The sequence below is a fragment of the Triticum aestivum genome, chromosome 2D (assembly GCF_018294505.1).
Source record: "Triticum aestivum cultivar Chinese Spring chromosome 2D, IWGSC CS RefSeq v2.1, whole genome shotgun sequence".
Lineage (NCBI taxonomy): Eukaryota > Viridiplantae > Streptophyta > Magnoliopsida > Poales > Poaceae > Triticum > Triticum aestivum.
The window spans coordinates 225,540,812-225,612,900 of NC_057799.1; positions in this window are offsets into that span (position 1 = coordinate 225,540,812).

Genomic DNA, 72,089 nt, shown 5'->3' on the forward strand with positions numbered 1-72,089 from the left:
AGACCATCTTTCTTGACAAGAAGCCTATTGTTTGTGATAAGAAGTGGGCTGATTGGGAGTACATTGATGAGAATGAAGATCATTTTCTAGGTGTGCATGAAAGCTTCAGATCATGTGGAGTGCACAAGTTTGTGGGCCCGAATCTTACCAAGTGGAATGATGAGCTCATTATGCAGTTCTATTCTACGTCTCATTTCTATCCTGATGGTAGAATTGTTTGGATGTCCGAGGGTACAAGGTACCAATCAACTGTTGATGAATGGGCCAAATTAATCAATGCCCCTGAAGAGCATGAAGATAACTTGGATGTCTATGCCAAGAAGAAGAAAGACTACAACTCAATGGCCAACATGTACAAGGAGATTCCAGACAAAGACTTGGAAACTCATAAGCTTGGGTCTGTTCATTATTAGTTGTCTGGTTTGGCCACAATCAATACTATTCTGAGGCATACCTTGTTCCCAAAATCTGGAGATCACAAGATGATCAGAGGCCATTCAATCAACTTGCTGCAATTATTTGATGTGCCCCAAAAGTTCAAAGTCATGAGCCTGATTGTGGAAACAATCAAAAGGACAGGTCCATATCAAAAGATATCATGTGGGTATGCTCCACATATTCAGGTGCTCATCAACTCCAAGATGGGCACATGCACCTATTTGTTAGATAAGGAGCATCTACCCTTGAGACCATACTTGGAGGACAACACTGTTGTCATGAATGAAGATGATGCCACATCTGTGTAGGCACAAGAGAAGAGAGAGAAAGCAAAGGTTGAAAAAGCTGCAAAGATGCCAAGTGTTGAAGAGGCATCTGAAGTGTTTCTGAAGACCAAACAAGATCAATTTGCTTATCTGATTCAAGCAACCTTGAGGATTGAGAAGGGCTTGGCCACCCTGACTCAGAACCAAGAGAGCCTGGAGAGGATCATTGAGACAAAGTTCTATGATCTTGATCTTAAAGTGATAGAGATGCAGACAGCAGTTGAGCAGCTCCAGGAAGAAGCTTAGGAGAGGAAAGGGCAGGCTACCACAGATGCCTTTCAAAGAGTGCCAAGAGGTCAGAGATCTGCTGTAGGGCCCATGCCTGACACTAGAGCTACTACATCAGCACCTGCAACCACAGCATCAGTGCCACCACTAGTTGCAACTCCACCAGCTCCAACAACTTCAACCGATGCATTCGTCCTTGGGGTCCTCTCAACACCACCTCCTGAAGATCAAACCTAGAGAGATGCATAGCACTATGCATTTTCAAACTTTTTGGTAACTTGTTGCCAAAGGGGGAGAAATGTATAGATCATAGGCTTCGAGAGAGAGTGTTTTTGCCTCTTTTGTCTCTCTTCCTATTTGGTTGATACTTATTTGTGTGCTTGCTTAATACTCTATGTCTTTGTGTGTGAGATACTTGTATAATCATGTGTTTGGTCATATCATACTTTAATGCTTGCTTGAATGATGTTATCTTTTAATTCTTATATGATCATTCACTTTGCCTTGGTGATGAGTGCACGTGTCGGATCTCGGGTTCTGGCAAAACCCTTAAGGTTCGAACTCTGGGTGCGCGCGAAGATCTCTCCCTCACAAGTTACGCCCTCACACGCTTCACGATCTCTAGGCTAGCTCGGCGAACTTGCAACACAAGGGACACAAGATTTATACTGGTTCGGGCCACCATTCTGGTGTAATACCCTACTCCAGTGTGGTGGTGGTGGATTGCCCCTTGGGCTGAGGATGAACAGTACAATGGGAAGAACAGCCTCCTGAGGACAGGTGCTCTTGTGCTTGGTGAACTTGAGGGTATGTGGGGATTGCTCTCTTCCGTCCCCTCCTACTGTGGTGGCTAGTCCTATTTATAGAGGCCCTGGTCCTCTTCCCAAATATTGAGCGGGAGGGGATCCCACAACGGCCAATTTGAAAGGGGACAGCTAGTACAACTTATCCTAACAAAAGTAGTCTTCGCCTGCCAAAGGCTCTGGTGGTGACGCCGCCTTGGGTTCCACGGTGACCTCCGTCCTGCCGTCCTACTGGTCTTGGTCTCGTTGCACCGATAGGGAAACCTTTGCTTGATGCCTTGGTACTCCTCACCTGCGCTTGGCCCTTAGCACCAAAGACGAAACAAGGACACTGCACATGCTGGCGCCCACCTAGTCTTGATCGTCATGGCTCACGTCATGAGAACCTCGCGAGGTTTGCCTTGCCTAGATCTCTCCGCCCCTCGCGAGCCAGCCTGGTGAGGCCGCTCCCGAGGAGGTCTTGTGTCGTCCGCCTCTCGAGCCTTGGCCCCTCGCGAGGGTCTTGAAAGCTTGTTGGTGAAGATGGGTCGTACGGGCCCGCTCGCAGAGCCACACCGTGGGCCGCAGGCAGGCAAGTCTGGGGACCCCCGTTCCCAGAATGCCGACAACATGTTTTTAGTTTTTATCATTTTGAGCGCTCCACCAAGATGTGTGTGACATGGAAGAGTAACCCATGACCCTAATCGATTGTGCATTTGCATTCAAAAGCAAATTTTAAATAATGCACAAATTTAGGGGGAGCTCTTACTTATCACATACTTCTCAAAGCGACGATGTATTTCAATCTTATTATCATTTGTCAAAGCTTTGATCTATATGTTTTCATCAATTACCAAAAAGGGGGAGATTGAAAGTACAACTATCCCTGGGTGGTTTTGGTAATTCCTAACAACATATAGCTCATTGAACTAATGCTATTTCAAGACGATCATTTCAGAAAGTTCAATGATTGGCATGGCATGGCATGGACTAGGAATGTGGACCCCTCAAAATGCTAAGGACACATATTGGCTCAAGCTCAAGACTCTACATTTTCATTTTAGTGATCCAAGATCACATTTAGTCCATAGGAAAAGCCAATACAATTAAAAGGGGATGAGGTGTTGCTTAATGGCTTGCTTGCTCAATGTGCTTAGTGATATGCTCCAAAAACCCTCAACCACTTTCTCATTTCCACATATGTCCCAAACCAAAAGTCAAACTCGGCCCCACCGATTTGATCTATCTAGCACCACCGTGTTCATTTGACATAGCCACAGCCAGAAACCCTAATAACTCCGGTCTCACCGATAGGGATCTCGGTCTCACCAAGATGGGATTGCAAACTCTCTGTTCCCTCCGTAATATTTCGGTCTAACCAAGATGAGCGATCGGTCCCACCGAGTTTGCAATACAAACTCGATGTTTCCCTTTCGTAACATTTTGGTCTCACCGAAATGAGCGAATCGGTCCCACCGAGTTTGCCTGACCAACTCTCTGTTTGCCTATTACAGAAATCGGTCCTACCGAGTTATGTGATCGGTCTCACCGAGATTACGTTATGCCCTAACCCTAATGAAATCGGTCCCGCCGAGTTGACATGTCGGTCCCACCGAAAATCCTAACGTTCACATTTTGAACTAAATCAGTCTGACCGAGTTTCTCGATTCGGTCTCACCGGGTTTGGTAAATTGTGTATAACGGTTAGATTTTGTGTGTAGACTATATATACCCCTCCACCCACTCTTCATTCGTGCAGAGAGCCATCAGAACGTGCCTACACTTCCAGCATACATTTTCTGAGAGAGAACCACCTACTCATGTGTTGAGACCAAGATATTCCATTCCAACTGTCGGTGTCAAAACCGGCGGATCTCGGGTAGGGGCCCAGAACTGTGCGTCTAAGGTCGATGGTAACAGGAGACGGGGAACACAATGTTTACCCAGGTTTAGGCCCTCTCTATGGAGGTAATACCCTACTTCCTACTTAAATTGATCTTGATGAATATGAGTAATACAAGAGTTGATCTACCACGAGATCGTAATGGCTAAAACCCTAGAAGTCTAGCCTGTATGACTATATCTGTTTCCGGACTAAACCCTCCGGTTTATATAGACACCGGAGGGGACTAGGGTTGTACAAAGTCGGTTACAGGGAAAGGAATCTTCATATCTGGATGCCAAGCTTGCCTTCCACGCCAAGGAGAGTCCCATCCGGACACGGGAGAGAGTCTTCGGTCTTGTATCTTCACAGCCCATTAGTCTGGCCCATGTCCAACAGGGGGCGGACGCCCGAGGACCCCTTAGTCTAGGACTCCCTCAGTAGCCCCTGAACCAGGCTTCAATGACGAGGTGTCCGGCGCGCAGATTGTCTTCTGCATTGCAAGGAGGGTTCCCCTTCCTGAATACTCCAAGATAGTCTTCGGACACAACGAATGTGTCCGGATCTGCAACACAAGTACCACACACTCAAGCGCAGAGAGTATAATATTTCCTGAGTCCAATCCGCTGACAACTTTTTGTAATGTGACATCACATCTGCCCGGTCATTATTTCGAACCGTTTTCGTCTGTCGTTCCACGTTTCGAGACGCGATTTTCATTGGCACGTCTTGTCGAAGCAGAGATCGTGTCCTCTTATTGCGGGATTCTCATCATTACGGGCATGGGTAATCCAACCGTGCCGTTTGCACAGCCCTTGGGAATAGGTGAGTTTTAAGGCGAGTGGGAGGCGTTTGATATTCACTGCCTTTATAAGGAGATAAGGATTCCCCTTCTTCACCCACGCCTTCTCTTTCTCTGCCCTTCCATTCTCGAGCTCCAGCGCCCAAGTCTTCATCCTTTTCGCTTCCAGAAAGCACTCAACCATGTCCGGATCTGGAGGGCAAAGCAAGTGGATGGCCTCCTCCATCAAGGAGAAGGACATCACCGAGCTTCGGGAGGCTGGGTATCTGGCGAAGGAAATCGCTCACCGGCTTCCGGCCAAGGGGCAAGTCGTCCCCACCCCGAAGCCCAACGAGAGGGTGGTGTTCATCCTCCATTTCGTCCGCGGGTTAGGGTTTCCTCTCCACCCTTTCGTCCGCGGACTCATGTTCTATTACGGGCCAGATTTCCATGATCTAGCGCCAAACTCCTTCCTCACCATCTCGGCATTCATTGTCATGTGCGAGGCCTTCCTCCGCATTCCTCCCCACTTCGGACTATGGCTCAAGATCTTCAACGTGAAGCCGAAGGTGGTGGATGGCCAACATGCGGACTGTGGAGGAGCTATGGTGAGCAAGATGCCCAATGTCAAATGGCCCAAAGGCACGTTTGTGGAGACGGTCAAGAAGTGGCGGAAGCTGTGGTTCTATATCACAGAGCCTCGTGACGCCACCTGGGCCGCAGCTCCTGAGTTCAAATCCGGAGCTCCAATGCGGCTCACCTCCTGGATAGAGAAGGACCCAAATTGGTCTTCGTCGGATGAGCTGATAGCGCTGCAAACACGCATCCAAAGCATGGTGGACAAAACATCAAGATCGTCCACGTGATCCAGGTGATGCTAGTTCACCGGATCCTACCATGCCAGAGCCGAACATGCCCTTTATGGGAATTTGATCCGGAGAAACACCCGACCTTGGAAAGGCTCTTCAGAACCACCCACGAAGATGCCTGGAAGTTGCTCTTTAAGGGCAACGAGACGCCGGCGGCCATAGACTCAGACTGCGGGCACGATCTTGCCCATCCTGCCAGTACGGTAATACTTTCTTGTCTCACGGTGCATCCTCTACTTGCTTGTTCAAGGAAGATATTTAAAACTTCACTATTTACTTTTTCAGGTATGGACAGAGAAAGCGGAGCGGATCCGGTGTCCGACTCCACTGCCCGAGGAACCAGTCATCCCTCTCCTGGCGAAGATGCTGGTTCCGGCACCCTACAAGGCACCAGAGAAGAAGGCCAAGAAGAAGGCCAAGGGGGCCAAAGGTGGCCCTCGCCGCAAAGGAGCTTCGGACGTGTCGTCCGAAGACAAGACTCACTCCTCCGCCGCCGAAGACAACGACGGGGGGGAGGAAGAAAGCAACTCTCCCCTGGTGGGGGAAGGAAAAAGAGGGCGGCCTCCACGAATCTGGAGGCGGAGGCGCCCAAAAGGAGGAAGGGCCCCCTTCGCGGATAACTCCACGTGGGACGTCGACAGCAGCCCCGAGCGACGCCCCCGAAGCAAGCCCCTGGCCGCATCGTAAGTACTAAAACCCATATATGTCCATGTATCCGGCCTCTCCTCTTCATTGTATTAATCATGCTGAATTATGCCATTGTAGTTCGGCCCACGACAGCTCCCCGCGATCGTCATCAGGAGGTTCGCTGGATTCAAAGGCGATGGCCAGTGAGTCACCGCCGGCCCCTGACTCTCCCAAGGCCATGGGCGACGATGAGGTGCTGTCCCAAAGGACCTTCCCAGGCCAGGGAGAGGTTCGGGAGGCCATCAAGGTGGCGCCGGAGGGCGAAACCTCGGTCGTCGAACACCTGGGGGAGCAGGTCCCCATGGAGACTGGCAACGGGGGCCGTGTTCAGTTCGGCCCCCAGCCGAACACGGTTCCGGAGACCCATATGGTTCAGGAATCTGACGAGCAGCCTCCTTCGAAAGAAGGAGGTGTGCCTGTCCCGCCGGTGACCTCTGTCCAGCAAGAGGTACGGGTTAATCTGCTGGAAGCGCTACGAGGCGCTTTAATTGTGGAGGAGCGTCGTATCCTTATGGGTACGTTGATTGAGAGGGTTCAGTCTGTCAAGAGTGGACTAACCGAAGCCTGCAGCAGCCTGCTGACCGGCTTTGAGGTAAGCGACGCAAAAGAAAGAGTCCTAGTATAGAGAGTAACCCCTGAGACATTGTCTGGTGTTCGTAAAGAAAAGCCGGACAGAGGATCAATTAATTTTCGCAGGAAACTAACTAAATATGTCTTATGTGAATAAGCAGGCGTCGTTGCTGGCGCAACCTCTCAAGCAGCGGAGGCCTCCGGATTAAAGCTGAGTCTGGAGCGGGCCGTAGAAGAGCTCGGCGTAAGCAAGGTATGTTGTGGCTAGTTGTTTACTCAGAAAGGATGAATGGTGTGTGATGACCGTAACGTCATGGTATTTGTAGGAGCGGCGACCGAGGTCGAGGTCCTTAAAAAGGCTCTGGCCGAAGCCGAGGAAAAAGCTGCCAAGGAACAAGCCGCCCGTAAGAAGCTCAAGGCCAGGCTTAATGAGGTCCAGCAAGAGCTCCAGGATGCTGTGAAAAAATGCGAGACCTCGGAGTGCGATGTTTCGGCTCGAGAGACCGAACTCGCCAAGGCTCGCCAAAGTGCGGAAGAGGCCCGGGTTGAAGCCGAGGGCGCCCTCCAGGAGATCCAGGAAGCCAAGAAAATCGCGGTGGGTAAGGGGTTTAGTATGCAAAGCAAGTATGTGAAAAAGAAGTATTTCTTACTAACCCAGATTCAGAGTTCTCCAGGGGCGTTTGCGGATCTGCAGCGCAGTGTGTCAGACGCTGCGGAGTTCTTCCGAGCCGAAGAAGGGAGCTCAATGGAGAAGCTGTTCTGGTCGCAATATCTTGCGCCAGAACATCCAATGCCCTTTAGCGATCAGCTAAAACAGCTGGTCGAGCTGCATATGATGGCCGAGCTAGCCATGAAGGATTTGATAATCCAGCTATGGCCTGCCAAAGCTATACCCAGCAGCTACTTTGGTCTCATGAAGCGGCTGGTAGATGCTTTCCTTCGGCTGGATGTCATCAAGCGGTCGGCCTGCATCGAGGGAGCACGCATGGCCTTCGCCCGCATCAAGGTGTGGTGGGCGAAGATGGATGCCGTCAAGCTTGTGACCGAGGGGCTGCCCGAAGGCAAGGAGCACCACACGCCCGAGCGGTATTTTGAAGACGTCCTGGAGGGGTCTCGCATTGTGGCGACGCAATGTGTGCAAGACATTATCTTTGAATGAATATACTCATGTTGTCTCTGCCTTGTATGATGAAACATAGTTGTTATGTAATATAATGTTTGTTTTTTTAGAAAAAATTACCTCCTGTGCGGCCGTGTTGTATGAAATCTGAGAGTTGGCCAGTCGTCGGCTTCTGCCCCCACGTAGGTAGTCCAGGGGTGTTCGGGATGGAATCTGAACACTCTTGATCCAATTGTTTGGTCCTTGAAGGAGGTGTTTAGCACAACGAACCAGGCAATCAGACTATGCGGCTTGAACACCCTCACTTAGCCATAGGAGTTTGACAATAAAAAATTTAGGCGTAGCCCCTAGTATCCGAACTAGGATGCTATAAACACCTGATCGGGCAAGTACCAATCCTTCGTGTAATGCGGAAAAAATCCTTAAAGATTTGAGACCTCCGAAGAGCTGACCGGCTCTCGCCGCATCATGACAGTCAGTTTTCGGCTTTCTCTACTGGGGTGCTCATCCGGGTAAACCAGGGCACAATCGCAGTAGTTCTCCCTTTACTACCTTAGCCGATATAGCGGAACGTAAGGTAGCAAGCACAGGAGCCGGGCAACCCAACTATTGACCAAAGACATGATTCAGAGCCAATGCATACAGTGCTAAATTCGGGGTGCCGAACTATACTGTGAAAAGTGTTCAGACTTTGCTGCCGTAGTGCGAGGCACTATGAAGCCCCTAGCAAATGTGAAACGTACCAAAGTGTATGGGTGCTATTTGATAAGGTTATCAATAGAAAAAGGAAAACAGAAAAGGAGCAAGGGTCATGAGCCAGGGCCGCAGAATTTGGCTGCAAACTATTTCCATTAAAATTTGATTAATACGTCAAAGCGCATTGATACAAATAGTGCAATAAGCAACGGGCTAAGCTACAACCAAGGGAGAGCTGCTTGTGGATCCTGAAAACAGGTAAAGTGATCGTTGAAGAAACCACCTAGAAACTCCCCTATACGTCAGTGCTTCTTGCCATCTTGGTGTATTTATCCTTCGAAAGGACCGGTGATCAGGCCATCAGGGAAGGTCTGTGGGAAACGAACCTGAAAAGGAGAAAAACGAAACAGTGAAATTATATGTGTCCGGGGGCGGTTTAGCCGTATTGTGGATCACAAGCTAGTTATGCATCCGTCTATGCCCATGGTATTTTGAGTGCGTAGTTATGTACGCGCGGTGCGAATGCCGCCACTTGTTTGGGACTGGGACGGAGGACAAATTGCTAGTTGAGCTCTTGACGAGCCGAGCTGTCCTGCGGCAGAATAGTTCGGACCCTCTTGATAGTGTCCGGGAGCTCGGCTGCCGAATTAAGGTTCTACTTGAAAAGGCCGCTCTGTACTTCTGTTGCTAAGGAAGCGGTGTGCTCCTCGGTGCGGAGCGTTCCGTGTTTCCGTTAACTGTTATGACGCCGCGTGGTCCGGGCATCTTGAGCTTGAGATAAGCATAGTGAGGCACCGCATTGAATCGAGCAAATGCGGTCGTCCGAGCAGTGCGTGATAGCCGCTGCGAAAAGGGACGATATCGAAAATTAGCTCTTCGCTTCTGAAGTTGTCCGGAGATCCGAAGACGACCTCTAGTGTGATTGAACCCATATAGCGGGCCTCTACACATGGTATGAGTCCTTTAAAGTTAGTCCTTGTGGGCTTGATTCGTGATGGATTGATGCCCATTTTGAGTAATGTATCTTGATAGAGCAGGTTCAGGCTGCTGCTGCCGTCCATGTGGACTCGCGTCAGGTGGAATCCATCAATTATAGGGTCAAGGACCAATGCGGCTGAGCCGCCATGACGGATACTGGTCGGATGATCCCGGCGATCGAAGGTGATCGGTCATGACGACCATGGATTGAATTTTGGGGCGACTGGCTCTATCGCATAGACGTCCCTGAGTGCGCGCTTGCGCTCCCTCTTGGGGATGTGGGTAGCGTATATCATGTTCACCGTTTTGACCTGAGGGGGAAACTTCTACTGCCCCCCTGCATTCGATGGCGGGGCTCCTCGTCATCGTCCCCGCTTTGCGATCCCTTCTCCTTGTTTTCGGCATTTAATTTGCTGGCCTGTTTAAAAACCCAACAATCTCTGTTGGTATGATTGGCTGGTTTGTCTGGGGTGCCATGGATCTGGCACGGACGGTCGAGTATGCGGTCCAAACTGGATGGTCCCGAATTGTTTATTTTATATGGCTTCTTCCGTTGACCGGACTTGGGGCCGCTGAATCCAGCGTTGACTGTAGTGTCATCGGTGTTATCACCATTGCTTCAACATTTGAACTTATTGCGTCGGAGATTGCCGTTGCTGTTTTTGACCTCGGAGGTGCCCGCTTCGCTTGCCGTGTTTTTGCTACGGTCCAGCCAACTATCCTCACCCGCACAAAAGCGGGTCATGAGTGACGTGAGGGCCGCCATGGACTTCGGCTTTTCTTGGCCGAGGTGGTGGGCGAGCCATTCATCGCGGATGCTGTGTTTAAAGGCCGCTAGGGCTTCGGCATCGGGGCAGTCGACGATTTGGTTCTTTTTAGTTAGGAACCTAGTCCAGAATTTCCTGGCTGATTCTCCGGGCTATTGAAGTATGTGAATTAGGTCATCGGCATCTGGTGGCCGGACATATGTACCTTGAAAGTTGTCGCAGAAGGCGTCATCCAAATCCTTCCAGCTGCCAATAGAGTTTTCAGGAACAATTTTTAACCAGTGTCGAGCTAGCCCTTTGAGTTTTAACGGGAGGTATTTGATGGCGTGGAGATCATCTCCATGGGCCATATGGATATGGAGAAGGAAATTCTCGATCCACACCGCGGGATCAGTTGTTCCATCGTATGATTCGATATTCACGGGTTTAAACCCTTCTGGTAATTCATGCTCCATTACTTCGTCAATGAAGCAAAGGGGGTGTGTGGCGCCCCTATATCGGGCCACATCGCGACGTAGCTCCGATGGAGTCTGTCTGCGGTTTTTGTCCTGGGCGTGACTAGGCTTGTCACGTCCGAATAGATAGCCATCGCCATGTGTCGGGGCACGTCCTCGCGATCCGTAGATCGATCTGGTATGTCCTGCTCTACTGTCCAGGTCCTGCAAAAGGTCATATGTATAACCCCGAGCTGTTTTATCTCTGCCTTTACCATGAGGTGGGGCGGCCTGATGTTCGTCTTGAGTTGCCGCTTTGTCCCGACCAGGTGGTGGTCGGTCAGCCGCATTGCGCGATGATGGTATGGGCTCCGGTGCCTCATCATCGAACTGAGGTAGCAATTTGCGCTTCGGGTAACTTTTGGCTGGGCGCTTAAGCCTGTATTCTTCGGCTGCCAGGACATTGGTCCATCTATCATTTAGCAGATCTTGATCAGCTTGAAGCTGCTGCTGCTTTTTTTCAGGCTCCTTGTAGTGGCTATTAGCTGACGCTTAAAGCGCTCCTACTCGAGGGGTTCCTCAGGCATGATAAAATCCTCGTTGCCGAGGCTCGCCTCCTCCTCGGAGAGCGGAAGATAATTACTGTCCTCCGAGACTTCGTTTATGGCCTGTTCGTCACGGCTAACTTGCCCATCTTCCCGTTATTCTTGTTCGGAAGTTGCTTCAACGGTGTCTTCATTATCTTCTGCACCGTCCAGAGTATTATCTTCTCCTGTGCCAGTGTTACTATCTTTGATGTGGCGTGATTTTGAGCGGCACCGTTGACGCCGGCGCTTTGGTGGTATCTCGGGAGGTTTATCCTCGACTGGATCCTTCTTGTTATCACCCTTGTTCTCTTCAGGTGTGTCCACCATGTATACATCATACGAGGAGGTGGCCGTCCAACGTCCGGTAAACGGCGGGGTTTTGCGCCTCCTCTTCTCCGATATCGTCGTCCATGCCGTCGATGTCTTCGGAGCTGTAATCGAGCATGTCAGTTAGGTCCTCGACAATGGCTATGAAGTGGGCGGTGGGTGGGAAGCAAAATTCCCCGTCATCAGCCTCCAGTTCGAAACGGATAGTGTTTGGCTGCGAGCCCCACGCTAAGGATAGTGCTCTTAACGAGTTTAAAACGTCGCCCAAAGGCGAGTGTCGGAAAATGTCAGCGGAGCTGAATTCAACGATCGATGACTGATCGAGCTCGACGCTTGTGGACGCACATGGTTCGGAGCCTGTAGCCGGAAACGTGTCCGAGGCTCCGGTAACACAGATTCCACTCGAGGTTGGGTCTGTGTGCGGCTCTGACGCCGCTGGGACTGCGACATCCGTGGCGGGGTTGAGCTTCCCGTCTTCAGATGGCGAGATTTGCTCCGGATCTAAGGCCAGAGGAGTCACAGGTGCTATCTCCTGGGTGTGATCCGATGACAGATTTAAGTCATGTTCATCGTGGTGATGGGAAGCGGCTGCCGAGGTCTCGAATCCGTCGAAGATCAAGTCTCTGCGGATCTCAGTGACGTAGTTCAAGCTCCCGAATCTGACTTGACGGCCAGGGGCGTAGCTGTCGATCTGCTCCAGATGGCCAAGCGAGTTGGCCCGCAGTGTGAAGCCGCCGAACACAAAGACCTGTTCGGGAAGGAAGACTTCCCCTTGGACAACATTGTTGTGGATGATTGAAGGGGCCATCGAACCTTTTGAGGACGGCACAGTGAAATTCTCAATGAAAGCACCAATGTCGGTGTCAAAACCGGCGGATCTCGGGTAGGAGGTCCCGAACTGTGCGTCTAAGGTCGATGGTAACAGGAGACGGGGGACACAATGTTTACCCAAGTTTGGGCCCTCTCTATGGAGGTAATACTCTACTTCCTGCTTGATTGATCTTGATGAATATGAGTATTACAAGAGTTGATCTACCATGAGATCGTAATGGCTAAAACCCTAGAAGTCTAGCGTGTATGACTATGTCTATTTCCAGACTAAACCCTCCGGTTTATATAGACACCGAAGGGGACTAGGGTTGTACAAAGTCGGTTAAAGGGAAAGGAATCTTCATATCCGGACGCCACGCTTGCCTTCCATGCCAAGGAGTCCTATCCGGACACGGGAGAGAGTCTTCGGTCTTGTATCTTCACAACCCATTAGTCTGGCCCATGTCCAACAGGCCGGATGCCCGAGGACCCCTTAGTCTAGGACTCCCTCGCCAACCACAATAATCTTGATCTCTAGCCTTCCCCAAGTTGCTTTCCACTCAAATCATCTTTCCACCCAATCCAAATCCGTGAGAGAGAGTTGAGTGTTGGGGAGACTATCATTTGAAGCACAAGAGCAAGGAGTTCATCATCAACACACCATCTATTACCTATTGGAGAGTGGTGTCTCCTAGATTGGTTAGGTGTCACCTGGGAGCCTTCGTCAAGATTGTGGAGTTGAACCAAGGAGTTTGTACGGGCAAGGAGGTCGCCTACTTCGTGAAGATCTACCCTAGTGAGGCAAGTCCTTCATGGGAGATGGCCAATTTGGGATAGACAAGGTTGCTTCTTCGTGGAACCTTCATGGGTGGTGTCCTCTGTGGACTCGTGCAACCGTTACCCTTCGTGGGTTAAAGTCTGCATCAACGTGGATGTATGATAGCACCACCTATCAGAACCACGGAAAAAATCTCCGCGTCTACATTGTGTTTGCTCCCTCCAAACTCCTCCCTTTACCTTCATATGCAAATGTTTTACATTCCGCTTCTATACTCTTAGACTCGCATGTGTAGCTTGATTGCTTGACTTGTGCTAAGTTGCTAAAATCTGCCAAGACTTAAAATTGGGAAAAGGCTAGATTTTTATTTGGTCAAGTAGTCTAATGACCCCCCCTCTAGACATACATTATATCCTATATGGGGGTCCCCTTTGGCGCGCAAGCGGCTCCTGAAGGACTGAAAGGGAAACATCCTTGCCCAAGCAAGATCGCTAGAGACAAAGCACTTACCAAAAGGTTCATGCCCGCGCGTGTAAGGTGACGTATCTCGGCGAGCCTACGGTGATTCTTTCGCTACGAGGGCAGCTTCTAGTGCGACGACATGCTATGTCCTTCTCCTAGTGGCGCCCCTAGGCAGAACTCGTGCCGACCCCATCTTTCCCGCTCGTCTGGATGCTCTACGCCCTTGGGTCCCGGCCCTCGAGCGAGGCTCAACCGCCGCTGGTATGCCAGGTTGCGATGACGTGGTCAAGGCTAGGGGGTGAGGGCTTGAGAGCCAGCAGGTGCCCCTGAGGCGCGGTGCTCAGGGCCCCCCTTTAACGTGCAAGCAATTTGCGCAAAAAAAGAGTGGTTCGCTTCGAGAGGGTGCCTAGGAGGGGTTGCGCCTCGAGGTGCTGGCGGGGCCGCTCGTGGTCCCAGCTCCGGAGGTTCCTGCGAGTTAGCCAAAGAAAGAAAACATAGCACACAACCATGCTTGTTATCCTGCCGGTGATCTTTCCGCAAGAAAATGAAGGCACTAAGGACCCAGTGAGGTGACGTGCGTAGGGCCAGCTGCATGCCAGAGCTCGATCTCTTAGGTTTATCAGCGCTGCAGGGATGGACCCAAGCACAGGCGCCGTGCCAGCAGCCCCCGTTGTGGGATGAGTAGGAGGCGAGTCAGCAACGCGCAGAGGGCGCGAGGGGTGAATCCATAAATAACGAGACAACAGGGGAAACATCAACAACCATGATAACACAAGCATGCATGCTGGTCCGGAGTACATGAATGAAAATGGTGCGGCTGCGGGGCTGGCCCTAACAGCTTGAGGATGATGCAGCCCGAGGGGCGCCCTCAACTGAACAAACCAAAAAGTCACCTGGTACCGTCATTGTTGAAATGTTGGAGTAGTTGAAGATGCGCGCTGAAGAGGTCGTTCCTCACGCGTTGTCCAGCTTCTGAGTCTCAGGGGGCTCCAGAGGTCCAAGAGGCTCGCGAGGATCCAGCACCTCCTCCATCAAGATTGCCTAGCGCCTGGCCTCATGAGCCGCCAGGACACCCTGCATGTAGCGCTGGTGCGTGGCAGCCATGTTCAGCAGGCCGAACAGCATGCGGACATAGCTGTGGGGGCAGCCCCCACACCGGCCGACGCGGGATGGCCAGAAGATCTCCTGAGAAGTGGCCCTATTGAGGCCTGGGATGTTCACGCAGACGTACAGCTCGCCACGCATGTCAGGGGTGGCAGCTGCACTGGGTGGTGCGGGGCGGCGCTCGCCATGCATGGCTCGCGCCTCCTGAAGCTCTTTGATTGCCTTGGTAATGAACTCCTGAGCAACTGGCGCCTCGCGCCCTGCTCACGAAAGCGCGCGTTGAAGCACACCTCCACAAGGTGCCCGAACGCCTCCCTCATGATCCTAGTCAGGTTAGAGGCCCTCTAGACAAGAGCTCTCGAGCCCGTCCTAAGAGGGGTGCCGGGTGCGCCTTCCTATGCGAGAGGGAAAGGCGCCCCAGGAGTGGGCCCGGGTCCTGAGGCACGATCGTCGGACGCCCTAGCCTCCTGAGGGCCCCTGAGGAGGAGTTGCTTCTTCTTCTTGGGGAGGGCCTCGGGAGGACGGGCGGCACTCTCGTCATTTGAGTTTTTGACCACTGCGGCCTTGTAGGCATGCTCGAGGGAGCACACTGCATCCTTCTCGTCACAGGCGACCGTGATGATGCCGCCACTTCCTGGCATCTTGAGAACATTGTAGCCATGGTGAGTCATCGCCATGAACTTGGCGGGGGCTGGATACCTGAGTATGGTGTTGTACGGGAGGCGAATGAGGGCGACGTCGAAGTCAATAAGCTCGGTGCGGTAGTTGTTTTGCTTGCCGAAGGTGAGAGGGAGAGGAATCTGTCCCAGGGGAACGGTGGAGCCATCGGTCACCCCTGAGAAGGGCTTGGTGGGAAGGAGCTGGTCGTAGGGCACCTAAGGTGTCTCGAACGTCTTGATGGAGAGGACATTGAGCCCCGCGCCATCATCGATGAGTGTCTTGGTGACGAGGACATTGCTGATGGTCGACGAGTAGAGCATCGGGAGTGTGCCAGCGGCAGTTGAGCACTTGAGCTGGTCTGTAGAGTCGAAGGTGACGGCATACTTGGACCACCTGAGGGGACGCGACGCCCCGATCTTGGGGAGGGCTGCTTTCACCTCACGAGCGAACTGCTTGAAGATGCGATGAGAGGCGGGGGCCTGAGGGCCACCCAAGATGCAGGCAATGGCGCGTGGCTCTTGGAAGCCCGCAACCCCATCGTCTTGGTGGTGGTCGTCGTTCCTCCTTGGTGGCAGCGGGAGCGGAGGGAGGCCGGCGTTGCCTTGAGGACGGTCCTCACGAGGCTGATCCCTCCATGGGCCATCGCGAGGCTGGCCCTGCCAGCGGTCCTCACAAGGTTGGTCACGCCAGTCCTGGCGAGGGTCGCGATTGTCCCAGCGGCCTCTACCACGGCCTCCTCGTTCGTAGACACGGTCGTTGCGCTCGGGACGGCGGCCAAGGCACCCGTCGCGGATGGCCCTGAGCTCCTGGCAATCGTTGGTGTTGTGGCTGTGGACGTTGAGGAAGACGCAGAACAGGCGGCTGCCCTTGGAGGATTCAGCGTGGTCGCAGCCGCGCTTCATCTCAGGTTCTGCCACCACCACAACTGGCCCCTTGCGCTTCACGTCCTTAGCCTTGGCTTTCTTGTCTTCAGGGTCGGCCTGCAGGACCTCCACGAGGGAGAGGCGACCTTCCTGTGCCCTCGCGCATCTGGTTGCCATGTTGAACATCTCCGGAGCCGAGCATAGGTTGTTGGATTCAGGGCTTCGCAGACCTAAGAAAGGTTCGAACTCGGGGGCGCGTGCAAAGAACTCAACCTCCCCAACCTACCAACAAGCCGCTCTCACAGCCTAGCTCAATGAACGGGAAAGGAGAGAGACACAACAGTTTACCTAGGTTCAGGCCACCTTGAGGTGTAAGACCCTACTCCTGCTTTGGTGTGGACTAGCCTCGCGAGGGGCTGAGGATGAACTGGTACGTATGAGGAACAAGCTCCTGAGGCTTGGGTACGTGGTGGCGAGGCCCTGGATTGGATCGCCCTTTCTATGGTGGTGGCTAACCTATATATATATAGAGGCCTCGGTCCTGTTCCCCCAAAATGTAGGTGGCAAGGGATTCCATAATGACCGGTTTGAAAGGAGACAAGAAGTACATCCTACCCTGATGTAAGTTGGTCTTCGCCTGAAAGCTTCTCCTCGTGACGCCACGGTGGGCTCGATGATGACATCCGTCCTGCCGCCCTGGCAGTATTGGTCATGTAGCAAGGAAATGGAAACCTTTGGTTGATTACTCAGAACTCTACGCCTGTGCTTGCTTCCTTAGCACCAAAGAGGAAACCTGCTCTGCGCCCGCTGGTGCCCGCCTGGCCTTGGTCATCACGGCTTGCGTCATCCGAACCTCATGAGATGGGCGCTTGCATAGGAATCTCCGCTCCTCAGGAGCCAACCTGACGAGGCCACTCTCTCTAGAGGTCTTGGCGTCATCCTCCTTGCGAGGCTTGGCCCCTCGCGAGGGTCTTGTCTTGTTGATGCCGAAGATGGGCCGTACCAGGCCATCGAAGGAGCCACGCCGTGGGCCGCAGGCAGGCTGGTCTGGGTACCTTGGTTCCTAGAATGCCGACAGTAGCCCTTGGGCCCAAGGCGTGCTTGGACTTGGCTTTGGAGCGAAGCCAAAGGGCAAGGACAAAGCGTTGCGGCCCCCAATCACCTGTCGGCAGCGCCGACGCGTGGCGCTTGACAGGACGTGGGCATCTCCACTTCCCAACACAGCCTCGACAACCGTTCGACTTGACAATAGCATGCTGCATGCAAAAATCATCATTACTAGGGATCGTGGGAGGCCGGCGGTTGGCCTCCCTCTAGCTATAAATGGGAGGGGGCGGAGCCCCCTACTCATCTCCGTCTTCTCGCTGCTTGCTCCTCCTTCTTCCTTCTTGTACTTCCGTCTTGTGAAAACACCCATGATGCCGGTGAGGAGGTTTCTGCGGAAGAAAAGGGGAAGGCCCCCAAGGAGGGGCCAGGCTCGCCGCCGCCCAAGAGAGGATGTGGGCGGCCCCGAAAACACGAGGCGACTCCGACGGCGGCCCCTCGTGGCGCGGGAGCGCCGCTTTAATGGCCGGTGTTGCCTCCGGCAGCCACAGTGGTGCTTCTTCCCGTGGTAGGAGCTGCCACGGTTGGGGCGACCTCGGCGATGGGGGGAGGCGCGCGGCGATCGCCCGGCCGCCACAGCCATGCTCCCACTCAGCTGACGCATCTCCGGAATTATCATGTGGTCGGGGAGGCCAGTGGGCATCTGGTTCCAGCTTCTGCGTTTCTTCACGAGCGCACTGCCGGCTGGAGGGCCTGGTGGCCTTCGGCTGCAGGCAGACGGCTACTGCAGCAAGGCCCATGGGTGGATGTTGAAGTCTCCGCTGCTGGCAACGTGTTCCTGAACCGCGAGTGGCAGTCGTTTGCCCACGCACGGGGCTTGCTCGAGATATGCACCCTCCACTTCAGGTACGACGGTGTCGCGACCCTCTACGTCAGGGTGTTCGGGGAAGGCGGCCAGTGCTCGGGGTGCTGCCCGGAAAGCGACAACGACGGTGATAATCGTGAGCTTGCGCTTGACGATGGTCACATCGCCTCCAGCGATGACGGCTCCTCTCCAGGAAGAGCACCAGCGACGGTGACTACGATGGGCCTCCACGTCACCGGGCTCAAACTAAGGAGGGTGACGAGCCGCGCCGCCATTGCGCTCCGGTGCAGCTTGAGGAGGACTCCGACTGAGCTCGAGTGTTGCTGGAGCCGGGTCTTACGAGCCGCTATGGTCGCGTAGACATTTCCATTTTCTTTTTCTGTATCACGAAAGGAGTAGAAGGCCCCGTCGGGGCATGTAATGAACCATGGCGCTTGCGCCATTATGTATGCTCGTTATTTTTATATTATGTCGTGACATCCGTGCTGCTACTGGGTGTGGTTAGGATGACTTAGCTCGATGTGCTCGCGGTAGACTCCCATGCTGCGAGGGCGTGCCCTTTCAGGGTTTGGATTTCCTGCGTGACCTTTGTTTCAGGGGCGTCTTCCAAGGGCTTCCTTCCTGAAATCTTGAGAATCGTTGAGCCTTAGGAGGTGTCGTGTGGCTGCAGGGTTAGAAGACCTCATGAGGCGTTATACCTCGCGCAAGCCCCCTGGCGTGGGTTGGTCACGGCTAGTACACTATGTCGTGATGCCCGGAGGCACGGACTCGAGAGGACACACATGGATGTGAGCTCAAGACCTGGGAGGCCGCGCTCGCCGACCGCGACACCGAGTTGGAGCAGGCAGCCCAGGAACAGGCCGCAGCGCGGAATCGCCTGGGCACACTGAAGGAGGAGGTGGACAGGGCCCAGGTGTCCCATGCCAAGCATGTTGGATGCCAGGGAGAGGGCCCTCGCCGCGGCTGAGAAGGCGGCCGCCACGGGGCGCGATGTCTTCGCCTCCCTCAAGCTGAAGTCCCGCACGGCACTGCAGTCCCTTTATGGGGAAGGGTACGAGGAACTGCTGGCGACTCCGAAGGAGGGCCTCGCCGGGCTGCTCCCCAAGCTCACCGCGTCGCTCGAGGGCATCGTCGCCGGAGTGGGTGCCATGGTGGAGGGAGAGAGTCACGCGCTTTTCACCGTGGCCGCGACGCGCCTCTTCAGCCACCTCCACCTTCTGGACCCAAGCCTCGACCTTGGCGCACTGATCAAGACTGTGGCCCCTGATTTCCGCGATGCGGCCGCCGAGGCCGTGGAGAAATAGGTGGAGGCTCTGCTGCAGAAGTTTCTCTGCGTCGACCCCACAGTTATGAAGACCGGAGCCAGTGGCGAGGACGGCGGTGACATCGTCGATGACGGGCCCCCCAGGCGAGCGATGGCGGCAACCAAAGTTGAAGAAGAGTTCGATGGTGGTGCTTCCTCCCGGTTCAACCATGTGAAATTTACCGTGCCTCGCGGAGGTGTTTGAACTTTAAGAGATTATGTTTTGTAATAATTTGCTAGGACTCCGTGATTTCCTTTCTGTTTTCTTTAGTGTTCTGCGTCAGCAGGGCCCAGCCCCGCGCATACCTCAACCACCGTTGGGGCGTCCGGACCACTAGGAAGAGACCAAGGGGTGAGGGGCTACATGACTAGTGAGGCTCCTGAGTCCCGATGCTCAGGGGTCCCCCTTGACATACGAACAACCCTCATGAAGGAAATGTGAGAATCATTTTTAGTGTTCTGTTCAGCAGGGCCCGGCCCCGCGCATACCTCAGCCGCCGTTGGGGCGTCCGGATCACCATGACGAGACCAAGGGGTGAGGGGCTACGTGACCAGTGAGGCCCCTGAGTCATGATGCTCAGGGGTCCTCCTTGACGTACGAACAGCTCTCCATACCTTTCCTCGCCGGGCTTTCGCTCGGGAGGGACGCGAGAAGACCAGGTCCTAGGGACCTGGTGAGGTGGTATACGCCAGGCATAACCTGAGCGTAGCCCCCATGCCTAGCCCCCTCGTGCGAACCTCCCGAGGGGAAAGTCGCGTGGTGAGGCTGAGCAGCGAGCCTAGTGGCTCTGCTGAGGTTACTGCAGCTGCTAGGGTGCCCTTAGTTGTTTATTTACCAACGCGGAGCATAGTGCTTCCGCTCTTGCATAGGCATAGCCGCTCCTCGACCGTGTCGTCCACCAGCGCGGAGCATGGGGCTTCCAATGGTACGTGGGTGGGAGCTCCCTCCGAGGGGAGACTCCGAGGCATGTACAGCCCCGTCCTGGCACGTGTCTTGCACGACAGGCCTGGAGGAGGTGTGTATGGGCACTCGTGGGCCAGCGCGGGACTCACGAGGCCCTAACAAAAGGCGGGTTGTGCCTGAATTTTGGTTCGGAACATTTGCAAGGGTCCTGTGAGATGGTCAGGTAGCCTGCGCCGGGTGAATCTCCGGAGGATATCGCATGAGAAGGCCAAACACCGACAACCCCAGGAGGTGACATGAACAGGGCCGGCCCGCCAGACAGAGCTCAGCCATTGGATTTGTCGATGTTGAAGGGACGGACCCTAGCACATACGCCCTGCCCAGTCTTCTCATGCAGAAATCCTGAAAGAAAGACAACCGGCGCACGGCTCCCTTGACGGTGAGGCACCGGGTCGCGCGCCCTAACTCATGCGCCCTCGATTAGCTCATGCGAGAACAAGGCGCCAAGGACCATGGGAGGTGACTTGCACGGGAGCTGGCCCATGAGCCAGAACTCAGCCACTTGGGTTTAGTGACGCTGCATGGACAGACCAGGGCACAGACGTCGTGCCAGTCCTTAATCATGAGGCGGTCGTGGGCGGGTTTGTAAGGGCGTATGACATTCATGGCGGCTAAGCACCAAACAGGTAGGTGATAACATAAAGCAACTCATGAAAGGGTAAGGCCAGTTCTGACATATGCGAAAAACAATACATGTCACACGGACGGACCCATACAGCTTGGGGATAATGCAGCCCGAGGGGCGCCCCCAACTGAACAAACAAAAAAGGTCACCTCGCACCGTCGCCGAAGAAGTGTTGGAGTAGCTGAAGATGTGTGCTGCAGAAGTCACCCCTCACGAGTCGTCCGACTCCTGAGCCTCGTGAGGCTCCGGAGGACCGGGGGTCTCGCAAGAGTCCGTCACCTCCTCCATCTGGACCATCCTGTGCGTGGCCTCGTGAGCCTCCAGGATGGCCCGCATGTTGCGCTGGTGTGCAGCAGCTGCGTTCGGCAGACCGAAAGGCATGCGAACGTAGCTATGAGGGGGGTTGTCGGTGTCAAAACCGGCGGATATCGGGTAGGGGGTCCCGAACTGTGCGTCTGAGGTCGATGGTAACAGGAGACAGGGGACACGATGTTTACCCAGGTTCGGGCCCTCTCTATGTAGATAATGCCCTACTTCCTACTTGATTGATCTTGATGAATATGAGTATTACAAGAGTTGATCTAGCACGAGATCGTAATGGCTAAACCCTAGAAGTCTAGCCTGTATGACTAAGGTCATGAGTCTCTCCTTCCGGACTAAGTCCTTCGGTTTATATAGACACCGGGTGGATCTAGGGTTACACAAGGTCGGTTACAAAGGAAAAGAATCTACATATTCGGTCGCCAAGCTTGTGTTCCACGCCAAGAAGAGTCCCATCCGGACACGGGTGCAGTCTTCGATCTCCATGTCTTCACAGCCCATTAGTCCAACCCATGGCTAACAGGCCGGACGCCCAAGGACCCCTTAGTCCAGGACTCCCTCAGTAGCCCCCGAACGAGGCTTCAATGATGAGGTGTTTGGCACGCATATTGTCTTTGGCATTGCAAGGCGGGTTCCTCCTCTGACGACTTCCAATTAATGTATTCGGCTTATAATTCAATGCCACACCCCTCGGCTTCTGTGCATCTATGTCTTCAGCTTCCACGCATCGGGCGAATGCGGACAGTCAAGGTATTTTTTGCAAATAACCCCCGGGCCATGTAAGGAAGAGCGTCTATTTAAAGGGATTGGATCTCAGACCCATTCGGCATCACGCGGAGAAAATCCACAGAGATTGCTAGGAAAGGCCATTCCAACATGGCTAGCATCCCCCACTCCTCCTCCCGTTCCGGCCCAGAGAAAGGCGAGTGGGAGAGGTGTTCCGTATCTCATGGCCAGCTGGAGAAGCTGCAAACGCAGGGGTTTCTCCCACCTGCAGATCTGGTCCCTATTCGGGCAGGGTTGGCTTCCTTCAACGGCAATACCCAGGCGGAGTATTTTCCTAATCCATCCGTGGGGGAATGAGTGTGCTTCGTCCCCTATCTGCTGAGAGGCGTGGGATTCCCATTCACCCATTCCACCGAGGGCTTCTGGAGTATTATGGCCTCCAGCTGCACACTTTTACCCAAGCCTCCATCCTGCACATTGCAGGTTATCTCGATTTATGCGAACTATTCCTGGGTTGTGAGGCCCATTTTGATCTGTGGAGAAAGTTGTTTTTCCTTGTCCCGCGCAACCATGAGGGATCGATATTCGAAGTGGGCAGGGCCAAAGTATGGCGTATTGCTGAGACCGGATACCGATCCGGCACACCGGAGAAAGCTTCCGAAGAGTGGACCTCCGAGTGGTTCTACATAGATGATGTCATACTTCCAGGTCCAGTCCGGAGAGGTCTCCCTGAGTTTGCGAGTGTTCCTCTGAAGAAGCGCCACAGCTGGCGCCCTCGAAGCCCCGAGAAGGAAGATAGTGCGGAAGTTCGCCAACTCCTGAGCAAGATCAAGACGCTTGCCCAGTCCGGGTATACGATAGTCGAAGTGATGGCGACCTCCATAGTACGGGGAGTTCAGCCACTCCAATACAAAGGACTTCCCATGTGGAATTACAATGGGGAAGATGACGCCTCCCACTGCGGCAGGAAAGGTCCAGACACCCCTGCCGCCCTAGCCAAAATATTGGATGAATTGTTCAAGGGTGAGGAAGAGGAGTTCCTGTGCATCACGCACACAGAAGGATATTCCATGTACAATCCTCCTAGCTGGGTGAGCTCCCAACCTTTTGCTCCACTCATTCCTCTCCCTGAGCTTTATTTACCCGTCCATTTATAGCAGCACTGGCGAAAGACTTCCGAGGGGCTTTACAGCCCCACCCCGCATCCCGAGGGTCACAATCGGGACCTTGACCCCGGATTCGAAGAGGATCCGGATATACTTGTGGTGCTGGAGAATGGCGTGTTTTACCAGGCGAGCTACGACGGCATCGAAGTGGCCATCATCGATGATTACCCTCGTCTTCTCCCCGCTTCACACGTAAGTAGTCAGGAGACATCTTCCCCGAAAGTATTCCCTCATTCCGCCTCACCCACCGCACTGTCTCGTGCTTCAAAGGGGAGGCATTCGACATACCGTGCTACTCCAGGAGCGACTCCAAAGAGAGCGGCTCCCGCACCAAGCAAGCCTTCGAAGAGGAAGGCAGGCGTAGACCCAGTCGGGCCCTCGTTAAAGAGGTATGGGTTTGCAAATATGTTTTTAATAGTCGCATCCAACTGTGACTTTCATTTTCATCCCGTATTAGGAAAAGAAGAGTCCGCCGGACTGTGTCCGGGGGTCCGGGCAGTAATACACCCAGCAGCCAGGATCCAGCCCCAACCGAGGGGGTGGGGGCCGATATGGGAGTGACGCCGGACTGTCCTTCGGCCGAGTACTCGGAAAATATATCTGTCACCAACTCGGAAGTGGAGAGCGCCATGAATCATCGGTGCTAGAGGGCCATTTTGTGAGACCCATGCTATTAGAAAGAGGTGTTTGATGCCTTCAGCTCGGCTAACGCATACATCCGAGCTACTCGAGATGGGCTTAGCAGAGCCACAACGCAGCATTTAACGGATGTGCGGGTAAGATTTATTTTGTCCGAAAAGGATAAGCACGTGCTAGTAGCCCCCGAGACTGAAAGCAGTTGGCACAAGTGATTTAAGGATCGATGTATAACCAGGTTCTGACGGAGAGGAACAACCTGCTAGCTCAAGAGCTGGAGCAGTGTCGGACACAGCTAAATGCTTCTACCGCCGAACTGATAGAGTCCAAGAAGGCATCTTCTGGTAAGCTTCCCCTCCATCGAGGAATAGCAATTATACAGTAGCTGTGCTAATACTGTTGCTTATCTCATAATAGGATCATCAGGTCGACTGGAAGAGAAGTTGAAAACCGCTCAAGCGGGGGAGAAAGAGGCGAAAAGACTACATGCCGCAGGCGAGCGTATCCTGGTCCGAGTCAGAGAGGATAAAAACAAACTCCATGATTCAAACACCAAACTGGGCGAAGAACTGAAAGATGTACGAGCCCAGCTAGCCGACTCCGTGAAGGAGAACAAAAGGCTGCGAGGCGGCATATTCAGTACGTGGCCAAACTAACCTTATAATGGTTTGGAGGTAAAAGTAGCTGATATAGTTGTGATTGCAGGTATGTTGACGGGACGTCCCGAAGAGGAGGTGTCCGGATCATCAAGTGATCTCCTGCAAGGGCTGTCGCAGTTGCACGAGCAAGCTCGGCAGGCAATGCGGAGTGTAGCCAAGGCCTTATGGCCATCCGACTCCCCTCCAGGGAGTATGGAGAAGCTTGTAGAGCTGTTCAAGGGAGCGCGGCAGCGTATCCGACTATGGAAGATATCTGCTTGGCAAGAGGGTACCCGAGAGGCCTGGGCCATGGTAAAAACACGATATACCAAGCTGCATCCGAATCACATGGCCTGGGTCGGACCGCTAGGGTCAAATGGGGAAGAAATTCCCGTTAGTTTAGTATATAACCAAGTAGAAGTAGCCGCCATGTATTCCCAGCAGGATTGTAAGTCATATAGCCTGCTGGACGGCATAGAGGAGGAAGTTTTTGAGTCCAAGTGACTCTGTACTTTCCTTTGCATATGTAGCTCTAGCTGAAAAACAATTGTCATGGCGGACCTTTTCGCTTCAACCTCTCGACCTGAAGGTGCAGAGTGTTTCCGAATACCAGAATGGATGAGTAGACTGGTATGCATGGAAACCAGGGGTAGGGGAAATAGTTGCTTGAACAGACAATTATCTGGCTAGTTATGTGATATTACATTAAGAGTGTAAGAAACATCTTCCAGAGAGAATAGTTCCGTTAAGCGTTCCTTTCCCTGGGTGTGCATGCATCGATGTGCATGTCGAACTGTGATGAAGAAATCACAATGTGTACAACTTCTTGGGGTTCACGATGGGACGAATGCAAAAACATCTTTAGTTCACCGACCGAATATTCCCGTAAGAATGCTAGCTTTCGGCTTCACCCAGTCTGAGGTACACATCCGGATGACCCGGCAGTAACAATCGCAGAGGTTCTCCCTTTATGCCCTAGCAAAACTAACGGGAACGTAGGGCATAAGCACAGGAGCCAGGCAACCCAGCTTGGCCAAAACATAAGTCATATCATGCATATAATGGCGAAAAAAAGTTACATATGGGAGAAAACGCATATGTGAGGAGCTTGATGCTCGGAAAATAACAATAGCAAGCTTCTGTCCAAGAAGCCCCCAGGTATAATAGACGTACATACTTCAAGACGTGTGCGTCGGGGGTGTACGGTCTAACCGCACAAAAGCTTTTAAAGATAAAAATAAAAACAAAAAGAGAGAGAAAAAATAATGGAAACAATAGGGGGAAGTAAACGAACACAGATTTCCTTGCTAGGCATAGAATCTTCGGAATCTAGCCGCGTTCCAGGGGTTCGGCTCTAATCGATTATCTGACGCATCACGCAGGTGGTACGCCCCTCCGGTGAGAACTTCGTCGATGATGAAGGGACCCTCCCACTTGGGCTTGAGTTTGTCCTTTTTCTTCTCTGGCAGGCGCAGAACGAGTTCGCCGACGTTCTAAGTTTTGGCCCGCACCTCTTTGCTTTGATACCTGCGAGCCTGTTGTTGATAAAATGCAGAACGGGCTTTTGCGACGTCGCGCTCCTCCTCCAGGGCATCTAAGTTGTCCTGCCAATCGAGCTCGGCCTCTCTCCCTTCGTACATGCGCACTCGAGGTGAGTCTTGAATAATGTCGTAGGGTAGTACTGCCTCTGCGCCGTACACCATGAAGAAAGGTGTGAATCCGGTAGTGCAATTGGGCGTGGTTCGCAGCCCCCAGAGTACGGAGTCGAGTTCCTCAACCCAGTGCTTGTCTGACTCTTTCAAAGACCGCACTAGTCTCGGCTTAATGCCGCTCATAATAAGACCATTGGCTCTTTCAACTTGAACGTTTGTTTGTGGATGATATACAGAGGCGTAATCGAGCATGATGCCCAGATTAGCGCACCAGGTCTTCACTTCATTGGCTTTGAAATTGGAGCCGTTATCAGTGATGATGCTGTGCGGAACACCCGTAACGGTGTACAACGCCGGATATAAAGTCTATTACTGGCCCAGACTCGGCCGTTTTAACTGGTTTAGCCTCTATCCACTTAGGGAATTTGTCCACCATGACTAGCAAATATTTTTTCTTATGGCTTCCTCCTTTAAGGGGTCCAAACATATCCAGTCCCCAGACCGCAAAAGGCCAAGTGATGGGGATTGTTTGTAGGGCGGTGGGGGGCATATGGCTTTGGTTGGCGAAGAGTTGGCATCCAACGCAACGTTGGACAAGGGCCTGTGCGTCCGCTCGGGCCGTCGGCCAATAGAATCCTGTACGGAAGGCCTTGCTAACAAGGGCCCAAGCTGTGGCGTGGTGCCCGCCGAGACCGGCATGAATCTCAGCCAGTAGCTGCCGCCCCTCCTCCTCGGAGATACATCTTTGAAGGTCTCCGGTAGCGCTTTTCTTATAGAGCTCTCCGTCGTGAACCTTGTAGGCCTTCGAGCGCCGGACAATGCGGCGGGCCTCATTCTGGTCCTCAAGAAGCTCCTTCCTGTTAAGGTAGGTCAGGAATGGTTCAGTCCACAGGGCAATGACTGCCATGATGAGATGCGCCGACGGCGTTATTTCGGTGGCTGAGCCTCCGATGATGTCGGTGTTTTCGGAATCTGGGGTTATGTTCGGATCCGGACTCGTGTTGTCATTTTCCCCTGCCACACCACAGATGGCTTAAAAAGCCTTTCCAGGAAGATATTAGGCGGGACGGGGTCGCGCTTAGCGCCGATACGAGCAAGAACGTCCGCCGCTTGATTACTCTCTCGAGCCACATGATGGAACTCGAGCCCCTCGAACTGAGCCGACATTTTTATGACGGCATTACGATAAGCTGCCATCTTCGGATCTTTGGCATCGAAGTCTCCATTTATTATATTGCGAGGTTTGAGTCCCCGCGCACTTCCAGGCGTTGTATGCCCACAGAGACAGCCATCCGGAGACCCTGCAATAAGGCCTCGTATTCAGCTGCATTGTTGCAGTCTGTGTATAGTATTTGGAGTACATACTGAACGATGTCTCCAGTGGGGGACGTTAAAACGACGCCCGCTCCTAGCCCTGCCAGCATTTTGGAGCCATCGAAGTACATAACCCAACTGGAATATGTGTCGTACTCTTTAGGGAGTTCGGCCTCTGTCCATTTGGCGACGAAGTCAGCCAATAGTTGGGATTTGATAGCTCGACGTGGTTTGTATGTAATATCAAATGGAAGGAGCTCAATGGAACATTTGGCAATCCGGCCCGTGGCATCACGGTTGTTTATTATGTCGTTGAGTGGTACTTCAGAAGCCACCGTAATTGAGCACTCCTGGAAGTAGTGACGGAGCTTTCGGGATGCCATGAAGACCGCGTATGCTATCTTTTGATAATGGGGGTACCGGGATTTGCATGGTGTGAGGACAGTGGATACGTAGTATACTGGCTTCTGGAGCGGGAATTTGTGTCCGTCCCGTTCTCGTTCAACGACGAGCACAGCGCTCACCACTTGATGTGTTGCCGATATGTATAATAACATTGGTTCACCAACGTTTGGCACGGCCAGGATTGGGTTGCTCGCGAGAAGGGTTTTTATTTCCTCTTGTCTGGTTGTTGCCGCGTCCGTCCACTCGAAGTGATTGGTTCACCGTAGAAGGCGATAGAGTGGCAGTGCCTTTTCTCCCAATCTGGGGATAAAGTGGCTTAGAGCTGCCATGCAACCCGCGAGTTTTTGGACTTGTTTAAGGTCTGTTGGCGTGGCCAATTGTGACAGAGCTTAGATTTTGGCTGGATTTGCTTCAATTCCTCTGTTGGAAACGATGAAGGCCAGCAGTTTTCCAGTGGGGACGCCGAAAACGCACTTTTCCGGATTGAGCTTAATGTCATACGCGTGGAGGTTGTCGAATGTGAGACGTAAATCGTCTATTAGTGTCGCGACGTGCCTAGTTTTGATGACGACGTCATCGACATAAGCTTCAACTGTCTTGCCGATCTGTTTCTCCAGGCATGTTTGAATCATGCGTTGGTATGTGGCACCGGCGTTCTTAAGCCCGAAGGGCATGGTGTTGAAGCAGAATGGCCCATATGGGGTAATGAATGCTGTTGCAGCTTGATCGTACTCCTTCATTTTGATTTGATGGTATCCGGAGTATGCATCAAGGAAACACAGTCAGTTGTGTCCTGCGGTAGCATCAACGATTTGATCGATGCGGGGGAGAGGGAAGGGATTCTTAGGGCAACTCTTGTTGAGGTCTTTGAAATCGACGCATAGGCGCCAGGATTTTTCCTTCTTTGGTACCATCACCAAGTTTTCCAGCCAGTCCGGATGTTTTATTGCTCAAATGAATCTGGCCTCAATTAGCTTGGCTAGCTCCTCCCCCATGGCTTGCCGTTTGGGTTCGGAAAAGCGCCGCAGTGCTTGTTTGACTAGTTTATATCCCTTTAATATATTGAGACTATCCTCAGCCAGCTTACGTGGGATTCCAGGCATATCAGAAGGGTGCCAGGCGAATATATCCCCGTTTTCGTGAAGGAAATCCCATAGCGCGGCATTGACCGTTGGGTCTAGTTGTGCTCCAATAGATGCTGTCTTCTTGGGGTCCATTGGGTGGACCTGGAATTTGACTATTTCTTCTGCTGGCTTGAAGGAGGTGGATTTGGGTCATTTGTCTAAGATCACACGTCCTTATCCACCGTAGAGCGCAGTGCGGTTAATTCTTCGGCCGCGAGGGCTTCAGATAATGCCAGAAGGGCCAGGGATTTGGAACCTGACCCGGTCGATGATCCGGAGTCTGAAGGTTTTCCAGGCTCAACAGCCGGGTTCCAGAGTATTTTCTGGTTGCCTACGCCCGCCGTCCGATTCTATGTTCGGAAGGCCGGTAATCTCCTTCACACCGGCCGACCTGGGACGGCTAGAAGAGCTCCTGAGACGCGACTCTATTGAGCCCTGGGATGTTGACGCAGAAGCGCAGCTCGCTACCCACATCAGGGGCGGAAGCTACGCTGGGTGGTGCGGGGCGGCGCTCGCCTTGCATGGCTCTTGCCTCCTGAAGCACCTCGATCGCTTTGGTGATGAACTCCTAAGCACCTGGCATCTCGCGCCTTGCACCCTTCTCGCGGAAGCGTGTGTTGAAGCATGCCTCCACATGGTGCTCGAATGCCCCCCTCGTGACGTTGGGCAGGTCTGAGGCCCTCCAGAGGAGAGCCCCCGAGCCCAACCTAAGAGGGGCACCGGGCTCGCCTTCCTATGCGAGAGGGGAAGGTGCCCCATTAGTGGGCGCGAGGCCTGAGGTACAATCGTCGGACGCCCCGCCCTCCTGAGATCCTCGGTGGAGCAGTTGCTTCTTCTTCTTAGGGATGACCTTGGGGGGGTAGATAGCACCTTCGTTATCTGATTTCTCGAACGCCACGGCCTGATAGGTGCGCTCGACGGAGCACACTGCATCCTTTTCATCGCAGGCAATCGTGATGATGCCGCCACTTCCTGGCATCTTGAGGACATTGTAGCCGTGGTGAGTCGCAGCCATGAACTTGGCCAGGGTTGGATATCCAAGGGTGGCATTGTACGGGAGGCGAATGTGGGAGATGTTGAAGTCGATGAGCTCGGTGTGGTAGTTGTCGCACTTGCCGAAGGTGACAGGGAGGTGGATCTGCCCTATGGGGACGGTGGAGCCATCGATCACTCCCAAAAAAGTCTTGGTAAGCTGAAGCTGGTCATGCGGCACCTGGAGCGTGCCAAACATCTCGACGGAGAGGACGTGGAGCCACACGCCGCCATCGATGAGTGTCTTGGTGACGATCACGTTGCTGATGGTGGGCGAGCAGAGCATCGGGAGCGCGCCGGCAGTGGCCACGCACGTGGGCTGATCAGTAGAGTCGAAGGTGATAGCGTACTTGGACCACCTGAGCGGACGCAACGCCTCAAGCCTGGGGAGAGCCGCGTTCACCTCGCGAGCGAATTGCTTGAAGATGCGATGGGAGGCGGGGGCCTAAGCGCCTCCTAGGATGCAAGCAATGGCACGAGGCTCTTGGAAGCCCCCAGCCCCATCATCTTGGCGGTGGTCTTGATTCCTCCTTGGCGGTGGCGGCAGCAGAGGAAGGCCAGCGTTGCCCTGAGGACTATCATCACGAGGTTGATCCCTCCATGGGCCCTCGCGAGGTTGGCCCTGCCTGCGATCCTCATGAGGCTGATCGCGCCAGTCCTGGCTAGGGTCGCGGTTGTCCCAGCGTCCCCCACCTCGGCCTCCTCCATGGCCATAGCCGCGGTTGTTGCGCTCGGGGCGGTGGCCAAGGCGCCCGTCTCGGATGGCCCTAAGTTCTTGGTAGTCGTTGGTGTTGTGGTTGTGTACATTGTGGAAGACGCAGAATGGGCGGCTGCCCTTGGAAGACTCAGGGTGGTCGCAGCCGCGCTTCATTTCAGGTTCGGCCGCGAGCAAAGCCGGGCCCTTGTGCTTCACGTCCTTTGCCTTGGCCTTCTTATCTTCAGGATCGGCCTTCGGGAGCTCAAGGAGGGAGAGGCGACCTTCCTCAGCCCTTGCGCATCTGGTTTCCATGTTGAACATCTTCAGAGCCGAGCACAGGTCCTCGTGTATGGCGAGCTGTTCCCTCATCTTGACATCCCGGACGCCATCAGTAAATGCCGAAATGATGGCCTCATCCGACACCTTGGGGATCTTGAGGCGAACGTTGGAGAAGCGCTGGATGTATTTGTGCAAGGTCTCCCCTGGCTACTGCTTGATGCGCCGCAGGTCACCTGGAGCAGGGGCACGGTCGCGAGTGCCTTGGAAGTTGGCGACGAAATGCTCCCGCATTTCATCCCAGGAGGAGATCGATCCCGCGGGGAGGTTCAGGAGCCATGAGCGTGCGCCATCCTTGAGGGCCATGGGAAACCAGTTTGCCATGACCTTCTCATCGCCGTTCGCCGCCTCGATGCTCAACTTGTGAGCTGGAGGAACTCGGCAGGGTTAGGGGTGCCGTCATAGCGGGGAGGCAGGCCTGGTTTGAACTTCCCAGGCCAGACGATGCATCGCAGCTCCAGGGTGAATGCTTGGCAGCCTGCCGCGCTCACGGGAGCCCGCTGCAGAGGGGGGCCCTGGTCTTGGCGCTTGTGCACCGCAGCCTCAGGTAGCACGCGGTCTTGATGTGGCTGTGCTAGGAGCGCACGCGCCTCTCCTTGAGGCCGCTGCACTACTTGGCAACTTTCTTCGTCGCGCGCCAGCGCCCTTCGCGGCGGGTCGCGCCGAGGGGCCTCACGCCTTGGCTCGAGGGTGACATCTTGCCGGGGAGGTGGAGGAGGCACACCGTGGGCCACTTCGGCCGCATGAGTTGGCGGGGGAGGCAGCGAGCAAGACAATGCAGGGGCTTCTCCAGCGGCGTTGACGAGCTCGGGATGCGGTCCAGCCAGTCCGCGTAGAGGTCGTCGGTTGGACAATTGCGCAGAAGCTCGTGTGCCATGTGCAATGCAGCCTGTGTGTTCACTGGCCCACGACGATCATGGGAAGACGAAGAAGCAGCCGGAGTCAACGATGGAGTGGCGGTGCGTCCATCTCGCCGCACAGAAGGCTGCAGCGACGAGGCCTGCTGCTCGTGGGCCGCGGGGCAGGTGGCAGTGATAGCTGCAAGCGATGGGGAACGACGGGGGGCACCATCACCTGCAGGCGCTATCTGGGCGACGCGGGCGGCGAGGGCAGCCCAGCGCTCAGCACGAACTCGACGAGCGTCAGCCATGAGAACGGTGGAACGGTAGCGAATCGACCGAGGAGAGAGAGGCTCCGACGCGCCCCTACATGGCGCACCAAATGTCGGATTCAAGGCTCCGCAGACCCAAGAAAGGTTCGAACTCTGGGGCGTGTGCGAAGAACTCAACCTCGCCAGCCTACCAAATCGCCTATCTCATAGCCTAGGTCAATGAACGGGAAAGGAGAGAGATACAACAGTTTACCCAGGTTCGGGCCACCATGCGGTGTAAGACCCTACTCCTGCTTTGGTTTGGATTAGACTCGCGAGGGGCTGAGGATGAACTAGTACAGATGAGGAACAAGCTCCTAAGGCTTGGGTATGTGGTCGCGAGGCTCTAGATCGGATCACCCGTGGCTAACCTATATATAGAGAGGCCTCGGTCCTCTTCCCCCAAAATGTAGGCGGGAAGGGATTCCACAACGACCGGTTTGAAAGGGGACAAGAAGTAGATCCTATCCTAATGAAAGGTGGTCTTCTCCTGAAAGCTTCTACTCGTGACGCCACGGTCGGCTCAATGATGACATCCGTCCTGCCGCCCTGGCAGTCTTGGTCTTGTAACACGAAAATAGAAACCTTTGGCTGATTCCTCAGGACTCGGCGCCTGTGCTTGCTTCCTTAGCACCAAAGATGAAACCTGCTGCTCTGCGCCCGCCCAGCCTTGGTCGTCACGGCTTGTGTCATCCGGACCTCATGAGATGGGCGCTTGCATAGGAATCTCCGCTCCTCAGGAGCAAGCCTGACGAGCCCGCTCTCTCTAGAGGTCTTGGCGTTGTCCGCCTCGCGAGGCTTGGCCCCTCGTGAGGGTCTTGTATTGTTGATGCCGAAGATGGGTCGTACCATGCCGCCGATGGAGCCACGCCGTGGGCCGCAGGCAGGCAAGTCTGGGTACCCTGGTTCCCAAAATGCCTACACAGGTCTTCGTGTATGGCGAGCCCTTCCTTCATCTTGATGTCCCGGACGCCATCAGTGAACGCCGAAATGATAGGCTCGTCCGAGACCTGAGGGATCTTGAGGGGAAAATTGGTGAAGCTCTATATGTATTTGTGCAAGTTTTCGCCCGGCTGCTGCTTGATGCGCCACAAGTCGCCTGCTACGGGAGCACGGTCGCGAGTGCCCTGGAAGTTCGCAATGAAGTGCTCGCGCAGCTCGTTCCAAGAGGAGATCGATCCCGCTGGAAAGTTTAGGAGCCACGAGCACGCGCCGTCTTTGAGGGCCATGGTAAACCAGTTTGTCATGACTTTGTTGTTGCCATTCGCCGCCTCAATGCATAGCTCGTAGAGACGGAAGAACTCAGCGGGGTCAGGGGTGCCAACGTAGCATGGAGGCAGATCCGGCTTGAACTTGCCGGGCCAAACGACGCGGCGCAACTCCGCAATGAAAGCACGACAACCTGCTGCACTCATAGGGGCCAGCCTTAGGGGAGGAGCCTGGTCTTGACGCCCGTGTGCCACAGCCTCTGGCAGCACGCAGTCTTGACGTGACGGAGCTGGAAGTGCACGTGACTTTCCTTGGGGCCGCTGCACCACCTGGCAGCTTTGTTCATACTGCGTCGGTGCCCTGCACGGAGGATCTCCCTGGGGCGCCTCGCGCCTCGGCTTGGGGTCTGCGCCATGCAGAGGAGGAGGAAGAGGCGCTCCGTGAGTCATGTCGCCCGCCAGAGATAGCGGGGGATGAAGCGAGTAGGACGGTGCAGGCGCCTCGCCAGCGGCGCAGACGAGCTCGGCGATGCTGGCGGGCCAGTTGTCGTAGAGGTCATTGGTCGGGCGATAGCGCAGGAGCTCGCGCACCATGAGCAGTGCAGCCTGCGTGTTCTCCAGCCCGCGACGAGCATGAGAATACGATGCCGTGACTGGAGTGGGTGATAGAGTTGTGGTGCGGCAGTCGCGCCGCACAGACGGTGGCAGTGACGATTCCTGCTGCTCTCGGGTAGCAGGGTCGGTGGCGGCGTTGGCCACCGAGGAAGGAGAGCGGCGAGTAGCGCTGTTGCCCACAGGTTCCGTCTAAGCGACACGAGCGGCCCGATGCTTGGCACGGACTCGGCGAGCGTCAGCCATGGGAACGACGGAACGTCGGCGGAGCGGTCGACGGAAGAGAGGCTTCGACACGCCCCTACCTGGCATGCCAAATGTCGGATTCAGGGCTCCGGAGACCCAAGAAAGTTTCGAACTCTGGGGCATGTGCGAAGAACTCAACCTCTCCAGGCAACCAGTTCGTCACCCCCTCGCCCTAGCTCGATGAACAAGAAACAAGATGGACAGAACAGTTTACCCAGGTTCAGGCCACCTTGCGGTGTAAGACCCTACTCCTGCTTTGTGGTGGATTAGCCTCACGAGGGGCTGAGGATGAACTAGTACAAGGGAAGAACAACCTCACGAGGTCTTCTCTGGTGTGGGTGTGAGATAGTGAGGTCTGGATCTGATCCTGCGAGAGCTCTCTTCTCCTACGGTGGTGGCTAAGCTATATTTATAGTGGCCTCAGTTCTCTTCCCCCAATGCGTAGGCGGGAAGGGATTCCACAGTGGCCAATTTTGAAAGGGGACAAGTAGTACATATTATCCTGAAAAAGGTGGTCTTCACCTGCAAAGCTTCTAGTTGTGACGCTACAGTGGGCTCGGTGATGACATCCGTCTTGCCGTCCTGCCGGTCTTGTTCTTCCTGCACGGGAATGGAAACCTTTGGCTGATTCCTCGGGACTCCGCGCCTGTGCTTCCCTCCTTAGCACCAAAGAGGAAACCTGCTCCTCTGCGCACATCGCCGCCCGCCTGGCCTTGGTCGTCATGGCTTGCGTCACCTTGACCTCATGAGGTGGGCGCCGGCATAGAAATCTCCGCTCTTCCGGAGGTCTTGGTGTCGCCAGCCTCCACTACAAAAAAAAGACACATCCGTGACATTTTGGGCCGAACGAATTTTTTTCTGTCATAGATATGACACTTCTATGATGATAATTGTGACAAAACCCGGTATCATCATAGATGTGGTGGGCTCCTACTTCTATGACAAAAAATCATGACAGAAAATGGGCTTTTCGTCCTGGGCGGGCCGAAGACGTAGCTGCATGACATCCTTTGGGCCGTCCATGACGGAAAAAACCGTGGTATAAGCAAGGGGGAGGAAAATTTCGGGCAGTTCCCGGTTATGGTGGGAGGTCGGGGGCCGAGCGATGTGCATTTCTCTCGTACACGTACATGCGTGTGTGCGAGGCGTTGTCTCTAACTGAACCCCAGCGAGGCGTTGGGCTCTAACTGAACCCGAGCGATTGCACTGCAGGCTACGTGTTATTGAACCCGAGCGATCGATCGATGGCTGTTAACTATACCCGATCAAGCGATTCCTTCGCTACTGCTGCTATCTGAAGCCGATCGATTGGATGAACAGTGAGCGTTGCGGGGGGAGGGGGGTTGGATGAACAGTGAGCGGTGGCGTTGCCTCTGGATGAACAGGACCCCGTGGTGTGGTGGAGGGCTGGACGAACAGTAGACGGTGGAGGGGTGCCCGTGGAGGGGTGGTTGTACAGGACCCTGTGGTGTGGAGGGCTGGATGAACAGTAGACGGTGGAGGAGTGCCCGTGGAGGGGTGGTTGAACAGTAGTCGGTGGAGTAGCGCGCGGTGGAGGCTGGATGAACAGGAGCCCGTGGAGGCTGGAGGAGGTCGACGGTAGCCCATGGAGGCTGGAGGAGGTCGACGGTGGAGATGTACAGTATCTCGTGGAGTCCCGTTTTGCGGTACGCCACACCCCTCCCGATGAACAGGACCCCCGTTTCGACCGTAGGAGGTCCGTTTCGTCCGTTTTGCGGTACGCCACACCCCTCCCGATCAACAGGACCACCGTTTCGACCGTAGGAGGTCCGTTTCCTCCGTTTTGCGGTACGCCACACCCCTCCCGATCAACAGGACCCCGTCCCGAATGTAGGAGGTCCGTTTCCTCCGTTCTGCGGTACGCCAGGCCTCGTTTCCATCGCCTGTTCCATCCAAGCCCTCCCGATGAACACGACCACGCATTCCGTTCCGACCCAGCCGGTTGGCTCCCATGCGTTCCGTTGCCTCCCGATGAACACGACGCATTCCGTTGCCTCCCGATGAACACGACGCATTCCGTTGTGTCCCCATGAACACGACGCATTCCATTGCCTCCCCATGAACACGACGACGACGCTATTTCTCCGTTCCGACCCAGCCATGTACACGAGCCCTGGCTGTACGTATGCGCGAGTAGGCGTTCGAGACCCAGCCCGTATGTACACATACATGGCCGTATTTTCTTTCTTGCACCCTGGCCGCTGTACGTACGTGTACATGCTACGTGCGCACCTCTACTACGACACGCGCGCGCCTCTACATCGACCAGTATGTACGTACGCGTTCGCGACCAGAATGACAACGCTACGTACGCTTCGACGAGGTGGGTCCCGACTGTCAGGCACTTCCTTGCCTGCGAAGATGTAGCTGGTGGGTCCCATCAGTCAGGGGGGCGAACCGTTTTGTGTTTTTTTGCCCGGACGCACTTCCTTGTGTGCGAAGGTGTAGCTGCTGGGTCCCAGCACTCAGGGGGGCGAATTGTTTTTGTTGCCCGGACGCACTTCCTTGCATGCGAAGGTGTAGCTGGTGGGTCCCAGCAGTCGGGGGGCGAATCATTTTTTTTCGGACGCACTTCCTTGCGTGCGAAGATGTAGCTGCTGGGTCCCAGCAGTCAGGGCGGCGAATCGTTTTTTTTTCGGACGCACTTCCTTGCGTGCGAAGATGTAGCTCGTGGGTCCCAGCAGTCAGGGGGCGAATCATTTTTTTCACGAAATACGGTGGCCCGTCCGGTGGGTCCCCGCTGTCAGGTGGAGGAATAATTATTTTGCGCGTAATAAGGAGGCACTTCCTTGCGGCTGCCGTGGACCCAGCTGTCAGCCTCTCCACGTACAATCCACGTCCGATGGAAGTCGTTCCTTGACCACGTTGACCACGCCGCACCGAGAGCACCAGGGCGATGGATGACGGCGAGGCCTAGGAAGGGGATGACGCGGAGCCAGGGAAGACGCGGCAGTGGATGCACACGCGGAGAGGAGTACGAGGGTTCACTGGTTCGGCTGCGCTGCCGTCGCCGCAGAATAACAGGGGGTGTGGGTGAGTGGAGGGAAGGCCTGGCCAGCGGTGGGAGTAGTAGGGGGCGGTGAGGCCTCCGCGGCAGCACAGCCGGCCACGGGAGGTAGGAGCAGGCGGCACGACCGGCGCTGCTTTGGGCGGCTGGAGCAAGAAGACCAGAGGTTGAAGAAGCACGACGGCCATTGGATGGACATCGTACGGTCACTGCAGCTAGAATCGTTTATATTGACTAAGTTGACAAAGCCCTTGGTACGTCAACTTAGTAGGCCCACAGGTCAGCTTCCGAAATGGTGCGCCCCAGATGTCAGGGGGAGGAATCATTTTTTGGGCGGGTGAAGCTAGAATATCCGAGATTGAAGAAGAAGCACGGCATCCGTTGGATGGACATCCAACGGCCACTGCTGCTAGAACTGTGTGTTGACTATAAGTTGACAAAGCCTTGCATACGCGTCAACTCTGTTTTTTTAGGGGACGCGTCAACTTAGTAAGGCCAGAAGTGTGTGGCAGAGAACTTATAGCCCATTTGAGATTTGTAAGAATGTGTAGCCCATTTTTGAATTCTAATGTAATTTACTACAGCCCATTTACAGTTTGTTAAAACTACAGCCCATTTCAACCAACCGTTCAAAACAAAATTCAATAAAATTTCCCACATTTTGATGGGATCCGAAATATTTTTATCCCAAAATTTCTAGTCAGATTAAATACAATTTCAATGTAAATATATATTACGTAAAAATCCAACGAAACATTGCGCTCGCAACAATTATTGAAATTAAAATTTTCAATATCCAAAAATAATATTTTATAAAGTAATCACGTGTTTGGTGCATTTTTTATAGTTACTGCCCAGTTTTTGTAATTACATCCCATTTATTATTTCTTAAAGCCCATTTTCTTGTTAAGCCTAATGCATCCCTCCTAGGAAAGATTTGCAGCCCAGCGGGGCGGAGAATAACAACTTGACCTTGCCTGGGTATTTCTAAAAAAAGTATAGCTGGGCTAGCCATTTTCAGCTTGAAAAAAATTAATATCTGGGCTAGATATCTGGCCTGGGCTAGACGGGCCACAGCCCGCCCAGTTAATACCTACAGCGATGTTTTCGTGGTTGTTCAGAGGAGAAAAATTAATATCTGGGCTAAACATCGAAAAACTCTGCAGTGCTCACACCTCAAAAACACAAATACTGCTCGAGCTGCTTGGTCCCAGCTGTCGGCCGCTTCTTGTGCAATTCTCTCGTTTATTGACTACTACATAGGTTGACAATGGTGTGGGACCGTGATGTCAGGAAACCAGGAGGAAGCAAAATAAATTATAGTTATATATATATATAATAAGGAGGCACTTGCGTACGTGAGGCTATGGACTTGGTGTGTCCCCATTGTCATCCTCTCCAAGTAAAGTCATCTCCTCGCCCGCGCGCGCTTTCCGCCCGAAACAGTCAGCGCCGCCCCGCCCCGCTTCCCAGTGCAAGCGATTGCTCCGCCTTCAAACAACACAAGTGCCGTCCGTCCGTCCATCTGCCGCCCACATTAATGATATGTGGTTACCGAGGAGGCTACTCCGGCGCCACACGTCCGTCCCTCGGCCCGCCCACCATTGCTATATAAACTGCTGCGCCGGCCATAGCCGCAGTCATCCGCATCCGTTCCCTTTCTCCTGTCCACACCACTACTGCCCACCATGGCTTCCTCGCGCTCCAGCGCTCTTTGGGACGGGCGGACGAAGGACCACAAGGAGATGGCAGCAATTGTTGCCGACAGGCTGGCCGGCAGGCAGCCGGAGGACGACGACGTCCCAATGGAGAACATGGTAGTTGACGATCCGGCGCCAACCCCCTCCTCCGCACCATCCTCGCCGGTGCATTGCACCATGACCACCAGCGAGGCCCGTGCCCAATATATGGATAGGGTGAGGCAGATGCGTGGGGAGCAGTTCCGGGAGGCGCAGGCCGACGCCGCCTACAACCACCATCTCCTCCAGGAGCACCTGCAGGCGGAGGAGCAGATCGCTGCGGAGCGGGCGGAGCAGGAGGCGCTGCTCGACTCGTACTGCTCCGCCCGCATGGGCCGCCTCAAGCACTGGCGGTACCGCATGCGGGTGGCGGAGGCTGCGGCCGCCTACAGAGAGGCTAGCAAAGAGGGCGATGAAGCGGGCGAGGCGCTGTTTGGCGAGACCGAGGACGAAGCAGGGGACAATGCCGGCTCGGACGAGTCCCCGCTCCGCTGGCGTCGACGAGGCCCTGCTCTGCCGAGGCCCCGTGGCGCCAACAACGAGGCAGAGGACACCGCCGGCTCCGCCGAGGCCCCGCCCCGCCAACAACGAGGCAGAGGACATCGCCGGCTCAGCCGAGGCCCCACCCTACCGGCAACGTGGGGAGGATTTCCACCGCTCTGCTGAGGCGCCGCCCGCCGGCAACGAGACAGAGGACATCGCCGGCTCCGCCGAGGCCCCGCCCCGCTGCCAACGACGCCGCGCCACACAGAAAACGAGGAAGAGTAGAACACGGTAGGTCGCCGCCGCTCGGGTCCAAGTAAGGCCACCGCTGCTACCCTCCGGTTGAAGCCAAGCTAGGCGGGTTGACCATTGATGGCCGGTTAGCTTCTTGGCGGCGACGTGGAGTCGGAGAGTTGCGGTGGAGAAGAATACTGCTTCTACTTAACTGCTGGTGCAGTTGGCTGACTGACACGTGGGCCCAACAGGCCACATGTCAGTTACGCAACTGCACCTGCAGTTAAGTCACTGAAGCTTGTGTTCAGCTCAGCGGGACACATGTGGGTATCTTCGGTTAATTAATTATACCTCTAGCGCACCCCTTTTTAGTTGAAGAATGTATGGAATGTAATGAAATCCGGCATGTTCATATGAAATCCAGCCGTGTATGAATGAATTTATTTCGATTAGTTCGAATTCCTGTATCACTGTCATTGGATGAACATGCAAAACAATACGTACTAGCATTACTTCCAGGGTGATCACCTCGTTTGCAGCAGTTTCACATGTACTCCCTCCGGTCCTTTCTAGTCGTGCATACAAGTTTTGTGTGCAGTCAAAGTATCTCTACTTTGACCAATCTTATACAAAAAAGTATGCACTTTCACAATGTGCGAAGTAAAAAGGAACAGAAGGAGTACAAAGAGTTTGAGCAGCTTTTTAGCGTTTCTGTACATTGCAATCAAACACACAGGCCTGGCAATTCATAGAGAACATTCAAAACAATCGATGATTATGCATCTCAGCGACTCACATGTCAGAGGCAATATTTACTTCACAACTAAAGAATAAAGAAAAAATTGATCGACACTGCTGACAGCAAAGGGCGTCCCATTCGAAAATATCAAACGCATGTCTTGCTAAAATCAATGAGAAAAATTTGACAAGGTTGTCCCATTCCAAAATATCAAATGCCTATGATTGTGGTATGGGTAGGGTTTGCCATCAGTTCGGACATTGACATGGCACCTCGTGCTAAATAAACCAGCTGTTCTTTTTGTGCAGTTCCACCAAAATCAACAAATTCGCGCGTAGCTTGTACGATTTCGCCCTTATATGTTGCAACGCCTTGAACTTATCGGCACCTCCTTTCTTGTGGTGGAAATGAATGATTCGATGTATTCATGAACATTTTGTGCAGTTCCCATTGAAATCAAGCTCAGCACCCCTGTTTGCACAAATACAACAAAGTGATTAGTATAAAGCAAACTGTACTATGAATAGACAGTTTCAACAGGCACACACATGGTCCATGTAGAGCACACTTTTAGAAAAATGGAAATCACCAGAAAGAATCCTAGAACAACATTGTACTCGCGCATCACAGCAAAAAAATGGAGATTTGTGAGTCCTTTTGAGCTGAAGTTAGTTTGGTCTTGTGGTTACTTCAACTGCTCCTTCCGATGAGAAGATAGACAGGGCTTCTTCATCCTGGCATAATCGGAACTAGTCACTTCACGTACTCCATATTCTTCTTCAGAGGAAGATGATCCTGTTGTGCAAAGACAAGAGGACTACTAAATGCTAGCATCCCTGTTTGCTCAAAAAAGGAAAGGAGATATTTAAAACAACACAGATGAAGCACTTCTCAAGGACAATACCACTTTTTCATGACAGTATCTCAATAGTAGCACAACACCAATAGAGATGACAAAGCTCAATCATATGGATGAAATCAGTGGGCGAGTACCAACCTTTGTCAGGAGGCTAATTGTGTAGAGCATACAGATGAAGCACTTCTCTGGAACCATCTGTCGCTATCTACGGTGGTGGCCATGCGTACTATATACTCCTCAATTAGTTTAATGTTTCCAACATCTTCTTGTGCAGTTCCACTAAAATATATGGTATCTTCAAAGAAGATCCCTGTTTGCACAAGTAGAGATAATTACATATTACATTAAGAGTGGCATCAAATCAGTGGCAAAACAATTGCTCGTTCCAGCCATAGCAATAAATTAAGATGTAAAACTATACCATTACTTGTGTCATCACAGTTCCAGTGCTTCATTACAGCACCGGGCGTTGATTTTTGTTTTTCTTCCGCTTGTTCTTCCCCTTCATCACTTGGTTCAATAACAGACAAGCTTCGCCTTCAATGTAAGATTTGGCATGTCAATTAGGGAGCACAAGTATAGTACTAAACTTAATTTTCTGATGAAAGTGGCAAAATACAGGCCAGCAGTTGTGAAATATCCTTATCTTACCTCAATGGGATATTACGGTGCACATACAGATTGGAAGTCTTGTCTCCATTTGTACAGTTAACTAAAATCAAGCAACATTATCGTACAAGTAGCACAACATATGAAAGCACACTGCAGAATCATGTGAAAGAAGGCTAGTACTGACCTCTCATTATGCGGAATTCAAACAACTCACAAGAAGAAGATCTGAACCAAATTCGCCTTAACGGATAGGAAGTAAGATCTCCTCTTGTGCAGTTCCACTAAGATCAAGCAATCAAGCAACGTTGTCGGTGTGACATTTTGGTTGAACTGCACAAAACACTCTTAAAACACAAGTGTTTTGTGCAGTGCAACCAAAGGTCACAATGGCAACGAGGTGAAGTAGATAACCCTGTTTACACAGGGTGCAAAGGAAACAATTAGTGGTCAATAACAGTGGATGACATAGAAGCCAACAAAAAGAAGCATCTACCTTATCTAAATGGGAAAGAAAGCAAGACAGTAGCATTTCTCAAACGGTGGCATTAATTAATATTAACATAGAGATTATATTAACAATAAAATTCGTTCAACATGTAATTTTCTTTTAACTATGGCATTGCATCAATTTTCCAGCGGCATTATTAGAGGGTGTTTGTTTACAGGGACATTTTGGTGTAGGGACTAAAAAAACTCCGTGTCAGTCCCATCTAAACCAAACAGGAGGGACTTTTAGGGACTAAAAGTGGGCATTTGGGACTAAAGAAAGAAGACCCCGAGGGAGTCTTTTTGGGACTTTTTCCAACAGTTGCCCCTGCCACACATCGCACCTTGTCTCTAGTAGTTCATTACTAGGGGTAACATGGTCTTTTAGCATGTCATTTAATAACCTCTAGTCCATGTTTAGTCCCTGAAACCAAGCAGGTAGGGACTAGGGAGTTTTTAACCAAACAGGGCCTTAGATTAACAACAGCTAATGAGTTGCACGGGACAGTGGACGCACCAGCACAATGTGCATCTACCGATGTACTGTGGTCATGCACAGTCTGTTGCAACAAAGAACAAACAACCAAGGAGCATATTTGTGTTGGTCCCAGTTTCGTTATCTTTAGACACCTTTCCCTATGTGAGTGCAGCAAATCTAGTCCTGCTCAAACTCTACAGCCTTGTCCCTTCCTTTCCTTTTTGAACTAGTACTTTCGCCCCTTCCTTTCCTCTTTGAACCACTTCCTAGATTTATGTGATACAACTTTCCCCACTACTTTCCCCCATTCCTTTCCTCTTTGAACCACATCCTAGATTCATGCTATACAACTTTCCCCCTTCATTTCCTCTGTGAACCACGTCCTAGATTCATGCTATATAAAACTTTTCCCACTACTTTCCCCCACTCCTTTCCTCTTTGAACCACGTCCTAGATTCATGGTATACATGCAGTTAGAGCAATGCATGTGGAGTAAGTAAATTATACCTTAAGGTTCTTGGGGCGTGGTTCGGTGGGCGACGGGACGGCGGCGAAGAAGAAGGGGTCGGAGGCCCTCCCGCGCCGCCGCTGGGTGGAAAGTGAACAGCTGCGCCAGTAGTCCCTCGCCGAAGGCGACAGCGTTAAGCCTCCTTCCCTTCTCGGCGGACGGATCCTGCCGGCTCTTTGAGCAGCAGTGAGGGGAGAGAGAGGCCAATGAAGTCTTGTTTAGATCTAGAGAGGGCGAGAGAGTGTGAAGAGAGCAACTACAAGCGCTGAGGCTCCAGCGGGAGAGGGCGAGAGAGTGTGAAGAGGGCAACTACAAGCGATGAGGCTCCAGCGTGTATATATATATATACACTTGAGAGACAGAGTGTGAAGCGTGCAAACCCTAGAAAACATTTTGACCAGTCAAAGAATCCTCGTGGCACAAATTATGCTCAAGTGTAGTTATCGAACCCGAGACCTCAAGTTTGATGAGCGAACAGGCTAACCAGCTACACAACCCTCCCGTTATGTTCAACGAGAGGGAAATAACCTTTTATACATTCCTGCATTCGTGTGACAAGCATGCCGTGTTTTCTTGTGTGTGTGGGAGTCATTGGGATTTCAATCATAATCGTGTCATGTGGCTTTGGTGGTAAGACTATCCACAGTGGTGCAGAAATAATGCAGCCTTAGTCACGTTACCTCTCTCCACGTAGTACGTTGGGTCCCACCAGTCAGAGGGTGAAACAAACAAATTAATAAGAAAAATTAAAAGCGCCAGCGGTGTATCTTACCTCACACATCTCGCTACTGCTCGGGAACACTGTCCAATTGATCTCTCTATTCGCACACGTACTATTTTAAGTGAATCCTTATTATAACATGCACACAAATTTTGGGCACTTGTATTCGACTTAAGTCAGTGTGCCACCGTCTCTCGTATACTTACTACTCCCTCCATCTAGGTGTAATAAGTCATGTTAGAAGGTGCAACGGGACCAAGGTTCGTGCGTGTGCATGTGTGTGTGTGTGTGTGTGTGTGTTTAACAGCATGTGTGTGTTAGAGAGAGCGACAGATCGACATACTACTACAGAGAGATGTTGTGTAGTGTATGATTTTAGCCGTGAGAGTCGGTGCATCCTCTCGTTTCCGGGCGTGTCCGGTAGGGACATGCGGACAGCTGCCACGCCCGCTCCTGACCAGCCTGGCCCGCCCAAAGCCCCTCCATCGCCCGCGCGCGCTTCCCGCCCGAAACGGTCAGCGCCGCTCCAAAGAATCGGTGCCGCATTCATGACCGGGCAGAGCGGACGCGAACTCTCACTGGCGCAAGAGTGACGGTTGCTTCATCCGTCCAAGTTACTGCTGGGTCTATGTGATTTGATGGCTCATTGGTCTTTATTACTGAGGTGGTAGGACTGCTGGATGTCCCACACTTTTGGCGAAAGGAGGTACTACTACTAGATTACAATTTTCTCCATTCTTACAGCGGAGGCGTGCAAGAGCAGTGAAAACACGCAGGCTCAGTGATTACAAGGCCCACCTCACACTATCACTGTGCGACACCTAACTCTTTACATAGTACTCCCTCCGTTCCTAAATATTACTAGATGAGTCCCCGCGCGTTGCTGCGGAACAGCGGTATATCTCTCTACGCAAAATTATCGATTTCATAGAACTAAAAAAACTCTATAACCGCATGACAAATGTGGTAGCCAAACTAAATAAACTCCCATCGTCATTTAGATCATCCCACGTAAGGAAAAAAGATCAGCCAACTCCTACTGCATAATGGGATTATATTTTCTTTTTGACATGTTAATGGGACTTAAAAGCTGACTTACATGCATGCTACCGGTGCATGCTTGCATGCAGACATGTTGATGTGATTTAAAACCCACTCACATGCATGTGCCATGGTATTTCTGCATGCTTGCATGTGGCTTAGTGCGGAGCCTCTCAACGTCTAGATCAGACGGCTATTATGGATTGATTTACTTCATCTAATGGCTACATCAATTTTGATGATGTGGCTCAAGGAGAGGATAGAGAATTCCTAGTAGTGGGGGCTAGCTATTACTAGTAGATAAGTGTTCGTCGAGATTCCACTACATACGGAACAAAATGAATGAATCTACACTTAAAATGCATCTATATACATCCGCATGTGGTTCATGGTGAAATCTCTACAAAGACTTATATTTAGGAACGGAGGAAGTACTAGTATAGTACGTACTGTAATTTATCAGCGATATAAATTTGTACAATGCTATGAAGCTTCCAGCTTCTGTTACATGTATCTTGCGTCCAAGGTTGCCCATTGCAACATTTCATCAAATACAAAGGAGACTAGCATGCATGCTATTGCATCTCAATGATTGATTGATCATAGCAAATATGTACTCCCTCCGTTCCAAAATAAGTGTCTCAACTTTGTGCAAACTTTAGTACAAAGTTGTACTACTACTAAAGTTGACACTTATTTTGGAACAGAGGCAGCTAAAGAAAAAACGATCCATGTAGTCCCTAGCCCTTGAACCGTGAACCCTGACAAGGCTTCAATTTGCTGGCAACGTTCGAGCTTCCTAATAAATGAAGTTTGCAACCTTTTGACCATGGGATCATTTTGTGCAGTTTCACCAAAATCGAGATGAGCATCCCTGTGGCAAAGAAATTGAGGAACCGTGACTAGAATAAGATTACTCGGACTAGTTGATGAGACATAAACTCATCACAAATACTGTACGTAGAAGCCAGTAGAGGTATGTGCGGGGCAAAGAAGCAGAGAAATTTCCACAGGGAGTGATGTGGACAGCTGGAGCAGTGGTGCAAGCCGGCTGTAAAGGGAGTTGTACCTGAGGGACGTAGCTCAACCTTGAGGAGGGCGGCGGGAGGCGGCAACTGCACAAGTCGCGGCAGTGAGCAAGGGGCGAAGGCAACCTCACCGGCTTTGTGAGAGAGAGCGGCGGGGACCCCTGATCGGGACGTGCCGACAGTGGGTTTTCCCCGTCGGCGACGGCCACTGCATCTACACTAAGCATCCACCCCTTCCCCAAGCAGACGTGATCCGCCGAGATGTTAGAGATGTGGCCGCAGTCGTTTTGTGCGAGAGAGTGTGAAGAGAGCAACCCCAGCAAGCAACCATGTAGGCTGGCCCTTCCTGACTATGTATATAGTGGAGCGGTTTCCTTTTCTCTCCATATGAGCCTATCATATTGCGTACGTGCCACTGAAGAAAAAAAACTTTATTTATAAATGACGTGGCACCTACTACTCGTTCTCCTATAACCTTGCGCTTGGCATCTCCAAAATATTAACCTTCCGATTGGCTCTTCGCCTCTTCGGGAAGTCGAGCAATAATGGTAGTGCAGTATATATCGTTCTGGCTATATGAGACCGAATGAATTGCTGCACGTCCACCACATGGGGGAGGGTCGAGGTGCGAGGGAGAGTGCTACATACGCAGCAAAATGAGTGAATCTACACTCTAAAATACGTCTATATACATCAGTGTTTTGGAGTATGTACTAGTAGTTCATATTGAAATCTACTGATGGACATATATATTCCAAACAATATGATATAATCTCTATAACCAAGGTAGTAGGGACGAGGAGTAAACGGAGGGAGTAGTAAATTTTTCTCCTCGTCCTGCGAGCCACCGTGCGCATGGGCGAGGGAGCGGGCGTAAGGCGGAGCAAGCTTCACCTCATCCTGCGAGCCACCGCGCCCGTGGGTGGGGGAGACGGCGTACTAAGCAAGCTTCTCCTCGTTCTGCGAGTTGACGGGACACATCAAAAGTACTCTAGTGTATAGGGCCTTGCCTCTAAGGTAGGCCCCACATGGTTTGCCTCTTTTTTAACATAACACGTCAAGTCACAATTTGTTTGTTCACCCGTGGTAGACGATCCTCCCTCCACCAAGTGGACAACCAGTACACGTGCCAAATTACCACGTGGGCTGCCTTTTTCGTACAGAAATGAGCTCCACCGTGTACCCGCATGGGTGTGGTTGGGAAAGAGACGGGTGTACGTGCATCGTGCATGCACCTCTTCTCTTCGTGCACGTCCCCCACCTACGTGGGTTTGTGTGAGAGATACAAACCGCGTTCGTGAGTGTTTTTTGTTTTGGGGTGAGGGTGGGGTGGGGGGTTGATTTCGTGAATTATTTGTGGGAATATGTGTCGATGACATCTCAAACAAAATTTTGCATGCAATGTGTGTGAAATGGAGGCCTATCCATATCATACATAGAGGGTCGGGCAATCCACGAGAAGAGAGGGAGCGGTCATAGCTATCGATAGAGTCGAAGAGAGGATCAAGTGGGTGGGTGCGAGATCGATGAAGAGAGCCATCGAAATTGTGTGTGTGTGCAAGTCAAAGATATAGGGCGACTGGCCTACCGGAACGTTAGAGGGCACATGTCAAGTTTGTGTGTGGCAGGGAGACATGACTAGAGCGCTCGATGTATCGGTGTGTGTGGGGGGGAGGGGGTGGGGGAGGGGTAGGCAGAGGCCTAACTATAGAGGTAGAACGACTCATATATGTGTTGAGAAGGAGAGACCCAGCTATGTCTTGAGGGAGATCGGTCGACATCCATACATAACTGAAGGACAGGAAATATGATGGGATAGAGAGATAGAGAGGAGAGAGAGGGAGGGAGAGGGGTAGAGTGCTGGATGGGTGATGGAGTTGCTTCTCGAGGATGGTGGGAGAGGCCTACTAGACAAACTGAGCGTGGAACAGCAATGTTATCAATAAGAGTGGGGATGTGTTTCTGTGTGTGCCTGTGCGTGATAGATCTGTCGGGACGCATCCATGGATGATGAAGGGGAACCATGTGTTTGGTAAGCAAACCTAACTAGATCGGTAGATCAATTGTTGTTTGTCGGAGGAAGGGAGAGACACAACTAATGAGGTAGATCGATTGACGTGTGGGTAAAAACGAGTTATAAGGACCTAGCTAGCTATATGTATAGAGAGAGATCGGTCGGTGTACGTCCATTTGTTAGAGGCAAATAAAGCCCAGCGAGACGGATAGACAGAGAGAATGGAGATAGGAGGTGGTGCGAGAGGCCCAACTACTAGCTAGATAGGGGGAGGAGTGTGCGGTTGTGAGATTGATGAAAAGACGGGCGAGAGTTTACACGTGTGTCTGACCGTATGAGAGACACGAGGCAAGGACACATAAAGGAGGAGATTGAAGGTGTGTGTGTATGTTGTAGGCAGGCATCGCTGGAGAGGTTTATCGATCGGTGTGTGTCGGAAAGGAGTTGTGGAGACTCTGGGAGAATGACCTAAAGAAAAAAATGAATGTGCCCGGTGGATAGAATGCCGAGGGAGGGGGAGCGCGAGGAGGGCGTGTGCATGCACGAGAGAAAGTTAGTGGTAGCTACAAAGGTTAGAGGATTGTGTGGGTGTAAGTGACTAACAAAGATCATAATTTCATATGAAAGCGGATTCATATATTTGAATAGGAGATCATAGTGTTTTAAACATTGCATGCATGAATATAGCGGTGATACACGTGCTGTGCACATGTTATACCATAATGTGATAATGCATGGCATTTGCAACTCACAGCTAAATGCCGAACAATCTAAACCATACTATACATCAAACAATCTCACATTTTATTTGAATTTGTGATAATGTGTGGCGTTTGCAGCTTCCAACTAAATATCAAACAATCTAAACAATACTATATATCGAACATTCTCACGTTATATTTGAATTTGTGGTAATGTGTGGTGTTTGCAACTCACATCTAAATACTTGTAGGCGTAGGGGGCGGGGCACCATACATAATGTGATAAACACATTATACATATGAGACATGGTTTAGATTATGAAGATCTAGCTCGAGCTAGAAATGTAATGTGATTTGAAATCAAAATAAAGTGGATTCAAAAAATCTAGTTTGAGTTCATATAGTACACATAGTTCATATGTAACTCGAGACTAATCATGTGGTGTGCTGTGAAGATAATACACAAACGATGGTTTAACTTGACAATAATGATGATTGTAGATCTTATTAAAACAGAGAAACAAATTCAAATGCTTTGACTTCACAACAATCATTACTGTAGATCTTATTCAAATAGAGAAACGAATTCAAATTTAGTTCATATTGAAGCGGTAGTATATACGTTTTGGAATGCACTAAAACGTTCATTTGAGTAGTAGGTTGCATGCATTATACACGTAGCAAAATATTTTAATTGAACATAACATGAATTCAAAGTTTTGAATGACATTTGTAGTGCGCATTGATTTGGTACAGTACATGTTAGGCTTGTCCGGAAATATCAACCCGCGCCTTGTTAGCCCGAAATATTTAAGATATATCTTTGTCTCATTGTGCTCCGACAACTCCCTCCATCTCAACCTGCGCCTTGCTATTCCGAAATTACAACGCGCGTGAAAACTCCCACCTCCTGTGAAATCCCGACACGCGAAATGCCCGTGGTACCCCTGAACCGAAAGAACCGCCTCAAATCGGTGGGGGTACTTTCATAACTTACACCACATTTCGGACAAGCGCGTCTCTAAGCCATGGTTCCCCACTGCCATCCCATCCGCCACCCATTCGTACACCGAGGCCGCGAAAACCCGCGACGAAACCCCACACCCTGCTCCATCCGCCACCCAGCCGGAGCCTCTTCCCTGACGACGTCGTCCACAGCAACACCTCGACGTCCCGCATCCACCGTACCAGATGAGGATCTGTCGTCGATCTCATCGTCCCGCCGGTTCAGCCACCGCGTCCTCCACCTCCAAGGAGCTGCCCCGACGTTCCCCTCGTCTTTCGCGCCACCTCCATTCCCACACTGCCGTCTTCACTTGCACCATCGGAAGAGCATCATCATCACCGTTTCCTCGGATGAAGCTGCGGCCTAATCGGCGCCACCAAAGAGGTTGTACACTAATTGCCGCATTTTCTTCTTGATTCGATCTCACGGTGCTGCCGGCGCTCGGTCCCAAGCCGACACGGCGCGGCTCCATCCACGGCGTTTCTCCCTCGGTGGCGACGTCCACATCAGTAGGAGCTGCTGCTGCTTTAGCTCTCGCTCATGCTGCTGCTCTGCTCTTGCTCTCGGTCCCCTGCCTGGTCTGCTCTTGCTATTGCTCTTGCTCGCGCTGCTGCTCTCGCTCTTGCTCTTGCTTGCGATGCTGCTCCGATTTAGCTACACTTCAGTCGACTGAATCGACTTTTGGGTCAGTCGATTTTCAGGGGGTGGGGGGCTCGCCGAGGTGAAGGAAGAACCAGCCGCAGCGGGGAGGGGGGCTCGTCGGAGAGGTACCCCACTATCTATCTTAGGGTTCGGGATGGGGGCGGTGGTCGCCGGCATTGGCGGGGCGGTGGCGTGGGGATCGCCAGAGAAAAAGTTAATTTGCATTGCATGGTGCACCCAATGATATTTATTCCGCACTATGAATTTTTATATAAAGTTAGTCATAATAAAGAGAAACGGAGAGCATCTCTCTCTCCATCGCATACACCCCCTCTACGCCCCTTTCACGTACGCACACAAACTATCTCCAGGTCGTCTAAAAGTACGCTCTCTGCACATTCATGCATGTTTCATCTTACTCTCGTGATATATATAATGACGATCATTGTATTTGAAGCAAAAGCACGATACGTACATTGGACTTCAGAATCCACTCATTACGGTCACCATTTATGTTTTGTGGTTGTTATACAGTCATGGGCTCACCGTACAGCTCTGTATTTTCTCAAGACACGACTAGTTGGCCTGTTAAACGCTCCATGTGGCACTTCTAGTGTTGCATCACATTATCTCACTACCATTGGCTCTACCTGTCGGCGTGTATAATAATGAAAACAAACGATAAACAAATATTGGACGGTGGTTCAAAGTCATCACCGCGGGCACAGCGGACAAGGTGGCCTTGTATTGGTATGCTGAGCCTTCTGTTTTAACACACAGGAGCTGGTGTGGTGATTATACACACACACACACGCTTGCACACGAACTGCATGCATGCAACACTCACACGTACACACGCAGCCACGCACGCACGCAACACTCACATGTACACACACAGCCACACACGCACGCAACACTCACACGCACACGCGCACGCATGCATGCACACACCACACGACCAACACACACTCTCATGCTCAAGTGCTCAACCTACACATGCATGCGCACACATCAGGCCCTGACAGACACATATACAACCAGGTGGTTCCTGCGCATGGGTTGGAGTCTCGTCGAGCTTGCGTAAATTTGTGTTTATCTTACCTTTTTCCTATGTGAACTGATAGGTGGGACCAACAAGGAACATGGTCAATTTAACCAGTCAACATAGTGCCACACAGACTATTTTGCCGGTCAACAGAGTGCAATCCGATGCTGAACGGTGAGCAACTGACCGTATAATCACCGCAAAACATGTATAGTGACCGTAATGACCGTATTCTGAAGTCCGGTGACCGTATTACGCTTTTCCTTCAAATAGAGTGACCGCCCGTGTATTTATATCTTCTCTCGCTCTCTCTTTGGAGCCAAGTAGGCCAATGTGTCAGTGCCTAAATTGGCGCACGCCACCCCATTATTGTTGTACTAGTTTCGTAAGAGCGAACGAGCATTCACGTCTAATATACAAACTGTAAATATGAGTTTCAAATGTTATGAAGATGGATACAAATATTTGAATCCACTTTATGCCCAATTTCTCTCTGTAGGCCCTCCAAAAGTACATTCTAGACGTTCTCGCCTATTACATCTAACAACTATGCAGTACAACACTACTACTACACTCTAACACAATAAATCATATGTGTTTTTAGTTTTACTAGATCTCATATTGTTACTTAATTATTCAGTTTGCATACATTTAAATTTCCTTTGAAATGTATGGCTAGTATCACCTACCGCGTGGGAAAAATCCCGCCCTTGCCTGTTTAATTGGGTTTGTATTGATGGATCGTGCGAAACAACAAAACTATAGTAGTACTACAGTACAAGTAACAGTTCACTGGGCCGCTAATTCGTGTACTCCTCCGTCGTAAGAGTGGAGCGCTCGCTTTCATAAATGTTCTAGTCCCTTACGTTGACATGTGGGACATCAAGCAAACGGGTCCATGTGCCATATCGAAATAACAGTGCAAAGCAGTAGGGCCGAAGCACCCCAGTCATGGCGTAGTAATGAGCAATGAGGCGTCAAATCACAAAGCTGCACCTTTCCCGCAGTTAAGTTGTAGGGATGAAGTTATGCTAAAAAAGAAGTTGGAGGGACGTAGCAACCATCATTTCACTCGTTGCCGAATCCGCTTCTCCCTCATCTTCTTCAAGTTAACCACGTGTTGCTTCTGCCGTTGTTCTGCCTCATGTGGGACGTGGATCGGCTTGGTAAAATATTGACACGTGGGACCGCATGTTAGAAAACCGCCAGGCCAACGTCCTCTAAAGGTAAGAAACCTCCCCCGCCTTCCGCGCGACAAAATCACCTCCTTTTTACTAATCTTGATACTATAATTTTGTAGATCAATATAATCGAGATTTGTATAGATAGCACATAGGAGCAAAACCAAAGTGGTACGGTTAAGGGCATCAACAATTTGTAGCCAAATGTGAAAATAGCTTTTGGCATCGATGAGAACCATTGTGGACGGTGCTGCCAAAGCCAAAAAGATGGAACCGAAGCTCCCTAAGTGATTGATTGAAGGAATAGAAAAATGCAACCTCTCTCCTCTTTCTCCCGTGCTTGGATGCAAGTACTCCAGTATAGAGCTCAAAGTCTACTCCCCTGTCCCATCTATCACAAATCACAAAGTAGTGAGGCGTCAAATCATAAAGCACGAACGAAGCAACCATCATTTCACTCTTCGCCGACTCCGCTTCTCCATGCTAACGCCCTAAGCTGGAAGAGCGACGCTATTGTGTAGTACTAGTACATTTACACGTCCTTTGGTTCAACGGACTTCCTGGATGCAAAGAAGGCGGTTGTCTCGGCTTGCAGGCTGCACTTGCGAATGACTTACCGTGGTCTCCCTCAATGGTTTTCTCCATTGAACGCACTTCACCAAAGCCACAACGTTCGAGATATCATCGACGTCACCGCAATGGGGAACAAAGTCAAATAGTTACTACCTCAATTTTTTTATACAAGGCCAGCATAAAAATCACAATTTGCAGAAGGCCACTAACACTAATTGAGGCAAAATTGATGGGGTTTTCCTCGGACTAGCAACCAAGGTCATTAATATACCCTTGCATGCATGCAGAAGTGAGAAGGTTCGTTTGCATGGCGCTGCATTAGTGAAGCAATGAGGGGTGAGATGGTTAGCTCTTTGGGCATTGGAGAAAAAATACGCATTAATTGACACGTCAAACGAGGATTTGTATCGATCAATCCCGCGAAGGAAAACCTCGCCTTTCTTTTTTAACACAAGTAGTATGTACATACTTGTATTCTGTTTGGGTCTAGGCCTTGTATTGCCATACTTCTCCACACATTTTTGCCAACCTTGCCTAAGGTTTTCAAAATGAAAAGGAGGTACACTTGCGCACGGCTGTCGCGTCGCACCGCACCCACACACAGTCGCTCCTGCACGCCGCAAACCCAACCAAGGGAACGCACCCTCACTGACACGTGCTACCGCATGTGACCAAACCAAACTCAGCCATACTACCACTGATACATAATTTTAATTCATACTGTATGTTTATCCAACCGCAAGTTGGGGAAGATCCGTGCAACCCGTGCGGTGGTCTGTTGGGGAAGAAGAAGAGGTGAGGAAGAAGAAGGGTTAGGAGATGTAGGATATTCATCCAACAGCCTAAAATGTTCGACTGACCCAAATGATGAAAGTCAGGCGAGTTGGATAAATATATGTTTTTACACAGCAAAAGATCCCAAAAAACAACAACATAAAGAAAAATAATCACTGCTCGTGAAAAGAGACGGCCTCGTCGCCTTTGCCTGCCGGTGCGAACAATCATAGCTCCCGACGTGTGTCTCCGCACCGTGGTTGTTCTTGGCCTCCAGCTACTCATTCATGCGGAGCATGCAGGTGCTCCGCACGGACATGAGCACCACCGGGTTCAACTCCAGGACTTCTGGTTCCGCCTGCAAGAGGGCCTCGATGGTAGTGACATCCGTGCGGAGTTGAGCCTCCGCCGCCCGGTTCAAGTCCAAGACTTCCGGTTCCGCCTGCAGGAGGGCCTCAATGGCAGCGGCATCCGTTTTCTCCGTGTCAAGTTGAGCCTCCGCCGCCGTTTCACATCCACGACATACAGTTCTGCCTATAGGAGGGCCTCGATGGCAGCGGCATCCGCGCGCTCTGCGTTGAGTTGAGCCTCCGCCTCCCGGTCGTCCTTTAGGATCGCCAGGTTGAACCGCTGGTCCGCCTGCAGCAAGGGGGACCTAGACACCTGTTGGAAATATGCCCTAGAGGCAATAATAAAATGGTTATTATTATATTTCCTTATTCATGATAATTGTCTATTGTTCATGCTATAATTGTGTTATCCGGAAATCGTAATACATGTGTGAACACATAGACCACAACATGTCCCTAGTGAGCCTCTAGTTGACTAGCTCGTTGATCAATAGATAGTCATGGTTTCCTGACTATGGACATTGGATGTCATTGATAACGGGATCATATCATTAGGAGAATGATGTGATGGACAAGACCCAATCCTAAGCATAGCACAAAAGATCGTGTAGTTCGTTTGCTAGAGCTTTTCCAATGTCAAGTATCATTTCCTTAGACCATGAGATCGTGCAACTCCCGGATGCTGTAGGAGTGCTTTGGGTGTACCAAACATCACAACGTAACTGGGTGACTATAAAGGTGCACTACGGGTATCTCCGAAAGTGTCTGTTGGGTTGGCACGGTTCAAGACTGGGATTTGTCACTCCGTATGACGGAGAGGTATCTCTGGGCCCACTCGGTAATGCATCATAATAATGCGCTCAATGTGACCAAGTGTCTGGTCACGGGATCATGCATTACGGTACGAGTAAAGTGACTTGCCGGTAACGAGATTGAACGAGGTATTGGGATACCAACGATCGAATCTCGGGCAAGTAACGTACTGATTGACAGAGGGAATTGTATACGGGATTGATTGAATCCTCGACATCGTGGTTCATCCGATGAGATCATCGTGGAACATGTAGGAGCCAACATGGATATCCAGATCCCGCTGTTGGTTATTGACCGGAGAGTTGTCTCGGTCATGTCTGCATATCTCCCGAACCCGTAGGGTCTACACACTTAAGGTTCGGTGACGCTAGGGTTGTAGAGATATTAGTATGCGGAAACCCGAAAGTTTTTCGGAGTCCCAGATGAGATCCCGGACATCCTGAGGAGTTTCGTAATGGTCCGGAGGTGAAGAATTATATATAGGAAGTCCAGTTTCGGCCATCGGGAAAGTTTCGGGGGTTATCGGTATTGTACCGGGACCACCGGAAGGGTCCCGGGGGTCCACCGGGTGGGGCCACCTGTCCCGGAGGGCCCCATGGTCTGAAGTGGGGAGGGGAACCAGCCACTGGTGGGCTGGTGCGCCCCCCTTGGGCCTCCCCTGCGCCTAGGGTTGGAAACCCTGGGGGTGGGGGGCGGCCCAGTTGGCTTGGGGGGGCAAGCCACCCCCTTGGCCGCCCCCCCCTCAGATGGGATCTCCAGGGGGCCGGCGACCCCCCAGGGCCCCTATAAATAGTGGGGGGGAGGGAGGGTAGCAGCACCACAGCCCCTGGTGCCTCCCTCTCCCCCTGCAACACCTCTCCCTCCCGCTTGCGCTTGGCGAAGCCCTGCCGGGATCCCCGCTACTTCCACCACCACGCCGTCGTGCTGCTGGATCACCATCAACCTCTCCTTCCCCCTTGCTGTATCAAGAAGGAGGAGACGTCGCTGCTCCGTACGTGTGTTGAACACGGAGGTGCCGTCCGTTCGGCGCTCGGTCATCGGTGATTTGGATCACGACGATTACGACTCCATCAACCCCGTTCACTTGAACGCTTCCGCTCGCGATCTACAAGGGTATATAGATGCACTCCTCTCTCTCATTGCTAGATGACTCCATAGATTGATCTTGGTGATGCGTAGAAATTTTTTAATTTCTGCTACGTTCCCCAACAACACCGGCATGAAGTCGATGTGCATCGTCTCATACGCATCGGGGGCCTTCTGCGCCGCGACCTTGGCCATGAACATTGGATCGGCTTCCTCCTCCTCGGACTTGGCTCCAGAGAACTCGGTGATTGGCCCACCGCAAAGCGAACTTGGGAATGGAGGTCTGTGGCGCCGATCGCCGCTGCGATTTCTACTCGGCGCTCCGGCGTCAGCATCTTCTAGTACGTGATCTTGCGGCGCACCATGGCTTTCCGGCAAACTAGGGGACGGCTGATGCGGGCTAGGGGATCGAAAGGTGGGGGAATGGGCTGGAGAGGAGGTGTGGTTTTTGGGCAGTGGTGACCGGCCGTCAAGTAGATGGTGTAGGCCAAGCAGCGAAGGTTCCGGTGTGAGTAGTGGTTCCGGTGACGAACGGTCAATCAGTTTTGACTATGCGGAGTTTCCAAAGCTGGGCGGCTGGAGCCTGGAGAGTTGTGGGGTGGGATAGGACCAAAGTTTTGGAGATTTACATGGCAGACGTCCGGACCTCCCCACAATTCCTGTCGATGACGAGGCGGTGACTTCGCAAATCTCGAGATGACTAGCAAGATGCCTGTGCATTGCACGGAACATCAGGATGCATTTTTTTATGATCTCTACTCTTATAAAAATATAGAGTTGGTGATGATGCTGGGCCTGCCATCCTGCAATATAGGCCGTCCAATTTATATCTAACAGATAGGAAGGAAACTATGGCAATTTTGCAAAAAGATACCCACACCCATCTCCACATTTGCAAATAAGGCCTTCCCTCGTTCATCCTTTTATCTCAGAAGATAAACTACTCATAGAAATGCATCTTGATGTTACGTGCAATGCATGGGCATCTTGCTAGTAGAGGTATGACGCCTCAGTCTCTCGAAGGTGCTCATAGGGGTAGGGTGTGCGTGTGTGCGTTCATAGGGGTGAGTGTATGCGCGCATGTATGAGCGCTTGCGTCTGTACTATGCTAAAAAAGGAGTACTCGAAGTCTGCAAGTTCATAAGGAATGGACGGTGCACATCACTCTTGTCACATTCGCGTTGCACCCCGGCATGCTGGACCCTCCATGTCGCTCACCAAATGGAATGCGCTTCATCTTGCATTTTCGCTCGCTTGTGGGACCGTAGTTGAGAGAAAACCGTCGTCCCTCCCCCTCCCCCGCCTGCGTCATTTATACTGCTAGAAGAGAGAGAGGTTGGCTGAGTGTTACTACTACTCCCTCCGTTTTATGCAGAGTAAAGAAAAATGGAGGGAGTATACTACTAGTACTATGAGCACTGCATACTCTACTGCAGATGTTGTCAGTACTCTACTAGTACTACTACTTCTACTACTATTGGACAGGGAGCTTAAAAAAAGTTACTATTGGACTGGCTATACATGGCGGAGTCCTAGTAGGAAGAGCATGCGCGAGAACAAGCACATTCACGTGTTTGAAAACAAATTGGAAACCATCTCTGTTTGAATACAAATCTAGGAGTACGTACGAATCTAACAATATTGATTGGGCGTTGTTGAATGTTGATACTTTTTTTCTGAAAGTTTGATCAAAGTGGAGATCCTTTGACTACACATAAAACTTATATGTAAACTAGAAAGGATCGGAGGGAGTATATTGTACGTTCAAAGGCAAAACGAACATTGAATACACTATATATATGATTTGCTGATGCTATGATCACCGGTTAAAATTTTTGAATCCGCCTTAGGTATATCACATATGCACCCACTCGTTCTCTCTCGGTTTCATCTCGGGGTCTCTCTCCCCCCCCTCTCTCTCTTGCAGATAGACACACACACAAACCACCCCTCTACCTCTTTGTGCTTGTCAAACCTAGTTGATCTCCCGAGCTATCGGGATTGTATCTCGCTCATCGTCAGGTCGCTCTTCGACACACGCATAGGCCACTCTACCATGCATTAATTGTAACCAAGCCTTTCATCCATCTTTCTAAGCATACATTCATCCTCTCAGCCCCTCTCTAGATCTGCCGACCTCTGGACCCACCCTAGTCCTCTTTCAATCCATCTAGCTAGATGGTACATGAACGACGCACACACACAGACCCCCGGGGTCATTTCTATCATAGAAACACACCAAACCTTTATCTCCTTGCACGACATGCACTTGATCTCACAACATCAATCGATCTCATCAAGATGTGTCGGGGCATGAACCGAATGGGATGTAAAAACTAAGATGGGAACTGGCACGTAGTGGAGGCAAAGTGAAACTTTAAACAAACCGCTTGTCTGTACGCATGTCGGACAAATTACAACATTGGAAGACAAGCATGGTCTAGGCCGGAGGGCGGCATGATTGATGGAGAAGAGGGTATATTCAATAGTGAATCTTATGGTATTGATTTGTTATTGTATATGTTATTATTTCTGTCTATAAACTTTGTCAAAGTTTACAAAGTTTGGCTTTGAGCAAAGCTAAAATGCGGAGTAAATGAAAACAGAGGGAGTACGGAGGGACTAGTATAGTTACTACTGCCGGAACATGGTCAAATGGAGGAGCTGGCCCACGACCTCGTGGGGGCCAGCAACGTGGCGCAGCTCCCGCACCGCCTCTGGACATGGCGATCCTGGTGAGCGACACGCTCATCATCGCTGGACACGCTCTGCTTCAGGGTGCGGAGGGTGGCGTTAGCGTTGTGGCACGAGTAGAAAATCAACACCCAGCTCGTCGAGGATGCACGGTGCGCCGAAGTGCGCGCGCGCCGCGACACGTCCGCGGAGTGTTCTAGCGCGGCCAACTGCATCCCCAGGACCTGAGACCATGCTGGGTCGTCTTGCTTTTTCAATTACATGTGGGGATCGCATGAGAGCAAAGGGCATCTCCAAGGTTGCCACGACCACAACTGACTACCCTGGCACAACAAAAACCCTCGTCCCTCGCGCCGTCGCGAGGTGCGTTCCCAGCCGACGCCAGCTGCCTATATTCATGTCGTCCGTCCGTATGCCGTCATTAAGAGCCTCGGTGCTCGATGAACAAACTCCGGCCACTTAATGACGCATCGAAACGCTCTGCCTCACTAGAATGAGCTACTTAAAGCGGCAATGCCCAGCTAAACTCCACACCATAGCGCATCCTCCTGCTACCTGGCACCACATCCACCATGACCGCGAGCGCGAACCCTCTGCGGGAGAGCTTGTCTTTGGGGATGAAGCTCGAGGTCGCCGCCCTCACTCAAATCTCCGCTAGCAATGCAAGAGCAGCGTAGCCGGACGCGGACGCGACCGCACAAGCGGACCCACACTGGCGGCTGACGACGGGAGCACCGTCAGCCATGCGTCCTACTTGCCGCCGTCCAATGTTCGGTGGCGCATGTGGCAGGTGAAGCGACGGAACGTCCACGTACATCATCATCGACCTCACATCCACTGGCACCGCTGAGGTCGGGGACTCCTCCGAGGATGAGTAGGGCATCGGAGGTGGCAGGGCATGGTGTGCCAACTGGCTGGTTCATCTCCCATGTTCTACTCTTCCTCACCGGAGACCACACCTTCACTTCACGGGTCTTGAACCCCTCCCTCGTACGTGGAGATGGCAGATGGAGGACGTCGGGCGCTGCCGTAGAATAGGTTTAGGGTCGGGTTTCTTTATTTTTCTGTCCTATAAAATTTCAAAATGTAATGAAATCTGTCGTGTTTGCATGAATCTCGTCCGGTGTATATGAACTTTCACAATAATAGTAAGATATATTGTAGGTACAAAAAATATATGGAATGAAGATTCATTTTTGTGTGTATAAACTTAGAAGGTTTGACCCGAGACAAAGCTAACATGTGAAGTAAATAAACACATAGGGTCTACATACACAATTTATCTTAGGCACTCCAATAGTACGTCCACTACACATTCACGCATTTCACATCTTTCTACATCTACAGGAACCAACGAAAAGGTTAACGTAAATTGCCTCTCTCTCCCCTGATTTTCATGGTGGTGGGCCCCTCCCTCCCCCCAATCTCCAATCAACAACCCACACGTTTCACATTACGTTAATTACGTAACTGGGATTACGTAGGTGTAGCATTACTCCTCCTAAAAAACCAACAAATCAACCTCCCACCATATCACGCGGGAAAAGACCTGGCCGCACTGTTTTAGTCGGGATTACCGGATTACTAGTAATAGTATCAATGGACCACGTGAAGCACCAAGTTTAAAAGGAAAAAAGGCGGTACACTCACAACACGCCTGTCGCGGTCGCATTGCACCCCTCACACGGTCGGTCCTGCACACGGCTCACGCAAACGGACCGTGCTTCGGCTAGCCTCTTCACTGACACGTGGGACCGCAGTTGGAGAAACTGACCATGCGCCAAACTCCCCCGCCCACCACGCAAAAATTCCCCCAAAATCCCAAATTCAACCGCCCTTCGGCCAACTAGGAAATAATATTCCCCAAACCCCCCTCCCCCCGGCCCCCTCCACTCCATTCGCTCCGCCAAAGCTGCCCTCCCCCACTACAAAAAAAGACACTTCCGTGATGATACGTGTTTGTCACAGTAGGTCACGTTTTCTGTCATACATGTACATCCATGACAATTTTATGACAGAATCAAGATAGTCATACCTGTGCTGTCGTAGAAGTGTTCCATGACATTACCAAAATTATCATCACGAAAGTGTCCACTTCCATGACGGTAAATCGCGGGTCATAGAAGTGCTTTCGTCAAGGGTGGCCGACACGTGGCATCCATCGTAATGGGTCGCCATTAAGCTATTGGGTCCGGTTTTGGATCCAATAACCTGTTAACAGCCCGGACCAATGAGGATTTTCCATGTGTAAAATTGTCATTGGCCGGAGGAAACACGTGTTGGCTCACCGTTGGGACAGATGTCATCCATTCATTGGACAAGAGGCGCCTATGGTACGTCGACACGTGGCACGGCCCAACAAAGGCCCATATAGGTTAAAAATGCCAACCCAATAACGGCCTATTTAATAAGGCCAATTTACGGCCCAAGCTAGATCTGGCCCGTTAATTGTTCGCCGAATATTTGGGCCCAATTACGGCCCAGTGACTTTCAGCCTGTTAGAGGCCCGATGTAGACATGGGCCCATTTCAGCCCGGTGTGTCTTTCGGCCTGGGAATGGCCCGTGCTGCCCATGGGCCATATATGGTCCGACGCTACATCCGGCCCACTAATGGCCTGTGATAAAGGTGGCAACAGTTCAGCCCAACGTGACTTTGGGCCTGTTAAAGGCCTGTCGTATAATTCGGCCCATTGATGCCTATACTAAGCTTTCGGCCTCTTAAAGGCCCATGATATCAGTGGGCCAACTCAGGCCCGAAATATGTTTCGGCCTCGTACCCGCCCGTCATATAACTGGGCCAAAAAGGCCCGGTCTATCTTTCAGCCTGCTGAAGGCCCATCGACGAATAGTGAAAATTGAGGCCCAACATGAATTTGGCCTGCTAAAGGCCCATGGTTTCTTCTGGGCCATAACAGGCAACCAGAATATTAAGCCTGTTAATGGCCCAACGCTACATGGGGCAAACTAAGCGCTGGGTCCACAAAAGGCCCAACTAAATTTTGGGTCTAATATAGGCCAGAGTAAGTTGTGGGCCTAGCGCAAAGTGTGAAGGCCCCAATGGCCATTCGGGCCCAAGAAAGATGCAGGCCGGCCCAATTGTGGCCCGCTAAAAACCAGGACCATTAGAGGTGAATGTTTCGGCCCGGTCGACTACATCAGATTTTTTTTCAGATAGCGAATGATGACAGTAACTAGTAGGAATTAAGAACAAACCTACTCTATACAATAAAGAAATTACGACATAGTAACTTAGAATAAACGTACACTACACAATAAAGGATTTATGGTATATTACATCCACTGGGCATCAAAGTTCACCATCAGTCATCATAAAGCGCAACGAAGAAGCAGATTACAAAAAATGGGCACCATTGCAGCGTAACAAAATAATACTGAACTGATACCACTTCCAAGACAGTTCAAGAAAGGTTAGCCTTGCGCGGGAACTGCTGCGCAAGCTGCTGAGCAAGGCTGTGAGACCGGCCTAGCATGTCGGTCATAGCTTCTAGGTGTAGCTGTTTAGCAATGAGGTTCTCATTAGTGTTCTCCGCAATCTTTCTTAGAGATAGGACTTCAAGTCGAAGTTGAGTTGAAGAATGCCTTTCTCCTAGAACTTGGGACTGAAGAAGTCGAACTGATTCAGACAGCGAATTATGTGAGCTTGTCTGACTGCTAGTCTCAAGTAACTTGAACACTGCATCAAGACAAGACTTTGGGGTTGTCTCGCTATCTTCAAGATGTTTTGCCTTCTTTGCTGCAATATATATTGGGTTTGTGTCACAGCCTTCAGTAGACCTGTGCATGCCATCAGACGTATCACCCTGAAACAAGCAGAGAGATGACAGGTTTTGCACGTGTATAAACAAAGGTGATAACTGTGCTGTCAATTCCATCAAATTTCAAATTAGAAAATAAAGAGTAAGTTCAAAATATCAATAGCATAATTTGGCATTGTTCATAATGCGGGAGCTTCACCACACTACTGGATTACCATCTTAACATAACAAGCGTAGATGAAGGGCAAAGACAATCGTTATATCTATTTTGGTTAATGTGCATGGCATGTTGTTCAAATCATCAGCCACATCAGTAAGACAAAATAGGAGATGACAAGGTGCAAACGTGGGTTGCTTCACCCCACACTGGATTATTGATCCACAAAAACAAGCATACATATAGGGAGTATTGAGTAATGTGCATGGTATGAATAAGGAATTTGGTTTTACAAGTTAAAACTTGGAACTTACCGTTGTTGCGAACATGCATTTGATAGAAACAGCAAACTCAACAACAGTAAACGATAGGGAGTATGAGCAAATTAAACAGAAGTTGAGGATTGTCACGACCGGTTTTTCAATAAAATAATTATTGAGAGACCAATCCCTTTTACGGACCAGCGAGGAATAATTCCTTCTCACTGGTAGACAATATCTTGGTCACAGAAGAAAAATACCAGGAGTACTGAATATAATACAAAGTTGAGCAGAGACTGCCCAACAATTTATTACATGCACGCCGATCAAACAAGATGGCGGATAGGGTGGCAAACTACTAACTCACGATAATAACGGTGGTGGAAATATCACCGCGAAGCGAGTGATATGATTCCAGAAGACTACAGCTCTTCGAGCGTCGGAGTGAAGCTCGAGGAGACTTATTGCGGGTGGCGGAAGCGTATGTAATACAAGTGACCAAAATCCGGGATCGCGCAGGACTGACTGGGACTCCTCTAGGCATCGGACGCGCTATCAAACTCTTCATCCAAGAGATCGCCTTCGTCAACATCTGGCCAAATCAACAAGCCAGGTGAGTACTATGAAAGTACTCGCAAGACAGTTCGGACATAAGATATAACAAATGCAAACATGAAGCATATGAACAAGTTAACCAGTGCGATCAGACATAGAGATAATAAATACTGGGTGCCAAGCGAGGGTCTGAATGACGCCTCGAGCGGAAACTGCAGAATAGTAATACTGGTACCAAACGAGTGTTTGAAAGACTCCTCGAGCGGAAAATGCAGAATAGTAATACTGGTGCCAAACGAGTGTCAGAAAGACTCCTCGAGAGGAAAATGCAGAATAATAATACTGGTGCCAAACGAGTGTCTGAAAGACTACTCGAGAGGAAAATGCAGAATAGTAATACTAGTGCCAAACGAGTGTTTGAAAGATTCCTCGAGAGGAAAATGCAGAATAGTAATACTACAGTCGGGCGTCGGGGCGACACCGCATAAAGGGCTTATAACAGAAAATAAAGGCAGTGCATGCCACAGTCGGACGTCTGAGCGACATCACATAAAGGGCTTATATTACAGCTCAATAATACAATAGTTCGGGAACAAAACTTATCACAAGCACGAGACAAATATAAAGTTAGTCCAGCCAAAGGAATAACAATAAATCTGGATTTACCACTTGAGCTTGTTCACCGGGGACAAGTTTTCACGCAGATAGATATGGATGTAATGATTACACTACTTAGATCATGGATACGATGATTTTGAAGGAATTGACTCTGCAGAGTTTGTACTTAACCACAGCCAATGGATTTTAGTAGTCACGGGGACTAGTTCCGTCTACGGTGTTTTGGAAGAAACACGTCTAACCAGTACACACCCAATTCAACCTTCCGAAGCCAGGGATCACCCTCGGCAACGTTCAAGAAAAACCTTTAGACGGGAAGGCTACAACCTCGCGTAGCATGGGATCAAATTTCTATACGCGCGCTCTAAGGGGGTGCCCCCCCTCTCGGTCCCAACCGGAAACACCGATGCCCCCTGACCGGATGACTGGCTTTAATCCTGGGCCAAGGTACCATCATCCCGGCCTCTCTGTTTGGTGTGTACACGGAAAGAGGTTACCAACTTACTAAACCGCATCCTGGGAAATGAAACATGTGGTAGCACGGAAGGGCGAAAGAACGATAACGTGACTCCGTCCACGTTAATGTCAGAAATAGTCGGATGACGCAAGGCTGGTATGCTACAACAGTACCACCTTGCTGCCCTTCATGTCACCACATGATTAGGCCATCTCTCATCAGAGATCATCGCAACTATGGAACATGCGGGGAAAAGAACGATAACGTGACTCCGTCCACGTTAACGTCGGAGAAAGTCGGATGACGCAAGGCTGGTATGCTACAACAGTACCACCTTGCTGCCCTTCATGTCACCACATGATTAGGCCATCTCTCATCAGAGATCATCGCGACTTTGGAACATGCGGGTGGTTGCCTTACAAGCAACGGGGTATTTACCAACACTCACATGCCACGCACAAACTTTCACATGAACATGCAAAACATCTGCCATATCAAATGTTCAAACATGCTTGCCTGGTTCGGAGAAGTCGGAGTCTAGCTCGGCGAAGTTCGCTGCTCCGTCACCTCTTCCGGAACCTACGGCAATCACGAAAACGGGTACTAACGTGAAAACCAATGGGTGCACAGAAACTTTTCCAAATATTTTTCAAATAAATCCCATAAAAAACTAGACAAAATTTGAAGATTGTCAGAAAAAGAATTACTCAAAAATTCCTTTTTATTAAAAAGTTATAAAGGTTTCTGTCCAAGGACTTATCTGTAATGAAACAGAAAAGTTCCAGGGTTTTAACTGAGAAAACAGAAAACGCTTCGGTTGGAAATGCGCAAGCTCAAGAGGGAAAGCGTATTTGCCCGAAGGCGCCAACAGAAAACGGTTCGAGGGGGAATAAAACAGAGGCTGACACGCGGGGTCCACATGTCAGGTTTGAAAAGCTCGCCGGCGCCCGAAGACTGCGGTGGACGCCGGCGTCGAACCACGGCGAGTTAGGAGGATCAGAGGGTACCAAGAGCTTCAGCGTCTTCTTCCGCGTCGGTGGGTGGTGGACTCGACCAACGGGGAGCACCACGTCGACGGCGACACTTTCTCCGGCGGACGGCAGCTCGGTTGAGGATGGAGAACTCCGGTGGAGGGCTGCAAACTTCGAATTGAAGCGCGGGTCAGAAAGAGGGATGCATGGTGAAGCTACTCGCAAGAGAAGGGAGGCGGAGGTGCACGCACGGGGGCGAATCGAGCTGGATCCCGTGGCGGGTCGCGGCGGCTGGAGTCGAGGAAGGAGACCTCCTCGGGGCTCTTCAAGGGGCTAGGCGTGCTCTAGGGGGAGTGCAGGGATGGTGGGTGCTCGAGTTGAAGCTCGGGGCCTCTATTTATAGGCGGATCGACGGGGTGGCCGTGAACGGAGAATCTCCGGTGAGCGATTACGGCGGAGCAGTGTATTGGCAGGAGGTTTGAGTGGCCAGGCAGCATCAGTGGAGGTTACTGGAGTCATTCCACAGTTAAACGGAGTTGGTCTTGGCGTAATGGCGTCGGTCCACGGTGAGGTGACCGCACGGGCTCGACGGCGGCAGAGAGCGTGCTCCGCGCCCTGCGGTTCACGACGAGAGTGGCAGCGCGTTCGGGGGAGTGGAAGTCCACGCGGCGAGCTCCGGTGGTTTGGGCGGCGCTGGGTGGCGTCGTCGGCGCCGTGTCTCCCGCTGGCGTCCGCAAAGCCGCCGCCGGCGTCGGTCACGGGGCGGCGCACCTTCTGCTGCTCGTCGCCGACGCCCGCAAGGTGCCAGGCGTTCGTGCGGTGCAGGAACAAGAGGGAGGGGACGAGGAGCAAGGCGACATCGGGGCACTGTCGAGATCCACAACCCTCTCTGAAGAAAACGACAGCAAGCCACTGACTGAATTTCTGAAACTCTGAACTTGACAATGACCATGCAGTGCAGGTGTTCGACAGAAGGATTTGGCTATGAGATAAATTTTTCTGGGGCTGTAACTTGGTGAGGTGACCACTCAATGCACCCAGAGGCTGCCTGATTTTACTTGGAATTTGTGGAGAAGGTTTTGAATGAATTTCACCAAATTTGACAAATCTGGTCCAAACTTGCAGCAGGAGTAGTTTGAAAATTTTGAACTGAAGACCAGTGGATCTTCATGGATCTTGGTTGAGGGTTCAAAGGACTAGGAGGGAGAAAAGGTTTGGGGGCAAGAAACAAAGCAGAAAGTGTATCTCCTTTGTAAATCACCAATGGCTAGAATAGAAGACAGAAATTTATTTGAATAAGATTTAAATGGAAATAATCACATGGGGAGGTTCAACTAGCTGGATTAGATGCCAAACAGGATCTAAAGATGAGGGAAGGGTTAAGAGAGAGGATTTGCACTAAGGCCATGGCAAGAAGGAATTGTTGAAAGTGGCAAAGGATTATTCCAAAAGCCATAGTGCAAATTTCAAAAAGGTTTTTAAAAGGCATTTCCCAAGTGAAAAAATATTTTGTCTAAAGTTCAAATAAAAGCAAGGACCTCCAAGACCAAAGACAGATCTTGGGTGAATCCAAATAAAACTTTTGCCATAAAAAAATATTTGAAAGGGAGAGTTCTCTTGAAGAAAATTTTTAAATCACTCCCCTCAAGTCAAATAAAATCTTTTGAAAAATCCAAATAAAAACTTGGGTGTCACAACACCTACCCCCTTAGGAAAAATATCGTCCTCGAGATTTCTGCTGATCCTCAAATAGATATGGATACTCTGCCCGGAGGAAATCTTCCGTTTCCCATGTAGCTTCATCCTCAGTGTGGTTGCTCCACTGAACTCTGAAAAATTTTGTCGTTTTCTGATGGGTCCTCCGTTCAGACTCCTCTAAAATCTTTACTGGTATTTCTCTGTAGGTGAGATCTGGTTGCATATCAATGTTCTCATGAGGTACATGCTTCTCCGGGTTACTTACACATTTTCTCAATTGTGAGAAGTGGAATACATCATGGACGTCTGACAGCTCCTTGGGTAGGTCTAGTTGGTAGGCTACCGTGCCTCTTCGTGCCTTTACATAAAATGGTCCAATAAACCTTGGGGCTAGCTTCCCCTTAATTTTGAACCGCTGTAGACCCCTCATAGGAGATACTCGCAGGTATACGGAATCACCGGGTTCAAAGCTGACCTCACGATGCTTCTGGTCATAGTAGCTCTTTTGTCGGCTCTGTGATGTCTTGAGTCTGTCCCTGATTTGTTTAACTTTCTCCTCGGCCTCTTTAAGCATGTCCGGGCCAAAGATACGGCTGTCACCTGTTTCTGACCAATTCAGTGGGGTACGACACCTTCATCCGTACAATGCTTCAAAGGGTGCCATTTGCAAGCTGGCCTGGTAACTGTTGTTGTAAGCAAATTCGGCATACGGCAAACTCTCTTCCCAACTGGATCCATAGGTGAGCACACAGGCTCTTAGCATATCCTCTAGGATTTGGTTTACACGTTCCGTTTGTCCATCAGTCTGAGGGTGGTATGCTGTACTGAAAGCTAGTTGCGTGCCCAGAGCTTGTTGTAGGTGATCCCAAAATTTGGAGACGAATTGTGTGCCTCGGTCTGATATTATGGTCTTTGGGACTCCGTGCAAGCAAACTATACGGGAGAGATAAAGTTTGGCCAGTCTTTGTGTGGAGTAGGTAGTCTTCACGGGGATGAAATGAGCGACCTTGGTTAGTCGGTCTGTGATGACCCATATGGCGTCATTTCCGCGTTGTGATCGGGGTAATCCGACAATGAAGTCCATTCCTATTTCATCCCATTTCCACTCCGGTATCCTGTTGGGCTGGAGTAGCCCTGCTGGCTTTTGATGCTCGGCCTTGATGCGCTGACATGAATCGCAACAAGCAATAAATGTGGCTATATCTCTTTTCATACCGTGCCACCAAAATCTTTCCTGGATGTCCTTGTACATTTTGGTTCCTCCAGGATGGATCGAGTATGGAGCGGTGTGGCTCTCCGTCAAGATCTGTTGCTTGAGTTCCTCAATGTTAGGTACGCAAAGTCTGTCTCCGTACCATAATGTTCCTTCACTGTCTGTGACGAACTCTGAGGTCTTACCCAGGTTCATTTTCTTCTTTATGCCTTCGATGCTGGGATGTCCCTGTTGAGCCTTCTTAATTCGTTCCACCAGGGTGGGTTGTATCTCCAGGTTTGATACGGTGCCCTCAGAGACTAACATCATGTTGAGCCTGGCGAACTCTCGCTGAAACTCATGCCTCAAATTTTGCTAACCGTCATTGTCCGGGCTGGGGTTTCGACTAAGGGCATCGGCCACTACATTTGCTTTCCCTGGATGGTAATGAATACCAACGTCATAGTCCTTGACCAGTTCCAACCAGCGTCGTTGGCGTAAATTCAGCTCTGGCTGTGTGAAAATATATTTGAGGCTCTTATGGTCCGTATATATTTCACAGCGATTTCCCAACAGAAAGTGCCTCCACTCCTTGAGTGCATGTATGACTGCTGCTAGCTCCAAGTCATGTGTTGGGTAATTTTCCTCATGTTTTCGTAGCTGCCTGGAGGCGTATGCGACAACTTTGCCATCCTGCATTAGTACGCATCCGAGACCTTTTCGGGACGCGTCACAATACACTTCAAAGCTCTTGTGTATGTCTGGCACAGTTAAGACCGGTGCGGTTGTCAGCTTCTTCTTGAGTTCTTGGAAGCTTTCCTCACATGCTTCCGTCCATACAAATTTCTTGTCCTTCTTGAGCAATTGTGTTATAGGTTTTGCCACAATGGAGAATCCTTCAATAAATCTTCTGTAATATCCGGCTATTCCTAGGAAACTCCGCACATCTGTGACGTTGGCGGGTGGCTTCCAGTCCAGTATGGCCTTGACTTTTTCTGGGTCTACGGCCATGCCTTCTTGGTTCAGTATATGGCCTAAGAAACCAACTTGTCTTAGCCAAAATTCGCACTTGCTAAATTTGGCGTACAACTGATGTTTCCTCAATTTTCCCAAAACAATCCTGAGGTGTTCAGCATGCTCTTCTGGTGTCCTTAAGTAAACCAGAATATCGTCAATGAATACCACCACAAATTTGTCCATGAATTTCATGAACACTTTGTTCATGAGGTGGACGAAATAAGCGGGGGCGTTCGTTAGTCCAAAAGGCATCACTGTAAACTCGTATAACCCATATCTGGAAGTCAATGCTGTCTTGGGGATATCTTCTGTCCGTACCTTCAGTTGATGGTATCCCGATCTCAAATCAATCTTTGAAAATACCTTGGCTTGTGTGAGCTGGTCAAACAAATCATTTATCCGTGGCATCGGATATTTGTTTTTGATGGTGACCATATTGAGGGCTCGATAGTCTATACACAGTCTCAGTGTCCCATCCTTTTTCTTGGCGAACAACACAGGCGAACCCCATGGTGAGGAGCTGGCTCGAATAAATCCTTTGTCCAATAATTCCTTTATCTGCTTCTTCAACTCCACCAATTCTGAGGGTGCCATTCTATCAGGCTTCTTATAGATGGGAGCGGTGCCAGGTGCTAGTTCAATGCTGAATTCTATCTCTCGGTCTGGTGGCATGCCTGGTAGTTCTTCAGGGAACACATCAGGAAACTCGCATACCACTGGAACTTTTCTCAATTCTGCAATGTCCATTTTGTTCAGTTTTGGTTGCTGTGATCGTGGCCTTTCTTGAGCGGAAACTCTTATTTTATTGCCGTGATGGTGAGTGAGAATCACTGTCCGATTGAAACAGTCAATGAATCCTTTTTTGGTGGTCAACCAGTCCATTCCTAAAATGACATCCAGTCCTTTACTTTCCAACACGATGAGATTCGCGTGGAATTGTAGTCCTTCGAACTCAATGAACACTCCTTGGCAGTAACCCTGAGCGATTTGCTTATTTCCGGGGGACTTGATGATCATAGATTTTTCCAAGGGAAGTATCGGAAAACCATGTTGCGAAACAAAACTCTTCGAAACGAACGAATGGGAAGCTCCAGAATCAAACAAAACCGTGGCAGGTACTGTGTTGACAGGGAACGTACCGAGCACGATGTTTGGGGCATTCTGCGCTTCTTCCCTGGTCACATGGTTCAGGTGACCCTTCCTGTGGTTGTTGTTGGGGTTGAAATTGTTGCGCTTGGGGGCTGGATTGTTTCCACCATTGTTCGGCTTGGGTGCCGAGTCTCTTGGCTTCGGGCACTGTTTAGCATAATGCCCTTGTTGACCACAAGCATAGCAGGTGACCCCTGGACGGTATGTGTATTCCTTATCCCTGGCATGAAATTGTCCGACGGGCCTTGGCTCAGTAGTCGTGGATCTCCTTGCGTCTGTCCTTGGGACCTCAGTCTTGCCTCGGTTGTTGTGAGCAAGAGTCATCTTGTCCCTCTTTCGCTTGCGGATATCTTCCCGACTACGGCGCTCATTCTCCAAGGTGATGGCCTTGTCCACCAGAGTCTTAAAATCTGGAAAGGTGTGTACAATCAGTTGGCATCTTAGTGCTGGTGCCAGGCCGTCCAGGAATTTTTCCATCTTCTTGCTTTCTGTCATGTGCTCGTCGTAGGCATAACGAGACAGCTGGGTAAACTGACCATTGTATTCTGTCACTGACATGCCTCTGTGCTTCAGGTCATCAAATTCTCTCTTCTTGATCTTTAGGATGCTCCTAGGGATGTGTGCCCCACGGAAGCCTTCCTTGAGCTCTTCCCAGGTGATGTTGTGCTCCCTGGGATGCATGTGTAGGAAGTTTTTCCACCATGCTGCGGCTGCTCCAGTAAGGTAGTGTGGTGCATAAAGCACCTTCTCATGATCTGAGCACTGAGCAATAATCAGTTTCCTTTCAATCTCACGAAGCCAATCATCGGCTTCCAGTGGCCTATCGGTGTGAGCAAAAGTTGAGGGGCGATTCTTCTGTAACTCAGATAATTTGGAATGTGTTTGATAGGGTTCACGGTGGTTTCCCATATTGATGACATGATTCATCATCTCTTGGTGCTGTTGCTGGCTTTGCTCGAAGAGACGGCATACTTGAGACAGTGCTGCTTCGCTGTCTTGATGGCTGGACTGACCCTGAGTGAAATTGTTGCTGGTCTGTGTCCCGTAAACCTCTTCTGGCTGATTGGGCATGGAGCGAGTCCACGGGCGAGACATTTTTCCAGTCTGGGGTATTATTTGCAAAACCCATGAGAAAAACTGTGTAGCACAAGAAAAATCTTGCAAAGGCAACAATTAAAAAGGCTTCAAGG